Raw genomic sequence first — 66,145 nt, 5'->3', positions numbered from 1 at the left:
CAGAATGAGAATACTGAAACAACCGTACATAGTTGACTTTTTAGTATAAAGACCCAATTTGTGTACATACAATCAAACTGCAACGCTTGCTGAAAACACTCAATATCAATCCAAATGCTAACACCTGCAGTCAAATGTACTACAGTGTTCTAAGAACACCGAATGGGTTTGTGGTGGCTTTAATTTTTTTTTTAAAAAAATCTGCATGGTTGCTGTTCCTTATGCTCCCTCTCTGAAGCCCTTGGACATTCTTTTAGTTGCAGAGTCATCTGTCTATAGAGCATTTACAAGTTGGGCTGTTTATGAACAGCTATTGTATCACTACATTATGGAGCCCCCTACTGGGAGTGAGTTACATTCGTCTCACATTCCCCTCCCCATCCTTCCAAGATGCTGGGGGCCCTTGTCTGACATTGCTCAAGACTTTGTGGAGCTTCAGAGGCTGAATCCATAGAATGTGTCACTCAGATCAGTTGCTTCCTTGCTTATAAGTTGTTTCTACTTGTAGATCACTGGATTCTATTCTAGTAGTCTTTAATATTGGATGCATATTACTAGTAGCTGTCAAACCTTGTTTTCAAGTATGGTCAGTTGAGATCCCAAAGGAGTTCAGTTGAACTCCTATTCAGTGTAGTAAAATGATTACTCTTAAAGATGCATGTTAAGATGTCAGTGTTACACTTTAACAGATTTTTAAGGTGAGTATGTGTTGCTCACCCAAGGGGGCTGTTCAAGATAATGTCTAAAAGCCCCTCAACAGACTCTTGTGCCCATCTAAGGGATCTTTAGGGAGCTGTTGAAAGCTCTGTCCTGTTCCCCTCACTGCACAAAGGTCTTCCTAAAGCTTTGCGGTGCTCTCCCAGTGGTTTAGGGGGCCAGCCTGTTAGAGCAGAGCCTCTATATTCTGTCTCTATTCCCTTTTATTGGGGATCTGGTTGCCTTACATGTGGAAGGAAACTGGGATGGAATTGATGCGTTGGGCTTGTCTGAGTCCAGAAGAAAAAGCTGGAGGCTTGAGCTGAAATAAGAGCAGAGGCAAAGTGACCCCTATGATCTCATGGAAACGCTAACAAATCTCTACTCTTTCTATCCCAGCCCCCTAGCACTTTAACTCTCTCTCAGCGCTCTCATCTGGGACCTGTCAAGGCCACTGCCCCAATCCAAAGAAGGACCTTGTCCATCCCATGCCTACTGTCATTTTAAAGCCTATCTATATATGAGGGCCCTGGCCATGTTTCATGCCCAGAAGTATGGTGTTTCTCTGTGCTACATAATCCCAAATACAGCCAGGGGAAAAGTCCATCCTTGTCTCCCCATCTCCTGGCACATAAGGTCTTCTGGGGTGGAGGAAAACCCCTTTACTCTGTTGAAGGGCATTGTAGCTGAACCCCTTTCCCTACTGCCTGAGAGGGTGCAGGAAGTAATAGGGAAGGTGACTGAGTTTGAGTTTTGGCTAAACCTACTGCCTTAGAGGTGACTGGAGGCAGCGCCTCTGCAATAGCTACCTGTCCTGCAAGTTGAGTTATTTAGAGGCACGCTGCCCTAAGAGCTGAGTTAATTTGTTGTGGCCCTTGCAACCTCCAGTACTGCCTCACCTTCCCATCTACTCTGCCTGAAGCTGCATCATTCTCAAGGCAGTCACTTCCTTCTGGGGCCACCATCTCTCTTCTCCCAGCCTGTGTGTGTGTCTTCTGGCCAAGGGCCTCCTGGTCCCCAAGAGAATCATCAGGGTTACAACAGAGAAGGGGGAAGCGCTGAGTGATTTGGGGATGGGAAAGAGCAAAGAAGCCCTTGAGTGTGAGGAAAGACACTTTCCTTATGTGCCCCAGAACTCCACAATTAACCAGGTTTTATGTACAAAAATAAGCAAGGGCCAAATTCAGCTCTCCTTTACAATTGTATTGTCAATAATATTGCACAGGTTTTTGTGAGAATGGAACTTGTCCCTTAAGTATTTTTATACACCAAACCTGGTGAGTTGCTGAGTTAGAGTAAAAATATATAGTAATGTGGCATTGAGAGTGCCATTCTGTCATCTAAACACTCCTGAATATTGCAATGCAGATTTAAACATAATTATCTGGTGCGAGACCATAGCCATCTTAAAATACAGTTGTGATTTTTCCCCAAGTATTGTTTGATTTTCCTCAGATGACCATAACATTTTTACAAAGAAGGATCTCAGGAGGAGTTGTAATGAAAGCAGACTGGGTTTGGGTAAGCTTCTGCTGTGCTGCTTTGGGTTTGGACTCTGGTAAGTTACACTGTTTTTCTTTTCAAAGGGGAATTGTTTGCCGCTTTCCTCTAAAAGCGTTAATGAACATAAGGTATAGAACTGCAGCTCCTTTTCATGCATGTTTAGATGCTTCTTACAAATTAGGAGCACAACTTTCTGAATACTTTTTTTTAAAGTTACTTGTGCATGAGTCCCTACTCAGTTTTCTGTTGCACAATTATTTAAAAATATAATTTAGAAGTTGCAGTAAAACATGCCTATTTTTTTCTCTAATACTATGAAACCATAACTCGTAAACCAGTGTGTAGGTGCTTTATTATTTAAATAGCACATAGAAGACTTTGTAAATTTCCTTAGTTTTTCAAAACTTCATTTAACATTAGTTACGGTTGCTCTGATCAATAAACTATACAATAAATTAGGAAATACGAAGTCAAGGATTTAAAGGTTGCAAAGTCAAGCATGCTCAAGTTAGGAAATGCCAGAACGAATGTTGCTCATGCAACCGTAACTCTCCGCCCTCCCCCCGCCACCTTTGTATTCATTATGATACAGTCTTTAATTACATGATCCCATATCATTACAAGGGAACACTGGTTCAGTCAGTGCATTGGAACAATCTGCTCTGGGGATGAATCAAGATTTTGTGTGTATATATGACACATCTACAATAAACTAGACAAGAATCTTTGTGTAAGTTGAAACATTTGTAGTAAATGAGATGGGACTGCAGGGAGAAAGGGTGGTCTCATAGGGCACTTACATGCCACCCTAGAAACCTGGATTCTATCCTTGCTTCTGCTCAGAGTTCCTATGTGACATTGGGTAATTCACTTACATCATACCTTTCACAGATACACTTCTGCATGTAATTTAAAGGATCTATTGTAATGTATACTCATAAGAGAGCCAAATTAAGGTTGCCTGGGCAACATTAATTCTGGCATTTCCAAATTTGTGAGTGCTTGACTTTGCTATCTTTAATTCTTAACTTTTAACTTCCTATTTTTATGGTTTAGTTTATTGATGAGACACCTAATGATAAAGAAAAGTTTGTAAATTCAGAGTGCAATTCCAAAATTTTGGATCCTTCTGTCCTACTAAGAAGGCTGGCTTCTCTGTCTCCCTAATTACTAGAAAACTAATACTATAGAGCTGGAAAGCCTCAGCACCCCCAAACAGAGGACTAGTCTTGTATACTTCAATTTGGCTGCCTTGGATAGGCTGCCATGCAAAAAACTTAGACTGAACATCTGGGAAACAGATGAAATCCTAGCCCCACTGAAGTAAATAGATGTTTTTGCCAGGATTTCACCCATAGTCTTTATTCCTTGACACAGTTTATGTAAACCTCTATATCACATTTCTAATGTATATTCTCTTCATTCACTGATCACCATATGGCTACAGTGCCTTTCCTTCATTTCTACATTTCTGCCTTTTCTGTTCCCACTGCCAGTTTCTTTCTTGCGTTCTGGGAATTACATTATCTGATCTTTGGATTGTTGATATAATTGCACACCTAAAAGTCATTTTAATTGGGGGAGGAAAAAAAGTGGTGTGCCCCTCCATCCCATCAACAGTGCCTTGTTAGCTGTCTGGTTGGTTAGTTGTTGACCATTTTAACATGGAAGAAAAGAATTGTCCAGCTAACTTAGACCCATGATCCATTGAGTCCAGTACTCTGTCTTCAGAAGAGGTCCATACCAGCTGCTTCAGAGAAAGATTAAAGAAACCCTGCAGTAGGCAGATCACTGAATACATCCGATGAAGTGAGCTGTAGCTCATGAAAGCTTATGCTCAAATTTGTTAGTCTCTAAGGTGCCACAAATACTCCTTATATTTGAAGAATGTTTCTGTTCTCTGGCAAGCAGTGTACAGTTTTACCTGGAGGAAACTAATCCAGGAACTGAGGGAGAGAAGTGAAAGAAACAAAGGAAGGATTGTTTAAATTCAATATATTTTTATTCTTTGTAAATACAATGAGTACAACTTTTTAACTTCACAAATCAGTTAATCCACTTTGTACAAGAAAAGTTTTACTCATTCTATGATAGTTCAAGTGCTGATTTTTTCTCAGTGCTAGTTCCTAATAACAAATCAAAATTTGAAAAGTACAGCAGCTATCTTTAAATGTTTTTTCTACATTTTTCATAAGTAGTCTTATATCAAATAAGCAGCTTATAATGTGTCTGTGTGTGAGAGAGATCAAAGCTTTAATTAAACCAGAAGCTTTCTAAAAAGGCATTGGAGAGTCTTGGAGACTATTAGCATTGTATCAATTGACCATCTTTATTTCTTCATAATTAAGTTCTTTTCATTGTCTTTTGTAAGTTGGTTCACCTTTCTGCATCTCATTGACAAAGAGTTTGGCCACCATTGCCTTTGGTTTCAGCACTATGCCAATGGGACAGCGATCAGCTCACTGAATCAATCATCTCCATTTTATTTGGTTTTGCTGTTTTAGTCTCTTATTTGACTTGTATTCATTTGTTTGTGTGTGTGTGTGCACACAAAGCTCTTCTGTCTTTGAGATGTTAACCAAATTGCAAGTCATCAGAATTTCATCAAAGTTTACCAGTTCATTTTACAGGAAGGCCTGGTCTGCTGAATCCAAAACGTAACTGCCAGCATTTAAAATCAGTTCTGAAGGCCACTTTATGATGTATTACAACAGAAGCAATATTTTGGTAACCTGTTTTAGATGTTGTTGTTTAGAATATTATGAACATATTCACCAATATAAGCTACTTTTAAAACCGATCTGAAGGCCACCTCATGACACATTATAACAGGTGCGATGTTTAGTTACCAAATGTTCCAAATGAAGGAACTAAAGTACCTTCTTTTTCTCAGATCTGCCAGTTAAATGACAGAATTGCACAGTCTTTCTTAACTATGACTGACAAATTAATTGCCACCACCCTGGAGAAAGAGAAGCAGCAAAATTCCATCCAATTCACTTTTTCTGTAGAGCAAAACACTCTCTCCATGCTCTAAATCACTCTGTTCAAGGCAGCAAAATCATATCTAATGGGATTTTTAAAAAAAATTTCTCAATGAATTTAAAAGTTAAACATTCCCAGGCTTATGCTTCCTGTAGATTTTGTTAGTTGAGGTTTATTCTCCATAGATAAAAGTTCTTATCAAACTGTCCGTCCTGATTGTTTGTTTTATTTTTAAGGTAGTTTATATGTCACTGGATTTGTACATATCTGAAAGCAGTCTTGTAATTGGCACATTCCCAATGGTCTTTTTGAAAAACACTTCTTCTATTGTAGATGGACTAATTGAACGTAAAGCTGGCAAAAGCAATAAGAGTTTTCCAAAACGGCAGGGTTGTGTGGGGTACCTAGAATACAAAACGAAAAAGAATGTTATTGAGGTGTTGTATGTTTCTCCAAACAGCAAAATCACTTACCTTAATGAGCAACAAAACCCAAATTAAGCAAATTGTAGGGTTTAGTTCTGACTGAGTGAAATCCTACTTGCCTTCTCATAAAAGTAGACATGTTTACTTTATGGGAATGCTGATGTGAGTGAGGTAAGCAGGCTTTGGGCCTGTTTCCACATTTTGTTTGGCCATTTTGTTTGATCTCTCAGATGAATAACTTATAGAAGGCCAAACTCTGCCCTGACTTACACCTCAAACAATAACCTTGAATTGGGTGTAACTCAGAAGAATTTGGCCCAGGTTCAATAAACTGGGTTTATTAGATTGAACTTGCAATGTACCCAGTATGCTGCAGATGTTTGAGTGCAGCGTCACTTTTAATAATTGACATTTTGAATACAAAATTCTGAGTGAGAAGCAACATTTCCTTCCCCCTGAAAATATACATCTATAAAAGGCTATTTTCCATCCTTGTTAGCCACAGAATTCTTCACAACTTTTAAAGATAAAACAATATGGGCCTGATTCTGATCTTGCTGGTGCTGATTTTTTCACCAGTGTAACTCTGCTGACTTTGGAGGCATTACTCTGGATTTTGCACTGCTGTAAGTAAAACGAGAAATAGGCCCACTATCAGAAACATTTGGAGCCCGATTCTCCAATCTTCTATCACTTTCACTAATGTAAATCTGGAGTCACCTTATTGAAATCAAAGGACTTGCACTAGGGTAAAACTAGAATGAGAGCAGAATCAGACCTCTTTCTTCACATGTCACATAATACACGATGAAATCCTGACTCTGTTGAAGTCAACAGGGAGTTTTCTCTTTGACTTCAATGGGGCTAGGTTTCACCTACAACATTTCCAACACTCTTATGGAAATACATCAACGTACAATGGAAACTTCTACGACGTTCCAAGGCTATTGCATTGACAAAAGAAAATAAATCTCCTATGATGGGTCCTAGCTCCATCAAACATGGCCAACAATATTTTTTGTATGTCCATCTTTCCAGAAAAGTGGCGCAGACTTTGATATACCTAAAACTGAAGGGGAGGAAGGGAATTACGCTGTTCCTAATTGCTGGCTTTATTTAGACTGCAAGATTTATTTATGGTGTATAGTCATTCACCGCTCTTTACCCTTGTGGTACAGAGCTAACCATTCCACTCCTGCACAAATACCCATGGAAAAATACTATCTATCTAGTCTGTAGTATTGCTTTGGCATCCATGCTGACAGGCAGCCCCTCTATATTGCTCCACTGCTCTGTGCCTTTTTGTTTACCTCAGAAACATGGAGCACTCTAGAACCAGGAGACTGTAGATCCCCAGTTCATGCCTGTTCTCACAACCCATTTGTTGGTTCTCACAAGGCTGGATTCTCCTTTCAAGCCAATGTAAATCACTGATGTAAATAGTTATACTGGTGTAAGTTAGAGGGCTTCCAGAGCATTGACCAGTGGGAAAGCTGCTGAGTTTGGAAAGAGGACCATTCCGTGTAAAGCAGCTGCTTCCTGGCTTTTTTTCCCACTGGCTGGCCATGTAACCCTAACTCCCACTGAGCTTCAGTGGCACACTATTCATGTGGAGGGGCTTCAATGTGGGTGGAGAGAGCATGGCACACAGCTGCCGCTTTTTCCTTTTTAGTATGTACTGGCTGGTATTTTTATGTTTGCTCACATCAGCAGTGAAGGATTCTATTTATAGTCTAAACAAAGGACGTCAAAGATTTCTCCCAGTGAGCATCATTGTTTTTAAGAGTAGGCAATTTTTTAATTTATCCTTAGATTTGCAAAATAATTGCAGTCGGTGGTGGAACTTCAGTATAGCTTATAGCTAGGCTTGGCAGAATTCAGTTTTCCCCCTACAATGTCAATTGATGATATTAATGTATGTTTGTCAGCATTTTTTATTATTATATACTTAAATTTTCACAGTTGCGTGAAATTATGGGGGCCGGGGTCAAAATACAAAGTAAACATCCCTAAGTCAAACTTTGATAAGTTCTCAAGCAGCATTGTTCTTACTTTGCCTAGCTCTAAATTTTGGTTATTATCAATGGAAATATCTTTTCATTGGTTTGTGTGTGTGTACAGTGAAATGGATATTTACCAATATTTATAGATTAAAAACCTAACCCTTTCAAGGCTAGTTATAGCAGTACTTGATGCTGATAGGGGGGATTTTCCTAGAATACATTGTCATCTGGATTCACATGTGTAACTCTCAGATCATTGAATTATGTCCTCTACTGGAGATTTTATTCTATGTGGGTTCTTATACCATGCTCATCACCATAGTATTTGAGTGTGTTAAGCAGTGTGACTGTCTGTCATTGTATGTGTGTGTTCTCTCATCTTCTCGCCAGGGGCAGAAGTGTGTGCAATGGAGTGTTTTGTTTTGGATTTTATTTTTAAATGATATATAACATATATACACACACAGACATGTTGCTATGTGTGTGTTAGAGAAGACAAGGTCAAAGAAATGTGCCTTGCACGTGGAGCAGAAGGTGATGAGATTTGTGATGGCCCTTAGTTTTTGGGAAAGTTCATACCAGTGTCTTGGGTTAGCCTGTGAGAAAGCCCTGTCTCCCACACAGACAGGCTTCACCCTTATTTGTACAGAGTTCCATTGTGCCAGAGGAGACAAGTTGTTTAGTGGAAGTTGTAGCTTTTATAAAATGGGTTAGGTCAAGAAATAAATAGAAATTAGGCTTTGGCTTTAATTAGGCTAAGTATAGAGGAGTTTGGGAAATTGAGGTTGTTAGTGTGAGTAAAAGTTAAACAGTAAGATGGGAAAATTGAAGTCAGCAAGGACATGACCCAGGGTTATGTTGTGGCTATGTGTTGGTTAAAACTGGTTTTGGAATGACTTTTAATGAGCAGTTTTGAGAATTAGGAATGTTTTACTAAAATGCTATGAACACTGATAGCATGGAAAGAACATTGGTGCAAATGTTAATTTAAATGTGTAATGTGAAGAGCCAATGTAGAGGTGGAAGAAATGTGACTATGGTAATGGACAGGTTTAATGTTAATTAGTATTATCATGGGTTGTAAAAGGAGTAGCCTTTTAAATTGGACGGAGCTCCAATGCTGTGGCTTGCATTGTGCAGGAGGTCAGACTAGATGATCATAATGGTCCCTTCTGACCTTATTAGCTGAGTCTATGAGAACACTGAAAGGGTACTGTTAGGTTATAGGATTATAAGGCTGTACTTTGTCTGGTTGTCAGTGGACTGATCATCTGTTGATACACCATTCCACCTTCAAATGTGAGTATAATTGTAGTACTGTGTAAATGGTAATTGTATGCCTGTTTGCTTAACTAATTTTTCTCTTTTTAAAAAAGTTTGGTTCTATCATTCAAAGTGTCATACAGGATCCTCTACTAAATTAAATTGTCTGTAAGTGACCTTGAGGCTCGAAAACTAAGTTTGGTTTATTATAATCTTAGCTTTAGTGAATTAACATTTAATTGACAACGTTTAAAATTCAAGGTTATAAGTGAGGGGAAGCCCAGATTGACAGCAGTGAGTCTAAGTATTGCCCCTTTTCAGAATAATTGTTTAAGAGGAGGCAGTTTGGTGATATAGATCAGATGTACTTCCTTCAATGACACTAGACAGAATCTGGCTAAAAAGTTTAATATTTCAAGCTGACATTTTGGAAGGGACAGGTGAGGATAGGTGACAAAAAAGAATGGGTATATGGAAATGCACAGACTGGAGGTTAGACCTTCTTTTTTTCTTTTGGGTGCACCTCCATGTCCACTATGGAACCCTGATGATTCTCCCTTTTTCCCCCACCCTTGTGCCTCTACTCAAATTCCACCTGCTCCAGGCCTTGCATTACAGCCAGTTTATTTCTGGCGAAGGACTGGACAAGACGCCTTTCAGAGCTCATCACAATAGCTCCTGAAATGACTGGAGGAATCACTATTGAAGGGTATGCTTTGCATCTGATTCCTCTGTCTCCTTTCCTCCCCACCCAATTGCCTAATGAATTGCTTTGGCAGTAGTCCTCCTAGCCCTTGTGCTCCAAGGCTGGAGGATAGTTTTAAAAAGTATTCAAAGCATGGTGCTCTAAACTGTGGTCACATTAAGACAGCTGCTCACATAGTGAAAATAACAGTGGTTTTCTACATAGTACAGTTCACACATTCCCAGTTTTACCCTTGTTAGTTTCACAAGGTGGTGACTACAGCTTTTGTAGTTGGTATAAAGGTTTCTGTTTCTCATGTTTTATGCTGAACAAGATATATGGAAAACCTCATTTCAAAACTACTATTCTCACCATTCTGGTTAAGATGTACTGAGCTAGGAGTCACAAGATCTGGATTTTTCTATTTCCAGCTCTGCCATGACTCGCACTACGGTCTTGGACAAGTCACTGCCTCTGTTTCCTTATCTACAAAGTGGGAATAATACAATAAAAGATTCTGAGATGCTAAAATTTAAAGCACTGCATGTGGTGGTGTTATTTAATACAGTAAAAGACATACAAAAACTCCAGTTTTCTAAATGTATTATGTTCCTTTTCAGGGATCACATACCATGAAAAACTCCCTCTTTCATTTTCTCACTTACTTGAATACATTCCATGTCCCCCATTCTGTTTGGATAACCCAAGTTCTACTACAGGCATACAGTCACTGTGAACACAGTATGAAATCCTGGCTCCACTGAAGTCAATGGACATTTTGCCATTTACTTCACTGAGGTCAGAATTTCACCCCGAGTGTTTGAAAAAAGTATTCAAAGAAAATATTGATCACCTGGTGTGGATGTAACTGTTCAGAGTGAGCTGAGCTTCATCCTGAAGGGCTGCAATGGCAGCAGCATTTCGAAAACTTCTCAGTTCAGAACCACTGTGTGTAGGTACTGGAAAGCAGATCAGTAACTAGTCAGGGGGACTCTTAAGAAGGTCAAAATATTTAAGATTTAACGTAAAAATAAAGATTCATTTTTAAACATTTAATTTGTAATAGTTAAAGTGTAACACTGCCTATTAGCTGATGTAATCACATCACTGTTTTAAAATGTCAGTGTAGACTTTAAAGTGGCCAACCAGCAAAATGGCTAGTTATCCCAAAAAAAAAAAAAAAAAAAAAAACAGATTTCTGCTTACCAGCTTTAAAAGTGACAATGCATTTGAGACAGGCAAATTCAGTAGCATCTAGCCGAAGTTGTCTAAATCTAGCCACAACCTCCTGTAAAGCCTGTATTTCTGAAATAATTTTATTCAGCTTCTGAGAATCTGTATTGTCACCATTCATGCCTAGAATAGAAACATATGAAAAAATACTCTATATTAAGACATTTGCATTAATATATATTGATTTCTGACAAAATCCTCTGTATCAATATCTATTCAATTGTCACTTAGATATCCGATTCCATGTAAACTGACTATATTGTATGAAAGTTAATATAAAATCTTCTCTTGGATGATAACAAACACAGTAATTTGCATTTAAATGACAATGCAAGCAGTCATGAATACAACAAAACAACATTATTTGCATTTAAATATAGATTTATAAATGACAGGTATGCTCTATTGTTCAGTGGGAATTTGTTATTCTTTACATGTTGTTCTTTTTTCAGTAATGTATTTTTATGGTAATTTCTATAACAAAGTCATTAAATTGTGCAATTCTTACCAGATACAGCCAGTAGAGTGTTAGCATCAACTGGAATGGCCCATTGTGCTATTCCTAGAACAAACAGTTCTCTCCAAGCATCTTCCAAAAGCATCAGCTGCCATACAATAGATGTACAATATAACATGGTGTATAATTTATAGATTTATAAACATTTTCAATATGTAAATTTCTGTTATTTTAAAAACTGCTTTAAATGCCCGCTTTTGTATTTCCCCTCTGAATGTTTTAGCTCTTTCTTTATCTTTTTGATAAGGTATATGGGTAAGAATAGCCCTGGAAGAAATATTAGTATTAATTATTTGTATTACTGTAGAACCTAGAGTCCCCACCCACGCTCAGAGCCCATTGTGCTAGGTGCTGTGCAAACACAGAGAGGGAGAAAGACAGTCCCTACCCCAAAGAGCTTACACTCTTCTTAAAAATCTACTTATATTTTTCAAAAGCAGGCTTGCTCAATAAGCGCTCTCTTCTCCTCCTCAGTGTTAATAGACATGTGTATTGAGAGCAGAATGGATGCCTGACAGTTCTTTTAATGATTTCTGTACTATTAGACCTTTTTTTACCCTGCAAACATGTGATTTGTGAAATGAGTGGCAGATTACTAGATGGTGGCCTGAACTGACACCACTTAATAGAGTCAATTCAAAGCACTACTACACAATGACAGACATCCTCTTATTTACATTTAATCCACTGTTGGTTAAACAAATCTATAGTCTGTTAAAGGACAATATCAAGATATATTAAAATCTTTCTTGTTTTCCTACTTTTGCTGAAAAGAGCCCTTGAAAGCTGGCTACTGAAATCTGGTTACTTTAGAATGTCACTGAACTTTGGGGAAGTTTGAATCCAGGTCCAAACACACCTTAGATTGTCCCTCTTCAACAAGGGACGAACCCCAACTCCACAGCCAAACACGTGTGGAGGTTGGAGCCCCTCTGATTTGGATCCAGATATTGCAGCTCTCCATAATCTTCTATCCTGATTTTGTTTTTGTAGACTTTTTTCCTTGCGAGGGCTGAGTGGCAGACTCTGTGCCCAATTTGCTTCTCTGTTTGCACTGGGGCAATCCCATTGATTTAAGTACAAAATACACTGTTAGGCATGAGAAGAAAATTAGGATCCTTAGGATTTACAGTGGCAAAGCCAGCAAAGAATAATTTAAGTGCACATATGACATTTTGGCTTAGCACACCTCCTTTGCATGGACATGAAGGGTCCTACATTCAGCTGAATCTCTTCAGTTCCATGGCATGGTTTGAGGGGCACACCACAGAGCACACACAGTAGGGACTTGATGCCTCTTTGCAATCCACAACAAGGTGGAGGTGACTTTGTGAGCAGAGCAGGACTAGGCTCAGGAAGTATTGTCTGGTGGCTCTAGGATGATACATTGCCCAAAACTCCTACAAAGAAGGGAGGCGTCACACAAGGGCCTGTGGCTCCTACTGTCACCCTAAGACTTCAGTAGCAGTTGTAAAGACACTTCACTGTTATGCAATTGGCAGGAAAAGAGAAGGGATCCCATCCTCAAGCCTCAGGATAACACACGCTTAGACTTATCGTGTTGGTCAAAGATTTTGCTGAGAAAACATTACATGGATTTTTGGAAATGCAGGGTATACTGGGAACAAGGGAAGAACACATTTTGGAACTATTAAGTTTAGTGATGTCCCTTTATAACATTAAAAAATAGAATCCTTTCAATAGAATTTTGTTTTTCTGACACATCTGAATTTAAGAGATGCATTTCAGTTGCACTGAAGTCCTCCAACAATTGGAAATTTCTTATCTAAGTTCTAATTTTTAATACCCAGTGTTTTAAGCCATATTGGTTTCAAGTCATTACAGCGCTACTAGAGAGACAAGGTGTGGGAGCAGTGAAAGAGGCATCATTTGTACTGAAAGAGGTGCTGAGGCTCAAGCAATTTTTTTACATTCATAACTGAGGCAGCAAGCCCAGAGGTGCTGGGGCTATGACCTGCCAAGCCTAGAAGTGCCAGGGCTGAGCCCTGGCACAAATTAAGCACTGTGGATGAGGTAGTATATTTTACTGGACCTAAAAGGTATTACCTCACCCACTTTGTCTCCCTAATATCCTAGGACCAACATGGCTACAATGCCACTGCATTACAGAACTATGACCATCACAACGTCGGTTACCTTTCTGTACCATCTACTTAAACTTTGCAGAGCTTTTATTCAACTCTAATAAAGAAATTGTGACTGAAATGGAAATGTCTGCACAGAATATGGGTTTTAATTAATTGCATTGGCTTTTATAGTAACACAAACTTCCCAGAGATATGAAATTATCTGAAGTACCATACCCATCTCAGGTTTCTGGTGAGAGAAACAGAACTTACATTACTAACCAGCCATTCCCTGTGCCTTATAAAGAACTGATATTTCATTTAGATATGCAGGTTTCTATGTGGTATAAAGAAATTGATTCTTAGCCATTAATTGGCTTTTGTAAAACTTTGTCACTTGTTCATGCAGATGGCAATGAACAATGATTCCTAGATATCAACACCATGCAGTTAAAGTCGGAAGACTTTAGAAATTAAAGGAACTTTCTCTTCCAACTAGCTAAGCCTCTCCTGGTTCTGATGAATATGTCTTTAAAGCCTCCAGTTGGAATAGCTCATGCTGACCTTAGTGAGGGCTTATAAATGGCCTTCATTCCTCAGAGGAATTAGAAAATCCCAGGCTTTCTAAAAGACCTACTTCTGCTTCAGAATCAGGCACTATCTATAAGGATAACCTGCTGTTGATTACTTGTGTTTTGTCAACTGATGGGGTTCCACATTTTTCAAGACAGAAAAGTGCCACATAGTTATAGAATTGTAATGTTTTAATTTTTCTAGAGGTGCCCAAAACAAAAGCAGATCCTAGGAAAAGATTTTAAACTCTTCAGCTAGATGTCAAAAGACATGCAGAGGAAATTTAGACATTTTTATCTGTGCCACTATTAAATTAAATGAAACAGTAGTACTATTGTAAGGATCATCTATCTGATTCTCTAACTATGGAATAAGGCTATTAAAAAAGAGTTATTTCCTTTGAGATTCTCCTGAATGTGAGAGGAAGCTGAGGAATCATGCTAGAGAGAGGTTCAAACCATAGTTCCATATCTGAACCTCTCTGAATTTTGAGAAATGTGGATCCAGGTCTAAACTTTTCAACTCAGACCCATCCTTACAACTTGGAGGGCAGAATGGTGAAGTTGACATTGTTAGAACTTTAAAACAGATTCAATTGATGTTACAATTTGCTAACACTTGCCTTTCATTTAAAATGTAAGCTATGTCGCTGGCTCATTTAAGATGACAGGATAAACTGATTTCTGTGAGGAATTTAATGGGAAACGTTCAACTATATGGAATGTGCATTAGCCATTTCTACTGTATTGATGAGCCTCTCTCTTGAAAGATGTTTCCTTCCTCCCACTCCCTTCACTCCATTCTTCCTGGAGGGATGATCGCTTGGGGAATTTTTACATATTAGACCAAACTGAGCTCTGGCCTAGGTGGATGCAACTGCTGTTGATGTCAATAGTCCATGGCTGAATGTGATCGTTGTGGCATTATGACAGAGATTGTTTTCTTTGAAATGGCAGTAGTTTTCAAAGCAAAAACCATTTTCCATGATGTCTGTGTAATGAAGTACACTCTAGGTCTGATTCTGCAGGTCCTTCATAAGCCTGATCCAGCTTCCCGATCCACAAGAGCAACTGTATTTGAAGTTGACGGAAATGGCTTGCATGCAGCAGCTGATGAACTGGGCCCACTCCTATTATCTTTCTGTCAGTTGTTCCCTGTTGACTGTTAAGCCTTTGGCTTATGGCAGTTCTGCAGCCTCTTTAAGATCCTACTCATCCAATGGCCCTGAATGTATATACCTGATTTGCTGGTGACAATACATAGAGGGAGGTGAATGAGGCTCCACATAGCTAACCTCACAAAAGGGCTCTCAGAATCTGGGACTAGCTCTAGAAAAAGGACCTTTCAGTTTATCTAAGCAAATGTCTTTTTGTGCCACATGTGATATGTATTTAGGTTGAAAACTCTCTTGTCATCCTGAATCTTTTTCTGTTCACAATATGCATTTGTTTATGTACTTACACTAACATGCTACAGACCAAATATTGTATTTTATTTGGTGACTATTATAAGAGTCTAATACAAATAGTTGTAATATTTAAGATATGACTTTTATTTCCAGTTATTGTATTGCAAAATTAAATTCAATGATATCAAAATATTAGATACATTTTTGTGGTTGGAGCTTTGTATAGTTTTTTCCTTTTTATTATTGTCTGATTACTTTTCAGAACTAATGCACTATATTAAATAGATCAAGTCCTCATCAAAAATCAAGTCATTACAAAATTGCTTTAGTTAGTGTGGTTCACTCACAAATCACTTGAGGCAAAGGCAAGTTGTCACAAAGGAAAACAAGACAAATTAAGGAGGATTTTAATTAGGATTAAAAAAAGAGTAGGCTGAATTCTGCTCTGAGTCAGATCAATGAAGTTATTCCACATTTACACTGAAGTCAGTGTGACTCAGAGAACTATTTGGCCATTGTACACTAGTAGGATTAAATGGTAAAAATGTTTACTGAGAGTGCACTTTTCATCCAGAGAGCTCAAAGCACTTTACAAAGGAGAATAAATACCACTATACTCAGTTTGCAATTAGAGAAGCTGAGGCACACAGAGATTAAATGACTTGCAAAAGTTCAGATAGAAGGTCAAGGGAAGAACCAGGAATAGAACTTGGAGGCGAACTTTTAACCCCTTTTAAGTCGATATGAGCTTTGCCATTGACTTCAGTGGGGCCGGGATTTCATCCCTGGTCTCCTGACTTCCAGCCCTGTGCTCTGTCCACTGCAACATGCTGCCTCTCATAATATTTGTCTTATAGCAACATCTATTTCCTATCTGAGTTTCACCTACGCTATAAAATATCCATTTCAGACTGGTGAAAATTGCTGTTAAAACAATATATTATTTTAGAGATTGGCCAGATCAAAAACTATGGGGGCCAATTCCTTTGGAAGGGTGAAAAATCTGATCTAGATCTGAATTTTGTGGACCATCTTTAATATGGTTGCCAGACTAAGGACAATTACTTGTCGTATAAGTCTTACCTGATCTTGTAACGACAGAGTGGAAAAGGCTGGAACGCTCTTGGCCCATTTGATGCTCATAAAGAGAAGCCTGGCAGCAGATTCACAAACAGATTCAGTGGCCACTTCATAGAGGTACATCGGTGTACCATTGACTTCATGTGGATACTAATATAAAAAGTAAAATAAGGAATAATAATAAAAAGTGACTAAGATAGCCATAGAGTTTAAGATCGGAAGGAACCACCAGATCATCTTGTCTAACCTCCTGTATATCCTAGGCCACCACCCATGCACTAAACCCAGCAACTAACATGAGACCAAAATATCAGCCTCCAGAAGACTAGACTATTATGTGCCAGGCAGAGAATAGGAGGGACTGAGATCCAACAGTGTCTGAAGCCCCTGCAAGGGCAGGGAAATGATTAAGTGAGATATCGCCAGATAATTCTGGCAAGTGACCCACATGCACATGTTGCAGAGGAAGGTAACTCTTTCCCCCGACCTCCCCAGATCACTGCCAGTCTAACCTTCTCAACTTATAAAAATTCCTTCCCAAACCAGCATATGGTGACCCATTAGACCCTGAGACTGTGAGCAAGAACCAGCCCCCTGAGCATGTGAGCAAGCACTAGCCAGCCAAGAACCTAAAAGAGAGAATGCTCTTTGCCACCTCCGAGCCCTGGCTCACCCCAGCCAATTTCCCATCTCCAGCAATGAGCATCCTGATGCTTCGGAGGAAGGAGATTAAAATAAACAACAAAACTAAACCACCCACCCAGTATACATTGGGGAGAGGAAGAATCCTCCCTGCAGGTGGCTGGTTGAAACCCTGAAATGAGCTTTCAGGAACATAAACATAAAACAAAAACCAGAAGTGAAGCCACTGGCTGCTAAGCCCTGCCCTCTTTTTATTCCTCACCTCAGATATGCCTGCACTTCACTGGTCATTCCTGTATATAGATAATTGATGCAATCCCCCATCCTGCACCCACTGAAATTAATAGCAAAATTTCCATTGGCTTCTGTGGGCCCTTTATAAAGCAGGCTATTTGCTTTGCTATCCATGGGGATGAATGGGACCATATAAGCATAAGATCACAGTATGGCAGAATTAAATTCTAACAGTAGAAGAAACCTATTAAAAATATAGCTTGATTCCCGGACCCTGTCTCATTACTTTATTCAGTGTTCCCTGTTTTCAGAGCAGATGTAGATATATGTTTGAATCAGTATTTTATTTTGTCACCCCTAATCCACACCCAGATTCAGCAGTATATCCCTATTCCTCAAAGCACTTACGCAGGTGCTTAGCCTTAGTCACATACTGAAGTCGCATTGAGTTCAGTTGGATTTAAACATGCACTTAAGTGGTTTGCAGCAAGCACAGAGTAAAATACATTTTCTTTCTAAATAATTTCTGGTTTAATATTTTTGAATTTACATTTATAAAAATAGAAATATGATTTTTACAAGCAAGTTCACAGTGGGTTTCACCAAGCTATAGACCAGGGTTGATTTACAACAATTTTTCTGTAATTTGTTGTGTACTCTAAATACAAACGTGCTTATGAATATTTTGGAAAGGAGAGCATGAAAATATTTGAGTTATCAATTTAAATAACTCATAGATAAGCCTCATCCACCAAGTTATGACAGCAATTTCCTATTCTGCTTATTAAATGTCAAAGGCCAGAAATAAAAAGATAAATATACTTGTGTACCTAGATATTTGGATAGGCTGCGATAATTTGCTCAGTATATTACAGTGCATTATGGGCTCAATCATGACATTTTATTGTCCAGAACGTCAATGATTCTCCAATTTTAATAATACTGTGTCCAAGACTGAAAGGTGTAGGTTGGCGGGTAGTCTGCAGGTGGCAGTATTTCTGAACTGTTCCACTGTGTGTAGGTCTTTCCAGAGAATGCATATTTATACATATACTATAAAAGCTCACAAATGGTGTGTGCTTATGTCTAAAATGCACTGGTGTGTATTTATCTCCGTATTGCAAGAATGATTTTAACTTGCAGACAATTGTTCTCTTGCTCTCCACCAAAATAGTTTTTTTTTTAAGTGTTGAGGGGGCCAATCATAAAGTTCTTATTCAAACACAATTCTCCTTAAAATCAATAGAAGCATTTACACTTCACAGTATTGGGTCCGAATTTGTATTCTGCCATAGAACTGACTGGATCTCACACAAACACACCCTGTGGAGACACTTAACAACCCCAGCTCTAAAACAAGACTTGCCAACCCCTGATTTCAGGACCAAATATTTTTGCCATAATCTCTGAACACTCTCTTAGTGCACCTCATTAGAACACGGAAGGCAGCTCTGACCTTTGGCGTTGGTTGTGCCAGGCCCACCAACGTCTGCCGTTCAGGGGTAGTCGATACAGCAGCCAGCTCTAGATTGTGGGGTTCCAGCTGCGAGACAGCTGTAAAGAAGGTCGGAGCAGGTAAAGCTGCAGAGGGAAAGTGAGGTGTAGCTCCATTCTCGTCCTTGTGTCCCCTGAAATACAGCGCAACTTGCTTCCTTATTGTGGATGTCCTTGGACCTCTTTCGTGTTGCACAGCTGGGAACAAAGGGCTCATTTAGTGAATACATTACCCAGTTGCGGCCTGATCCCAAAGCCCATTGAAATCAATGGAAAGACTCCCATTAACGGCAAAGGGCTTTGGAACAAGCTTCACTGACTTACTCTACTTCATTGTCCTAGGTTATTTACTGGTGCATGCGGAATTAAGTGCCTGATAGTGCATACCATAGCATTACTTTCAGTGCCTAATATTAGGTGGCTGACCTTAAATGCAACATAAACCTCCAGATTTCCCACCCCCAAAAGAAATGAAAAGAGTTATCTGAAAGTTTGTCTGGATTTCATGTATAGGCATTAGTAGCCATCTCTTCAGCATGACAATGTTATTCATTTAGTGGCACTAGGCGTTTTATAGCCCTGATTTTCTTTTCCTGTGATGTCTAGTTTAGGATTTCTGTGGGGTTCTTTGAGGGGTAGTGTGGTAAATAGTTACTGGGTCATATTATGTTGAGGATCAAATCAGTAGGATGCTAACGGTCCTGTTTTATTAGGTCAAGATATTCCACAACTTTGATTGTGCTATTCCGCAGGAAATGTCTAAAATACAGGTTCAGTTTTGTAATCTGGAGTCAGCAATGCATTAGCCTTGCCTAGATTTTGTTGCCTAAGGTATTATGGGGCAGCTCTAGTGAATCTGCAAGGAAATATTTGCCGGTCCCGTCAGCAATAGGGTTGCCAATTTTGGTTGGATGTATTCCTGGAGGTTTCATCACATGACATAATCTTTAATTAAAGATTAATCTTTAATACCTGGAGACTTCAGGGCCATCCTGGAGGGTTGGCAACCCTAGTCAGCAATGACAGCACAATACTTTCCAGACTAACTCTGGCAGGCATTAGAACCCGGCCATTAGAAAACAAACAAACAAAAAGTTTACTTCAGAATTATAAGGGGAAATAGCCAAGACTCGATAAGATTGCAACCCAGTGAGTCACTTGGAGTGTTTGCGCGATTAAATTCTGTTGCTGGTCTCCATAGGATCGGAATCGGATTCAAGTCGAGAAGATTTATGCCAATAACTGTGGCAAGCGCATCAGGAAATCTCTCTGTTTAGGCATCTTCAATGTACAGCCATTGTCTTACATGTGCTAATAAAACAATCTGAGTGTGAAATCCTGACCCCATCGAGGTCAAGCGGAGCTTTGCCCAGGACTTCCCAGGAGCCAGGATTTCACTGTCCTTGTTTCGGACCGAAATGTGTTGAAAGGTTTATTGGGCACTAGAAGACAGTAGACGGTTGCACACGAGGTATACTGAATGAATGCCAAGCCAGGCTGACTGCTCGTGGATTATCAATCGAAAAATTCGTCATTGTTTCTGGCTACCGTTTCCTCCACAGAGACGATCTGTGGCTCATCATATCGTTTATTGTATAGGGAAATCTTACAGCTCACAGTTTGCTGACCTATGCCAGGCCTCGCGGCTTCCAAGTGACGGACTTTAATTGATAGTCTAATTGAGTCTTAATTCTAGTATTAATAGCATCTCAAAAAAGTTAAGGTGAAAGGCTAATTTTAACAGCAAGGTTCTCAATTCTCTGAATAGAGCACGGGGTTCCTGTCTCCACTGAGGGCAGTGGCAAAAGTCCCGTTGCCTTCAATAAGCTGAGGGTTTCACCCACTGCCTACACTTCATTAAATTGTTTCTAGAGCGACTTTTTTCTTTCTTTTTTTTGGGTCTGATTGAGACGTTACAACAAGGGACTGGATTGTGTCTAACCTGATCAGCGCCTAGGGCTGTGGAATAACTGGGTCCTTCTTACTCGGAGCTCTGTGACATTTCTGTTCCCTGCACAAAAATCCTGCAGCTCCTTACCACACGTTGGATCTGGACATTATGGGTCAAATCCATCCCTGGCATAGCTCCGCTAACTCGCATGGATCCACGCCAAGGGCTGGATTTGGCTGAAATACATTAATTGGTGGTTTCATTGCGCTTGTTTCACTGTTTTAGTTGCTTTTGCCATCAACCCAAACAATTTGCCCGGCCCTGGCTTTGGGTCCATTGTACACAGCTGAATAACAGACGTTCCGATGGGAACGGATCGGCTCCGAATTGGGGGCAGGGGCAGGAGGGCTAAAGGCAGTGGCGTTCATTGCTGGGGCAGGAAGGGGTGCTGGGGCAGGGCGTTAATTGCTCGTTGGCAGGAAGGGGTCATTGAGCTGAGCCAGGCACCGTGGACGGGAAGGGAGAATTTTGCCGACAGGTGGAGGGCAGCTGGGAGGGAATACTCCGGGCCGTGGGTTCCGGGCGCTTACATTACAATGCGTTTTTCCCATACATGCGATTCATGGTTCATATTACTCAGCTACAAGGAGAAGGGTAAAAGGATGTGCAAATACCATCTTTGTTCATGTTGACTTCCAAGCATTTCTTCAGTCGACACGCCCTGCATTGGTTCCTGTGTGTCTTATCCACGGGGCAACCTCCCTAAAACAGAGAAACTCCTTTCGTTAAGAGATGGGCTTGCACAGGGCATGGGGTGGGGAACTGACAAGCGAACGGCGGGGCAGCTAAGAACCTGCTCAGCGATCGCAGCATTAGGGAGTACTCCCCCCGCCACCCAAGCACGTGGCTGGTGCCCTTTCTGCTTGTGGTCCGCCTAGGAAGGATTTGTGAACGGAGGGATTTATGGTGCCAAAGATTTTCCAACCGGAACATCAGCCCGAAACCAGTGGGGAGTTCTGCTTTTAAACAGATGCCACCATATGGCCCTGTGTATTTACACTGCCTAACCTTCCCTGGGTCACCTGTGTGCACGGCCCTTACTCAGACAAAACTCCCTGCGACGCCAAAGAGTAGATTGGCCTGAGCAAGCAGCTCAGGCTTGGGCCCTTGGTCAGCGCAGTCTGTAGCTGGAGAGGACAGGGGTAGAGCCATTTGGGTTTGCAGGATCCCTTCTTCAGCGGTTGGGTTGTAGGCTGTGCAGAAACGAGTTACTTCTACAGAAACAGACAAATGAAGGGGAGACTGTAGCGTGTGCCGAAGTGTCCCGGTGAGAAACGGAAGAAAGGGCTCGTTTGGTGGGTGTGAGTCCATGCTCCTGGAATCCGATCTAGTCACAAAGGGGTTCCTTCCTGGGGAGACTATAACGAGGGTTATACGAGTGTGTACGTAGGGTTTAAGGAGGTGAAAGGGACCAAATCATGTTGTCCTCATTCCTGGGAGCAGCCCCGGTGAAATCAATAAAGCAGAATCTGATCTCAGTCACATAGAGGGGAAAACCGGAGTCACTCCACAGTGACTCCAAATGGAGCTACCAAGGATTTCCACCGGTGTAAATAAGATTAGAATCTGGCCCAATAGGGCTACTGGAGTGAGTAAGGCGAACAGGATTTGGCCCCTAACAAATGAGTGGGCAGGTGGTTATGGACAAATCTGTTTCAGCACCTTAGACAGCTCCCCACCCCCAGAGGCTCCAGCTGCGCCCCGGAATAACAGAGCTCCCGAGGCCTGCAGGTGCAGCAGGAGCCCCTATCCGAAGAGGAATAGTATAGACTTAGAGCCACCCAGAGTCCCAGAAAGTCACGCTCGGCTCAATAAACCAGAACTATCTAGCCACAAAGCCAAACTTCAGCCAATACGAGGTAGTGGACATGGAGACCTTAAGAAGATGGGACAAGATGGGGGTGGGTGGATTTTGTAAATAAGTGTAAATGCTGGTGACAGCTATCAGAATTATAAAAAAAGTCACTGAACCAGACACACTATGTGTGTGTGTCTGTCTGTGTTTATACTCTGGCACCGGCTATATTCATTTAGCCCCGGAGCCTCAGATAACTTGACTTATGCATGCAAAAGTTAATGGTCCTTCAGTCTGCCCCTTATCCTTTGGTACTAACTCCGGGCACCATGTGTGGTTATACCGCCATCCCCCCACGCCTCCTGTGCCCTGTGAGACATGATAATGAAGGAAAACCCCTTCTCAGAAAGGTGGGAGCCTGGTATAAGTTGTTAGTGTTAATTGTTCAGAAACAATTTGGCTGTAACTGTGCCGTTCTGGCTTGCGGTGTGAGCTGGAAACCAGTTCACACCTGCCGAGACCCCGTAGACGTTACACTCCTGCATGCATCCGATGAAGTGAGCTGTAGCTCACGAAAGCTTATGCTCTAATAAATGTGTTAGTCTCTAAGGTGCCACAAGTCCTCCTGTTCGTTTTACTCCTCGTCGATCAGTGGAAACTCGCCTTTCCCAGAAGTCAGGTTGCAAAGCGAAACTTATCCCGGACTCTTACGGGGGTCTCCAGCTCCCACTGAAGTAAGGTGCGAAACACCCACAGACTTAGCTTCGGGCCCGGATAGATGCGCTCTCTTCTCTAGCTCTTCCAAGTGCCCTCAAACAAAAAAGCTTCCCGCCTAAAACACCTTCCGAGACAATCCAGTGAACAGAAGCAGAGGGCGCCTAAGGCAATATTGTTATGAGTAAGGGGGATTTATAGCTGCTTCGGAAAAATCTATTTACTCTCCCTGCACGGTTCCCTTGTGTAGAAGTACAAAGCTGACGCTGTCTGGTCAATTTACTTCAATATTCTCTTTGCCATCCGCCTTTTGACTTGACAGCCTTTTCCTTTTTTACTGTTACACATTAGACGATCTTTAGATGTGTGAGGGTGAGTGGAGGTGACACACGGCCTTGTGGGTGCACTATATAATGGTTGATTCGCTGCTGTCCTTGCCCGGACATAGTTCACAGTGAAGTCAGTGGGAATTCGCCGGAGACAGGATCGTGTTTGTAAACACACAGAGGAGACAAGGAGGAAAGTGAAAATTCTTTTCCGCAGCGAGTGAACAGTTCAAATACTCCGGAAACCTCGATTCATTACCCTAGCGCTAATCCTTCAGGTATGATAGTAAATGCCGTCATATTATTTCCCACCACTCCTTATTCTATTTACAACACAGGCAATGAACCCTCTACTTGAATCTACTAGTTGCCTTTATTATAATATGTTTGCAGCGTTGCTGTAGCCTTTTGGTCCCAGGATATTAGAGATCACAAGGTGGGTGAGGTCATCTCTTTTATTGGGCCAACTTCTGTTGGTGAAAAAGACACGCCTTTGAGCTCCACTGTTCTGAAGGAGAGCTATGCGGAGCTTGAAAGCTTGTCCCTTTCACCAACAGAAGTCGGTCCAGTAAAAGATATTACTCCACCCGCCTTGTCTCTTTTATTATAATAGGTATTTATTAGATAGTTGGTGGGAGTTGGAATTTTTACTGTCCTAAATTTCATAGTGACCTGGAAAAGAAACTCTAGCGAGAGAAGCTTGGTCAAAAAGTTTGTACAAAAGTCTTTTCCAGTGAGATGGGCGGGGGGAGGGGGTTGTTTTCAAGAAACCTTCCCTGTAACTATGGTATTGGCTTGGCTTGAACTCATCAGCTCCTCCGTTCACCCCCTCCCTCTCTCCATAACTGCGCTTTTATTTTAATTAAGGGGGGGCTAGAGGTAGGGGACACAGAAATCAAAAGCTGGGGGGTTGCTTTTTCTCCGACTTGGTTATATTTTAATAGCAAAGTTTATATCAGAACATTGTCTTAAAATATTTGTGAGTCTTTGCCCGCTTTTATGCTTAAATAAGCTTGGTAGAAGCACGCAGAGTTGGTCTGACCTGCACCATTATGTAGCGAGGACAAACAGAACCTGTAGCAAGAGAAGGCCACACCAAGTTATGTCACTGTAGTTAAGGTAAATTGGTTTAGTGTTTGAATCTATTTTGTCTCTTTGCTGCTGAACAGAGTATTTATATACCGATACACTTCCACATATGCGCACAACCAGAGAGTAATCGGAACACATGGAGACCGGGGCACTGGCCCCGGAAAACTGCCCAACCTCATGCTAATACACATTGTGTTAATTGACACATAACAATTTACTCGAATTTTGAACTCCTCTTGCTTTAAGAGGAAAGATCTGACGTGTGGAATCAGACTCTTGGTCCATGAAATCCCTTATCCTACCTCAGTCCAATATCTAATGCTTCAGAGGCCGTTCGGTGGCCAGTATATCTGGCGAAACTCCGCCACAATGCAGAGGATGGGGTAGGCATTTCCTCCTGACCACCGCAGGCGATCATTTGGTCCTGAAGCATGAGATTTGATTTTTGATTTGCTGTTTAAATCCCCCCCCCCCCCAGGAAGCTGACTCCTATTCTATTATAATATGCGCCCGGAAGAAGCTTGCGTTAAACATACTGTTAAAATGTGAATATCCTTAAAATGTTTAGCAAACATCCTTGATCTGCTTAAATCTATCGCAGACAAATTCTAGTCCCCCAGCACCCCATTTCCAGACTGTATTAAGCTGGGATGGCATCCAGATGGCAGATTTTGATCCATATTTCGGCATGCCGGAGGGAACTCCGGAGCGACAGTACAATAAATAACTCTTTGGAAGTGGAAGGGAAATGAGCCGGTGCTGTCGCTAGTACCTGATTTCCAGATTTGCAGACGTACGTCCTGTTCCTCCTGATGCTCCGTTTGAAAAATCCTGAGCATCCATCGCAAGCGTAAACCCCATAGTGCTTGCCGGAGCTGCGGTCCCCACACACTTTACAAGGGATGTCTAATATACGACCTGAAAAAGCAGAGGCAAGGGAGGGAGGGGAGGGAGAGAGAGAGAGAACTAAGCAATCTGACCTCTGAAGGGATTAGCACCAGAGCTGCGATAAAAGCAAATAATGAAGTGGTTTTATAGGCAACCTTCTTTCCCTTGAGCAAGTGTCAGTTTTCTACAATGAGAATTATTCATGCACCGCTACATTTATTTGGATCTTCTATAATCGCCAAGACCCGTTTTGGAACGAAAGATTACAGCAGCAGCAGTAGCAAAAACCTCCCTGCTAGGAGAGAAAAGTTTTTGCTGGGTCTGTAGTGCTCTTCAAGCAGGGGGGAAACTACGCTCTGTGTGTAGGGAGTGGCGAGAACCGAGTCACAAAACCAGCTCCCGGTGGGGTTTGTTCCCGCCATTACCTTGGATGGGTTTCCATTACCCTAAAATTTAAGCAAAACTTTCCGCATTAACTGTGGGAAAGTGCAGTTTATGTACTGCCGAACGTACTTGAAATGCCTGGTTTGTTTCTTTCTTCTATCTAATCTATCAATCAGCCACACAGTCTGAATCGTGTTTCCTTTTCAGAGACTTTTGCTGTCAGTGCAAATGCACTGAAAGTCATATAAAATGTATAGAGATTATTAAACCCCATTTCAATGAACGCACCACAAAATCCCTACTAGCTCCTTTCTTTTCTTTTTGTTAGCATCAGTTCAAACAGCCTCCTTCCCCCCCAAAAGGAACTCAAGCTAAAAGTGCAGCTCTCTCACAAAACCTGGGTTTGAGAAACCTGGCCGATTTGGTTTATAGCAATTTGCTTTGCTTTGAATTAGCTCAGTGAGAGTGTCTTAAGTGTGGTGGTGGGGGGGGGGGGGGGGGGGAGCGGTAGGGGTGGAAGAGGGATGGGGGAAGGGGTTGGAAGCTGGATTCAGAGAAGTCTCTTCTGCTCCCTAGAGAATTTAGGAGCCCGGGATGCTTTCAGACATGTTTATCTGGAGGCTCTAAAACAATGCCTCCTGGCAGACAATAGGGACATTAGATAAAGTGTTAACTTAATGATTTTCCCCATTGAAACTCGTTTGACTGCCTCCAATCAGCACAAGCTGCCAGCTTCTCCCCTAAATGAAACTCGACAGCTGCTATATACAACACGGCTAGAGGAATGGGGATTAGGTTAGGGACTGGGGAAGGGAGGGGGCTGAGGAGGGAGGGTAGAGGGGTTAAAGAATAGAAAACTTTTACGCAATTAATAACAAGTCCAGCTAGGAAAGCCACCCCGCACCCCTCCCCCTACAGCCTGTAACGCAAATTGTGGCTCTGGGTCTGCAGGTAGGAGATCGCGAGGAGGGTTTGGGGACAAGGAGTGATTCCTGGGATTGTGTAATTACAAGCCCTCCTTGCCACCTGCCTATTGGGTCACCAGTGACCCGTCAAAAAGAGTAGCATGGGAATTCGGATATCACACAATGCCAACAGGGGCGAGCACTCGACTCCCCCCACCCCCTTCAGCTTCAGCATCCACTGATAGACTTTTACACACACACACACACACACACACACACACGAAGAGGAGGAGGGTGAAGAAAAGACAGTGAAATTATACATGCATCTGTGCCATCCCCTTGCATGCAGTGTCACCACCAGACTAAATGCAGAGTTCACAGGCACTTTGGAGTCTGATTTTAGCTATGCAAATCCCAGACTTTCTTCCCCTGGCTGGAGCTTGCAGATAAATCGGAGCTTCCCGCTCCAAATAAACCCGAACTTTGTTTTCAATCACAGCAAGGAATTTTTGAAACCAGCCTCAGACTAGGCAGTGAACCAGCGAAATGAAGGAGTGCGTTTATTCTCTTTTTTGAAAATAAATAATCCGGATCGGTAGCAGTCTATGTATAACATCAGAGCGGGACTTTTATTTAGTGTGAAAGGCCGTTTTAATACTGCGCGGTTTCTATTTTGTATTTTATTTCACCATATCCAGAGATGATAAAATAATATTTTAAATCCTCTCGACCTAGAGCTAGTAAAATAATGCTAGATTCAGCATTCGTCGCTGTAATTGTAAAAGGAGGAGGGTGGTGACGCAAATTGCAGCCAGATGTATAGTAATTCATGTAAAATATAATTCTATCAGTCGATTTCCCCACCTTCCATTCAATACCTAACTAAACTTACTTCTTCTCCCAGTCCCAAGTGTGTCCGTCTCATCTGATCACTTTTGCAATTATTCTGACTCTCCCCCGACTAATCAACATCTTTAGTGAGTGTCAGCCCCTCAGACTATTGTAGACGTGGCTGTTGTTATGAGAAAATTCTTGGGCAGAACAAATATGAAAGAAAGAAAAAAAAAGCGAGCGAGAGAGAAATGTTAACATGACACGGGGTCATGAGATAACTGATTCCCCCTGTTTAAAAAAGCTCCCCTTTGACGAAGCAGAGCTTGGTCTCCGAAGTCCAACATTAAGAAAATTGAATTTTGTTGATCTGGGAAACCGTTTTTTAACATCCCTCGACAGGGGGTCCTTTGCAGCTTTTTGTGTGTCATAATTGCTTAAAGATATATGGCAGCTTCGATTACTGTAATTACCATCAGAGGCTGTTGAAAGAAGTTAGTCTGGGTTTGAGGGACTGCGGGACGGGGTCTTGTTGCCACCCAGGCAGAGATCACGTTTGACATAACTATACACTCACTGGAGGGGAAGTGGAGCAAGATCCACACTGCAAACTCAGGCCAAGGAGAAAAGCCACAGTAAAAAAACACCCCCCCCCCCCAAAAACAAAACAAAACAAAAAAAACACAACCCCACCTCGTGCCTGCATCTCCCCGGGCTATTCTATCACCACTGGCTGAGCCTGCCTTAGGTCTTCAGCCGCAGACCGTAGTCCTTGAATGGCTCCAGCAGGCGCTAGCACTCATCCTTTCGGGAACAGTTTGCAGATGTCCCTTTAGATCTCTCTCTCTCTCTCCTGATCTCTCTAAATTATAACTTCTCACAAGAGTCCCTTGGATAAAATCTTATAATTTAGACCAACTTGAAGAAAGTGCCAAGAAACCGCGCGGGCTCCTGTCAAACCTTTAACCACACCAGTTACAAGATTATGGATGGTTTCCTGAAACCATGGGATGCCCCTTTTTGAGCTTTCCTTCTTTACTAACCACTAGCCTCGTGCGCGCACATAGAACAAGCCATCCGTTTCCCATGCAATGGTCCCGCGTCCACGCAGCAAATCAAGGGGCACAGAAATTGCCCTAGCTTTAAATTAAAATGTAGTTTGCTTCCCTGCTCCCCAGAACTGGAAGAGGAAACGGAAAATCTGTCCCGATTTTGGGAAACGAGCTGTTGGGGAGGGGTGCAGCTGGTAACAAATCTATTTCAAACGGCAATCGGTGCCGCCAGCTCTCGCGGGAGGCAAACTCAGTAAGTAACAAGGTTCATTTGAAAGGGCTCCAGGGAGGATCGGAGCCAGAAGTCAAAGTGCTATTGATTTCACGGTGTCAGAAATGAGGAAGGTGATGTGAAAAGCACCCAACGATGGGGAAGCCGGCCCAGAACTAAGGTTCTAGATGCGTTGGGTTTTCTCTCCCCCAAAATGTTTTCTATCCCTTCAAACATTTTTAGGGGCACTGGGCTTTTTCCCTGCACCCCTCCCCCGTTTTATTTTATCCTTCTCTTTAGAAAAATATGCCAGGAAACTATTTAATTTGCTGTTTTCGCTCCCTCATCCTTTGCTACCCAATTCCCTTGGGGTGTGGGCTTCAGCGGGAGTTTTGGGTGCGCCAGAAATGCAAGATCAAGTCCTTACATCTTCATTTTTTTTGCTCGGCTTTTGTTAGTGACACAAATCAAGTTCCTTAGGGAGAAAAAAAGCCTTAACGCATCTGTAGGAAAATACTTAACGCAACTCTCTGTGCATAGACAGAAATCAACTTCACCCGCTCGCTTTTCCAAAAGAAACCCCTACATTCAAGCCAGTATTAATTGAAGTAACAACGGCAAAACTCCGAACAAGAAGGGCCAGGCAACCAGCAAAAACAGCGGCTTCTCCCTGGATGGATTCAAACCTCCAAGGGACAAAGGAGGATTGGGGGGCGGGGGGGAATAATAGAGGCTAGAGGCAAAGATAACCATCATGGGTGAGTTAGATGTACATGCATGAGCGTGAATGTAGCAGTTATGTACATATTGTCACAAACTCACGTGTACACCCACTTTTCAGGCGCCTGTTTAAATTGCACTCCACCACCATGATCCTGCTCTGCACAGTGCTATTAAATAGCAAGGAATATAAAGGTCCAGTCAGTCACTTGTCATACATGAAATTGGATTGCGTATTTTTTTCTTTTGTTACTGACTTCGTCCATATTATAAACTCCAAAAGTGCCAGCTGGGATTAGAACCGATTGAGCCGCTCTTCGCAAGAGCGGTTAGTCATACTTTAAATTCCCCAGTTATGAGGTACACGGATTTAGGATTAAGGAAAATGTGACTTTTAAGTTGTTTCTGCTTTCCTCTTTGCAGGATTATTTGGTATGACTGGAAATGGTGTGCAAAGTATTGCATTTAAATCCTCTTTCAACAGAGTTGCTTAATTTAATGATCTGAGTTTTAAACTCTTTTTTTCAAAATAAAAATATTGTCCTGTAGAAAAAGGTTGAATGAGGCCCATGAGAGAAGCAGCACGTTTCAGCTCTTTAATGCTGTTTTAAAACCAAACACCCCCCACCCACAAAATCACGCAGACCTCCACACAAATGCTCACCTCCAGGTGGAATATAACTAACACTGGCTGCACGGATAACTGCATTTCAGACATGCTCGACATCAAAAGTGGAGCAAGATTTCATTAGAGAGCTGTACGATCAAAACAAGCTGTTGGAAATGACAAACCCAGCGTTTTGCAAGCACTTGTCCCAATCTCCCCAAATTCCATCTGGGGCCTGACTGTGTATTAACTGCCGCTACAGATGGAAATATAACATGCTTTTGCAAAACACCCAGGCTGGGCCAGCTCTTCTAAAGGCGGTTAGAAACCTGCATCACATATTACCCACTTGTTGATCCTGCCGGCTTGCTCATGCTCGAATCCCTTTGGAAATCGCTAACTCTGGCTAAAGTCTTGCGGCTTTGGGGAGATCTCTATTCTCCCCTTCCTTGTTTTTCTCTCTCAGTGACAGGTGTTTCCCAAGCAGTCAGAAGTCCTTGCCCGTTGGGAATCGACACATCCTCGCGTCTCTCCTCAGCTCTGGCAGCTTCTTGGGAAGGTTTCTGGAGACACAGACAAGTTTGCTGCGGTTTGTTGTTCCTGCAAGAAAATCCTTCCCGGAGCAGAGGAGAACCCAAACGGCTTAGACGGGGGCTCGCTAGTATTGTCCTAGAAGAAAAATAATACCAGCAGCAATGAAAGGAGAAGGTAGGATTTGTGAGCTGGATTCTGTGCTGAGTGCCTCAGTGCAGCTAGGAGAGATCAGAGCCTGGAAAATAATAGAAGGGTGCCGGGGCGGGGGGGGGGGGGAGCGTCAGAGGAGGCAGTCTCTGGCTCTCACAAGCTGAATGGCACAAAAAGGGAAAGGTTTCCAGAAGTTCATTACACTGGATGACTTTGTGCTTTGAGCTCCAGGCTGAAGCCCCTGTAATATCCCCCGAGAAGCTCTGACAGGCAGCAGTAGGGAGGGGAATAGGACGCCCCTTGCCCACTTAGCTTCTCCTTGCTCCCCCCCCCGGCCCCAACTCCTGGAGAGCTGTGACGTCAGCCCCGCGCTGGGCAGGGAGTGGGTTAAATGCTAATGATATTAATGAACCCCCAAGCGGCTTCCATAGAAAACGCAGGCGTTTGCCAAGCTGATTTTCCCCTTGGTGTGTGTGTGCATTGCGCCTTTCCTGTAATAAAAGCGGGTTTTTACAAGTGAGATTGGGTTTTTCTCAAACTCCGATTTCCCCTTATTCCCTCCGCCCGGTTGCTGGAGTGTGAAGTGTGTGTTGGGGGGGAAGTGGGGGGCCTTGCATTGATGGAAGAGGTGGGATCACTTTCTGAATATAAAGGTGTCAACTGAAGGCCCGTCCCTGGGGATAAAACTTGGCTGGAACACAAGGTAAGCGGACGATCCTTTGCAAGCTCTGCACTGGGCCGAGTTTATGGGCGAGAGACGGGCCCGAGAAGGACGAGCGAGTGGGTGGGTGGGGTGGGTGGAGGCCCAGTTGTCTTTAAAACCAGCACATCCTGCAGCATGTCCATCCCGCACCTGCCGGGGGCTGGCCTGGCCTGGCCTGGCCTGGCTAGGCTAGGCTAGGCTAAAGGGATCCTTCTGGGGCCTCTCCTGGTCTGTTACGCGATTAATACGGGTTTACATCGAAATCGGAGGCTCTCGCAGCTCCTTGACCTTGTTGCACAAGATCCTGTGAACCTCTGCCAGGTGTGTGGTTTTGTTTGGCGGTTTCGGTAATTCCTTCTCCCGGGCTATCATCCTTCGCCCCACGGGAGCTGGGAGATTTAAAGGGCTCCTAACATTGCTTTACTTGCTTGTAGGGGGATGTTCTTAGCCCTGGGCGCCACAGATCTTGCTGTGTATCAGCAGTCAGCAAATTCAATTAAATCTGCGACAGTTCCCTAACGAGAGGGGTCGCTGGCTGTACCAAATTGGTCATGGCGTATTTATTCCTCAAGCTTCGGAGCAAATCCCTGGCTTGAAAGGGGAAAGTTTTGTTTGTGATCAACTCCTTAGGTGATTCAGGTTACTTAATTTCTGCCGGTTCTAGCGGCAGGAATGCAAACCCCAGGTCATTTTGCCCATCGGTGGGTATCTATAGTACACCAAACACGTGACAACGCCTTTCTGTGCATAGCCGTCTGGGGAAACCCACGAGAAACGGGTAGAAAGGAACCAGCATCAGACAACTGCTGACATTGTCACACATGTGCAGAAGAGTCACTGAACCTGCTGTTCTGGGGATCACAGCCCGATTTTACATGTGGGGTTGAGTGGGCAGCCTGAAAAGCACAAGCTAAAATCCCAGATTTCAGCATGATCAAACCTACTTTTGTTAAAGTGTCAATAGTTTGCATTTGACTTGGGACCACAGCTTTATTATTGTGAAACCGAGTCAGATTAGCAAGGAGACTAAAGAAGTGGGGGTGGGGCACACAAACCCCCACCAGCCCTGGATAAGGAACCTAAAAAGGCACCTAGATTTAGAGTAGAAGAAAGGAGGAAGCTGAGAAATGCAAACCAAGGCAGCATGGTTTTAACCTAGCAACTATATTGATTCAAAGTGTGACTTAAAAGCCCTTCCTTCTGTGTGGAAAACTCTTGGTCAAGGTCAAAGCAGATACGCCACAGCGGCAAATGGGCAGAAGGATCTGCTGGAAAAGTTGGGAGGACGGTGTGTATTTAGGCAGGGGAATCAGATCAGAAATCATTTTGATTTTAGGTTTGATGTTCGGTAGGAGCCGAGGCCAGATTCTGAAATCGCCAAGCGGTTCTGAAATCTATGTAATGTTACTGAGCAGCACCCTGTTTTCTCCTTCATGTAACTTTCCGTGGTTTTCTTACCGTTATTGATATTTCATTTATTAACAGCAGACTATCTTGAGAATGTGATAGCTGAATAAATCGTCCCAAAGCCTAATTGAGGTATTCTGTTTCCAGGCCTTACATGGCGCACACACACACACCTCATTGTATTTTCTCCCTTTACGTCTAGCAATAATTATTCCCCAGTTTTGCATAAATCCCGATGACAATACTGAAATCATAATCATCACTTTCTGCTCTCTATTTTTGTGCCTGATATGTCAATAACAGGGAGACGCATCCAACAGCGAGAAACCAAAAATGACACTTTGTACTATTTAGAGACACCCAAATGGGAATGTTAAGTGAATTGAATCATATGGGGAAGGTATTAGGAGAGACCCAAAACAACAAATAAATTGATCAAGTCATTTAAAGCAAGACTTTCATTCCAACCTCACACAGTTATTAATTCCGTGCAGTAGGAGTTTCAGCCACTTGTGTTCTGTCTGAATAGCATATAAGAATAAGCATGCAGGTCCCCAGTTCTATCCACATGTGACCCCAGTGGGGTTACCCGAGTGCAAGCCAGGGTAAAATGTAGTTCAAGGTAGACAGAGAATCTAGAATCTCTGTTACAGATTGGAACACAAAAGGTGGGAGTAGCTGCAGATGTCAGATACAAATGAAGTCGAATAGCTCGGAACTCTTCCTCCCTCAGACATCAATAGCAGACGGCACCTACACTATATGGGTCTATTATGAGCAGGCCATAAGCACTCCTACCTCCTGCCTGCCTAGTTAAGCACATTAAAGCAGGATTTTCACTTTACTGATTGTGCATATTCCTTAGAATGCAACCCAAGGCATTTCAGAGAGATTGACGTTGTTAGTTTAAATTGGAAACATTGAAACTACGGGCAAAGGCCTTTGCCTAGTTCTGCCTATCCGAAACCATGCATAGTCGCAGGCATTTACATTTTTGGAATGGGGTTTCTTACAGTTTATATAACCCTGCTTGGCAGATACAATAAAATCAACTTTTTCATCTTCGCCAGATTCACAGCACCCAGCCTTATGGGGCTGAAGGTGTCTTGATCATTGTGTTGTGATCATGAGATGGTAGAACACAATTTGCAGGCAACAAGAACAGAAAAAGTGTTAACCCCTTTAAAAAAATATGCAGAAGCCAATGTACCATAGGTGCGAGTGGGTGAGAGAGCCCCCTCGATGACCTGTAAAGTTCGATCACTTCTCAATGCTACTTACTAATCTTTCAGTCATGGTCACTGGAAATTCCAATAGCTGATATCAATTAAATAATTTAACTTTTCTATTGTTTCTCTGGGGATTCTTTATTGTTTCTCTTAAACATTTCAGGGTAGTGCTCAGAAAGATTTAGGGTGTGATTCTGCTGGCTTTGAAGGTAAAGGCCAAACTCCAATTATTTCAGCCAGAGCAGGATTGGATAGTTATCCTCATAGAAGTCCCTGGGTGAGATCTCTCTGTTTACCTTTTCTTTTTACCTCCAAAGTTACTTTGTCTTGACTGCACCAACAGGAGGTAAAGAGAGTTGTCAAAGATCGCAGACAATAGTGTGAATTTTTGACTGAGATGGGAATGGATTAAAGCACTTAAATCTTTAACCCTTAAAATACTAATATATTTCATCCTTATTCTTTAACTGGATATTTTATTTAGGAGGAAGATAAGCAAAACTGACCACAGCGAGATCACTTCACAACCCTCTAGGGACGAATATTCAACAAATAGCCTACATTCCTTCCATTGCCTTCCTATATACGATAGTGCCAAAGTTACCTATGGAAGATGTGTCACTACTATAGAAAACAGCTGCACTCACTAGAGCAAGTTTATGGCTGTAACTGCGTATGTGAAAATGTATAAATTCAATTTCATTACAGTGCTCTATTAGCAGAGAACTTGTATACTTTAGTTAAGATTTTAAAAATTGTGTGTGTAATCTCTTGATCTAAAATAATGTAACTGAATGAGTAACAGCTCTTTTAAACCATAAGAAGAATGTGCCGACATTCTAGTTATTCATACAGGCAGAATTGTGCATCCTTGAACACTTCCACTAAAATTGTGAGCAATCACAGAAGAAAGACTTGCTAATTAAAGAATCTGGAAATCGTATTGAATCAAGCAATTTTCTGTAACACATGTATCCCTTTTCCTCATCTTTGGTCAGAGTTTATTAATACATTGAATGATATTTTAATAGCAAACCACTCCTTTGATAAGTAAGTTCTGTACATTTCCAGATCACTTCCTATCATTCTTGGAGGGGGTGAGGAAATCAAGAAGAAATTAGAAGAAAAGTTGAGTATCAGATAAAATGGTCATTCTTGGGGATGCTCATGTCACTGCTTGGGGCTATTCCTCTTGTGCAATTATTATTTAGTACATTATTTGGCACAAAAAGCTGCTGTTGTTGGAGGGGCCAGTTTTGCAAACTTTTGGGTCAAGTCCCATTGAAATGAACAGGACTGGGAATGGGTGACAGGGGGTGGACCACTTGATTATTTCCTGTTCTGTTCATTCCCTTTGGGGCACCTGGCATTGGCCACTGTTGGAAGACAGGATACTGGGCTAGATGGACCTTTGGTCTGACCCAGTATGGCCGTTCTTATGGTGTAAGAAAAGATTTGCAGTAATGGGCATTTTTAATAGGTAATATTGAACTATTTGTATATGTATCATATTGCAGTTCCTGCTTGGGGAGTACAAACAAATAGCTATTATAGCATGAAATTGGGGTTAATAAACTTTTCATCAAATGTCTTATTGGCCTTCAGCAAAACATAGTTCTTATAAAAGTGATTTCTGACTCTGCTGATCTATAACACCAGATACAAGGCTCTCTGTTATTTGTCAGCAATATTCTTTCCTCTGATGGTGTCGAAGAGCAACTCATGTTAAAATCAAATGCCCTCCTCCAGCCCCCTGACCTTATCCATATTCGCTATTAACTTGAAATGAGTCTTAAACATCTGGAGGGAAAGAAGTTCCATTGCTAGGGATAGGAGTATGGAGGAAAGGTTCAGGTTACAACAGGTAGTTTTTCTACTTTTCTTTTCCATTGAGGAAGGGCATGATTAGGCAGTGAGAATCTGCCTTCATGGGTGGCTGTGTTTGTGTGTGGTAGACTTGACTGGAAAGTCAGGCTCTTGTTTCTCTTTCTGGGGCAGATAGGAAGGATCAGGTAAGCATAACCTACCCCTTCTCCTTTTTATGGAGGTGATGAGGACTTTAACAGTGGATTAGCCCATGGGAAGCCACACCCAATTCACTTCTTCCTTGGGGGTATCAAATGGTAAGGGCTACCCCACATCTCCTGTAGGACTGAGATCTGTGCATGCAGGAAAAGTGGCCTATAAAAGGGAGCTGGTACCTAGAGGGATGATATTAAGGTCTTCTGGATTCCTATGTCCACTCTGAAGGTTGCGGCTGCTTCCACCCACCAGCGTCCCTTCCATTTACACCTCAACCTTAAGTTACTCCACCAACAATCCCCATTCATTTTACTATGTGGGAAAGGAATTTGATCATTCATTTCTTTCATGTTCTTTCCAAACATTTTGTAAGAATTTCCCAAAGGTGAGTGGATTATGACAAGAAAATCCCTATATAAGTCCGGACCAAAAGAAAAATATGCAGCAACCCTCAAACAACATTCCACACAGTCACTTACCGATTGTAGTAAACAGCTCATGCAAGGGCTGGTAAAGATTTGAATGGTGACCATTGCAAATGTGTCACCCTGGACTGAGTAAGGAGTTTTGTGAGCAGACTGTTCATTTATATCTTCAGCAATTATGGCAGGCCAAAGTACAGATTCTCCAGGACACAGCAGAGTGTTGTTTGTTGTATTGGTAGAGGTTATAACTTCAGCCTCTGGAACTGGAGGCACATGCTTTCTTTGACATTTTTCCTCACTGTACTCCAGAACTTCTGTAGATCAGTTCACTTCCTATGTTCCGTACTTGGCTGAATTTGATGTCCTTCTTAGCCTTCAATTTTTGTCCTTTAGTCATATTTTGCTTTAGTTGTGGAGTGGCAACAATGCTTTTCATCGTGAGTGTTATAGTTTTAAAGCTTCTTTCTGCTCCCTTCTTTTTGAAAGCCCCTGCCCCATGATGACAGAGAGATTCATTTTGGAGGATTATACTTTGTATGTTCAGCGTAATACACTAGCTCTGTAACTCACACTGAACAATAACTATTTTAATCTTCCCAACACTCAGTATAAATTATCTCATCCAATATGGCTGCCACCTAGGGAGGTCAAGGTGTTGCCTAGCAACACACCCATGTGACCATTTTCAACCTTCTTGACGTTTTCCTGTGGGTGGGTTATTGAGGAAACTTTGGCTTCTCTTAGGCAATGGCCAGCTTGGAGCCCTGAAGAGCCCCAGGAAGTTGCCAGACGGTTTAAAAAAAAACAAACAACCCAAAACCACGTAGTGCCTCGTGTTGCAGAATTTCTTTTATTATTTTAAAATGCGTGTGCTATTGTGCAGGGCAAGCGTCTTCCTCTTACTTTCCTGCTTTCTATTTTTGCTGGTTTTCTTATCAGTTTTTAGGGTACCTCAAATTTTGTGGCTGAAATCTGAGCCTGGGCCTTACTCTGGCACAGGACGAGGTGTATTATGGAACATTGGTGGCAAAATGAAGTCCAAGTGTCTCATGGAGGGAGAGGAGTGCAAGAGAGGGCTGGATATCTCACAGAGCAGAGGCTGGAGTGGGTTGGACTGATTAGCTATTGGGATGTGAAAGTGTTATTTTATTCCTTTCTATATAGATTCTTATACCGTTCTTATTGCCATAGTATCTGAATGTCGTCCACTAGTGCATTAAGCAACGGGACTAATATCTGTCACGTGTTTGTTCTCTCATCCTCTCTCTAGGGGGAGAAAGGTGTGCAATGGACTGATCTGTTTTGGAATTTATACGCACATTGCGGTATGTTTATGTTAGAGGAGGCAAATTCAAAGAGCTGCACATTGCACTTGGAGCAGAAGGATTGGCCTCAATTCCTCTGGGAGTTCCTTCTACAGTCTTGGGCCAGCCACCTTCAAGCCCAAATAACTAGACAGTACAGCAGGCTGTGTTTCTCACAAGGGGGACATATGCCTTGCAGTGGAAGGAGCCATGTGTCTCAAAGGGAGTGCACATGCTGGAGTATGTTAGAGAAACAGGCATGTGAGGGATGAATACTTATGGGGTGGGATGTTTACTGTGGGAAGAATGGGTGTCTCTGCTGTATGACAGTGCACAGGGGAGTAGCACGAAGTGTAGGTGTGTGAATCTAAATGGGACAAAAGGCCATCAGCAGCCTCCTCATCATGGTCATGCTTTCTCCATTCTTGGTGGGCAGGGAAGCTGGCTGTCAGCTGCCTCCCACTAAATATTCTCTCAAGCAGAGCCTGGTAGTGACCATCACTTCCTGTATTCCTTGCTGACCAGTAATTATGCTTCTAGGCAAAATCAAAACAAGTTAAAGTGAACTGTTATTAATGTGAACAGGAATCATTAGGTCAAATTCTATGACCTGTGCTATGTGGGAAATCAGATTAGATGATCGTGAATTAAATAAAACTTGATTTTTCACATTTAGTTAATCACTCCTGCGACATGTCCAGAATATCTGACAAAAAGTCTTTTGATGCAAGCCAAGTTTTTTCTTCAGCTGAGAAAAAAAAAATTTCTGAGTGGAAAAATAAGTGGATGGGCTGCTTAAGGTTGCCCTGTAAATAGTATGCCTGCCCACAGAATATACAAAATTTAATCTTATTTATTATTACATTTGTAAAATTGGCACAATGTTCTTGTTGATACCTCTCTGTTTCGATCTGTGGTTGATGACTTTTTTAATTTTCAGGGTTGCAGTGACTATATCACAATATCTTTGGTCGTTCTTTTACTTCACTTGTATTCAGTGAACACATTCCCTCTGGTTATCCATCAATCAATAAGCTAAAAAACACAAGGTTATACGTATCTGAGACAATTTCCAGCGGGTGCCAATGATAAGGTATTAAAATTCATAATTCTTTACTGTGCATGCTCAGTTGAATCAACTGATGACTATATTAGATGATCATATATCCTATAAGTATGATCATTGTATATATTATATGTATATCCTATAAGTGTATGTTTCTAGTGAGTGAGGATATATAATATACTGTGCATAAAGGGGGTGGGGGAGTGATACCTAGGAAAAAGACTGGCCACTAACAAAGTTTTCTAGTCATTGAACAGTCTCTCATTCTCTTTATTCATAGATGAAGCAGTGCAGGCAATTCAGACCAAGTTCACTTGCATCAGTGAAAATCTCCATTAATCCCAAATGCCTTTATAAAAGGAAATGCCAGGGTTGGCTTTTATGCCCACATAGGTACCTGACCCCATCAGGACAACGTGAAGCAAAAATCACTAGCAAAGGTGTTCTAATTACAATCTTGATTTACTTGTTAATGAGTTAGAAGTAAACACAAGTATTTTAGTAATCTAATAGTTCCGTTCACTTTGGAGAGAATGGGCCTAATTTTGACCTGGCACTGGTACCTAAATCAGGAATAACTCAACTGAAGTCAAAACGAGTGTGAGATCAGGATCGGGCCCAATGCACTCTGATATGGGAAAAGTTAAAATACTATCCTTTTAAACTGTGAAGGAAAGATAACTGACTACAAGTGGTCCGTGTGGCTTGCAACCACACTTCAGCTTTTCAAAAATCATTGTATAAATGTGTTAAAGCAACAACCATGGCTAAGCCCTGAGTTCTTTTTTTGATGTGGGTAGAGGAGGGGGTTGTGTCAAATATGGCCCTGTTTAATATCGGTTAGCCTAAGATTTTTCCATCTTGTGGACTGGTTTTATAGCGTTGGCTGCAGAACCATATTAATAATTGGATCTCCTAGGCAATCACATAATACACGGCATAATGTCAACAGAGAAGGTCCTTCCAAAGGGCCAGATCCTTAGCTGTTGCAAATAGGTGCAGCTCCATTGATTTCAACAGAGCTGTGTCTATTTACAGTAGCTGAGGATGTGGCCCAAAGTGTCTAGTTAGGGCAGTGAATTTAGAACCAACACACACAAATATTCCCTTAGGAAGCACAGAGCCAGCGTATGGCATTCTCTGCTGCTCAAACAGATTAAGTCAATTTCTGTGTCTGGAGTTTAGAAAGGGTAGTACACTTGTGTGATCATTAGCAATGTTTACAGCTATGCAGGCTAAAATACAGGTGATCACTCGCTTCACAGAACACAAATCACATACTTCAGGGTATAAAGTGATCGCCTGCAAGGCCAGGAAGAAAATAGCACCAGGTACTGCATTGCAGTATTGGTTGGGTGCTTTATGAGGTCACGCAGGGTTTGCCTTCTTCTGAAATCTTGGACACTGCTTCTTTGTATTTGTGATCTGTTTCAGGGGCTCTCAAACTGTTGTTCCTGGAGGACTTGCTGGTGGACTGCAGAGAGTTTGCTGATCTCATGGTGCTAACGTTCTAGGATTTCACCTGCTAAATTGCTTTAAAAGAAGCTACAGATATATATTAAAGACTTTCCCACTGTTACTTTTCCATGTGCACAGTTTGTTGTAGCTATCACTGGGATATTTTGTGATTACAAACACAAGGAAAGGAGCTCTAGGGGATTGGGAATGGGAGGGAAGATGGTGCATGAGACAGTCTCTTTAGCAAGATGTGGCCCACATGATAAAGGCTGAGAACATTTGACCAGGTAAATTCAAATATTTGACATCTTTGTTGGGAGAGATCCTTCTAGTGAAACACAGATCAGTGTAAGCGGTGCTGGGAATCATGGGATAGTTCTTTCTCTTGTGTCATGATTCTGTGAATGGCAATATACAGTATATTTAAACATCCTCTCAGGGTTGGTGTGGATGGTGTAATGGCAATAACTGTGGTGTAATGTAATATGGTGACGTACATGTAGAGAGTATTTTTATAAATATTAATACTAATATTTTTAGTGTTAACCATTTTTGATTATTTATTCTGCTTTGGGGTAGTGATAGCAGGGTGAAAGCACAGTTGCCTGGCACTATAATATACAGCTATTACTTTTCAGTTAGTTACAAGGAGTCAAAATTGGAGATGACATTTTTTGTTCTAATAAATACTTTTTGTTCCAACTAGTAAAGATGGTTCAGAGGGGACTGTCCTAAACATTAAATAATGGTTTATAAAAAACATTTTAATAATGGACAAAATACTGCACATTTACGGGGAGAATTAACTACAAAGTCACTGCCTGGTAATTAACCAATTTTCTGTTGTCAAGTACATTTGTTTAAATACTATTGACTTTTTGTATATATTGTCATCTGCAGCAAGTAGCGGCTCAAACTGCTGAAGTCTTGTTAGAGACCACCTAGAGTTTTTCCCTATATTAGGTTAAGTACCTAATCACCTGATGGATGAGCAAAGAAAAAGTTCTTTCCTTTCACCTTTCACATCGTACACATGAGTGTCAAGCTACCCTGCAGTGGCGTAAGATCCTGCATACCAATCTCAGGGCAGACTGTTAGGAAACAGGGCACAAACTCCAAACTGGAGATTTTACCAACTGTAAACTCTTCAGGCACTATAACAATTTTAACATGGAGTCACAGACAATCCTCTTGGGTACTCTTATCTATCTCACCACCCAGGCAAACTGCCTTTGTGATAAATTCAGATTACTCCCAGTCCCAAAAGCCCAATCACTTAACCCAGCTCAGTTGCATGCTAGATCTTACACCAAAGATAATCATAGTTTATTATAGGATTGGCTACAATCTAAAGCTTTATTAACTAGGAAAAGGAAACGAGCATTATTTACAAAGTTAAAGCAGGTAAACATATTCACACAAATGAGTTAGTCTTAATTTTCAAAAGGTGATAGAAGCTTCTCTAATAAGCAAACTCTATATGTCCCTTAGGGCTAACCCAGGCTAAGCACTGAGGATCTTTTGCTTATGTTTAGTAATCCTTGCCTCTCACAGTCCAAGTGGTATAAAGATATAGTTCCTCCCTGTTAGGGCTTTTTATTCCTTCCCCCTTTCTGCTCCAAGTTGCAAATACTGGCACATTGCCTCTTCATGGGGGCTGGGAGTGGGGAGAGCACTCAACAAAGTCTTTTGTCCTGTCATGTTCCACAATAGTTTGTCTGGTGTGGAAGGGCTTTTTTCGTCAGGCAGGACCTAACACCTTCTGTTGGAGACTAGTGCTTCACACTAGTTCCTGCTTCTTTCCTATCTGGTGACTTACACAGTTTCAGAGGCTTATAATGCAAACCCTCACCTTACAATATGAGATACAGATTTATCTGTGAGATTAATGCATGTGGCAACATACAAACATTCAATACAGACTAAAGACTAAGCACATTTCTATAACTCTAATACCTGTTCTGACAATACTAACACACAGGTGAGCCAGGCTAATTCTAGCTCTGTATTTGTCAATGTTTAGTTGAGACATGGGGCCCTTGGCATGACCTGGCACCTGGTTTTCCAGTGTCACAATGAGTGGAATTGCACACTGTAAAACCACCTGTTTGTATTTCTGGTCTGTAAGAGCTCATAAGCAAAGCCATCACCTGATGAGCAAAGTACAGCTCTGCTCATGTTAACTTCATGAGCTTGATTTCCCCTCACGGAGGCAGAGGCTGCTTTCCAGTGCTCTGCCAGGGGAAGGCAGCTTTAATTTACCATTGGACTTCCATAGGAATCCCACTGGTGGAGGTTCCCCACGGGAGATGTTGAATAAGCATGTCTCCTGGGTGTCCTGACTGCATTTGGAGTTGTGTTAGCCAGTGCCAGGCCAACTAGCAGAGCTTGCGGATGCCTTGGACCACTGCAACCTCCCTGGACGCCATCCTTAGGTGGATTTTCCATGTCTAGAGGCCCAAAGTCCAGGTCTCTCCAGGAGACACAGCCCCATATTGTCATGATTTTAACCAAAACAATATCTGAAAACACAGGACTTGCTATTAAATGCTAAAGGACCAGTATTTGCTTTTAACAGTGAAGTCACAGGGTCTCTTTTTGGAGGGTGAGGGAAGTGTTTTAAGGCCTGATCCTCTGAGATATTTGGTGTCCTGGGAGTTGAGGGCACTTCTCACCTGTCAGGAAATGCTCAGCATCTCACCAGATTGAGCCCGAGTGAGGTCAGTGTGGGCAGACTGGTTTAAAAAATCAACCCTCCCATCCACACCAACCAAACAACAACAATAAAACTGAAGAGAACCACCCCAAGGTGGATATGCTTAAATTGAGCGACCACATGATTGCACTGCTGGGTAATGCTTGCCCTTCCTCAGCTTGTCCCCTTCCTACCTTTTGTCACCCTCCCATTTTGTCATCTCTAGTATTTAGACTGTTCGCTTTTGGGGACAGGTGCTGTGGACCAAATTCACAAGCATAAGGAGGTCTAAGTTAGACACACACCCATGCTTACTCTGAGAGCCATATTTTCACTTAAACCTGCTCTACTGATATGCACAAGGCTTTAAAGCAGTGGCTTTCCACCTTTCCAGACTACTGTGCCCCTTTCTGATTTCTCTTGCGTACTCCTAAGTTTCACCTCACTTAAAAACTACGTGCTTACAAAGTCAGACATGAAAATACACAAGTGTCACAGCCCACTGTTACTGAAAAATTGCTTCTCATTTTTACCATATCATATAAAATCAATTGGACTATAAATATTGCATTTACATTTCAGTGTATCGAGCAGTATAAACAACTCATTGTCTAGATGAAATTTTAGTTTGCACTGACTTCACTAGTGCTTTTTAATGTAGCCTGATGTAAAACTAGGCAAATATCTAGATGAGTTGATGTACCCCTTGGAAGACCTCTGTGTAATCCCACGGGTACGTGTACTCCTGGTTGAGAACGACTGCTTTGAAGGAGTGGAACTTTCCCATTGTGGAGCCAGAAGAAGGAGTTAGTTAAAGCCGTCCCAAACATCATCTAACACCTCACTTTATAAGTCACACCCACTGACATTCTATTACCCAGCAAAAGAGCAGGCAAAAGCAGGGCTACGTAATCTTAAGTGAGTGTCCAACCCTTTACACTCATCTTACACATCACTCTGAACTTGGTCCCATATTTTTCTGTCTTCTGTGAAGTTCCTAGTAAACTTTTGAGTGCTATAAAATAGCTAATAAGTCAAGCAATGCTCAAGTGATGATGGTCTTGAATGAAGTAGACTGTCTTGCCTTATCTCTAGTAGATTTGAAGTGGTCCCACAGAAGATCCAGACCTGTTATCTCCCAATGATGTAATTTCATTTGCTCCCTGCAAAAGTGTAGGGCCAAGATAGCTGGGTTAGATACATTTCTACTGTCCCCTCTTTGGTAGGCAGCCTGCCGTGGGCCTGTCTCAGAGATCTCTGGTTTTCTTGGCTTGGTTTGTGACACAGAACCCCCCTCCCTCGCCTGCCCCCGTGACCCAGTCCACTTTAAGGGCTGTGGATATGGGCCCCTATTACAAAAGAACTACTTATTAGTCAATGAATTGGGCATCTTTGCTGAGGATGGGCTCCTGGAATTGGGCAAATTCCGTGTACATTTGCCTAATCCTGGGTTTGATACAGTTCCTTGGCATGTACAAGGCTGATTCTATGAGTCAGGCCACTGAACCCCTCCCAGCAGTTTCTGGATAAATAGAGGGCTTTAATTTCCAGCATCACAGAGCTCACATAAACGTCACATCTACCCACATCCTATCTGCGCAGGAAAGGGTATTATAGGAAGGAAGGTGGAGTCATTGGTGAGATCAGTCATGTGATTCACGCTCTCTCAAACTGTTGCTCTAAACTGAATTTATTGAAACTTTATCCTTGCAATAGCTCTACTTCCTGTAGCGTGTGCATTTCTGTGTGCTCGATAGGGCGGCACCGCTCCTAAACGCTACCCTCCAGCGGGCCTGTACTCCTGGGCTAGGCTGTATGCGTGAGTATACTCCTCTGCTTGCGTGGCCAGGTGCAAATAGCTGTGTTCTGCAGCCCTAGGGGGCAGATCCTCAGCTGGTATAAATTGACTACAAGGGGGCGATGACAATTTATACTAGCTGCTGAAGACCTGCCCTAGCACAGTGAAGCAGAAAGAGACTGCGAAGCTGCTTTGCCCTGGCCCTGGCCCTTGGGCAGTCATTCGCCCCAGTGCACTGCATGCATGAAGTCTTCCCGTTCTGGTGCGGTAGCACTTTAAGTCCAATTGGCGCTGGTGTAAATGACAAGCCCAGGGGGGCTGGGCAGTGGAGAACCGGGCCAGGCCTTTTGCTCCAGCCCTGCCAGCGGCTTTTCTGGAGTGAGTAAGGCCTGCTTGGCCTAACGCAATGCTGTGGAGCAAGCATGCCATTGGCATGTCAAAGAACAGCCTCCCCTGAAGGCTTTCAGAACTCAGCAGCCATACAGCGGCCTGGGAGCGTGTTTTATCTTCCCTGTTGTATCTGTCAGGAGATGAATAAGAGCCCCATCCATGCCATTTACCCTTCCCTCGACCTGTCTTGAGGCAAACAAGCGCCCCATCCAGGCCACTCAGCTCTCCCCGAGCTCAGAGCCAGACTGCGTCCCTAGCTCACCTCAGCAGGCCCGAGCCACAGTCAGAGGGATGCACCTTTTTTTTTTTCTTTTCCTGGTGTGGCTTTTTGCTTTTACAGGTTGCTGCTGACAAATCTATCTATTTGGGGCAAATTGTCAGGGAGAAACTTCCGCTCGAACTCTTTGGGACAAAACTGGCTCTTTGAAAGGGTAAATCCCATTGCACGAAGGGCTGAACAATGGGCAAATGTGTTGCTGCTGCAGCCGTCGCTGCCGCGGCCGCTGCTGAGGCCGGGGCTGCGACAAAGAGCGGATTAATTGGTGCCGCGGCTGACTGGTTCGCGATGGCTCCGCTCAGCCTGCGCCGCAGGGAGCCCCATTGACTGGGCCCCGAGTCCCACTTCTCACAAACTCCAAACAAAAGTCAATTTCTTTTTTATAAGGCCGGGGGAAGAAAAAAAAAAATCTGTTCGTGTTTGAGCTCGGGAAGTTGACTTGTTGGATTATAGGGCCTCGTGCTCTCTCTGCCTGTCTCTCCCATGCTTTAACGTTACTTCTCCCCTAAGACAAGAGTGAGCAAAAAACAAATGAAGAGACAAACCAACCATCCACACTGGTGTACGTGTGCATGCCAGCAAGCCAACTGGGTCCTAGGGACCTGAGTGTGTGTTCTTGTGCACGGGGGATTTAACGTGAGCTCTTGTTGAATGGTGGTAAACTTCTCCATAGATTATAAGGCCATTCCTGCGGTTTTCTGTAATGCTTTATGCTCCTTGGATGCAAGGCACTGTATGATGATCACGAATAATAACCTGTTCAGAGGACATCGTGGCCTACTAATACTTCTACCATTCTTCCTTTCAATTAGGGAGGTTTTCCCATGTGGAAATGGGCAACAAGCATTGATTACTTTGTGTCGGACTTCGGTGGTCTCTCTGGCTCACCCCAAAGTCCCACTGACTTCAAGGTGAGATTTGGATGTACAAGGTTAAGTCCCATACTTGGTTGATTTAATGCATGCATGAAAACTTTGCAACTTATAAAGGAGCAGTCAGAAAGGAAAAGAGAGACAGAGGTGATGTATCCTTTTCAAATATCAAGCTACATACAGATCTTTCTAGACATTTCAGATTCCTGCAGTCATTCCAGGGTTGAGGTTCTCTGGGAATATTTTGGGGGTAATTAATCACTTTAATGGTTGTGATGATCTCATGACACTTGATACACCATTTCATCATATTTGTTCCTCCTTTCAGAAAAGGTGATCCTTATACTACCACGCATGAAGAAGAGAGACTCTTATCAGATGGTGTCCTCCTCATTAGGGTGGTATAATAGTATGTTATATGCACACAAATATCAACAAAGTTACCTGCAGTTCATTTTCATGTATTTTTTTCTTGTAAGGGAAAATCAGAAATTTGGGTTCCCCCCACCCCCTTTGACCTAGTTATCTGCTTTTCAACCAATTTGTGTGCATTGCCTTGACATGTAGGGGAAGGCATACTACAGCTCAAAATTAGAATTGTTCCATTTAAGAGTCTTTAAAATAATATTTTAGACATAATTATTAGTAATCTAAATATTAACTTTTACGATAAAATATGTATTAGCTATGCTAATAAATTAGTATTATTAGCTTTGTAACTGATTACATAGTAGGAAAACAGAACATGAAATAAGGCTTAAGAGTATGAATTGCAGTGATTTTGATTTTCCAGGTTGATCTGAAGCTTAAGATGATTCCCACATATTATGTGTTTATATGCTCTGGGCATGAAGTTGTAATGTAAGGTCCACATAACTTACTATAGATTTTATTACATACACTCTTCCAGCAGAAGTAAGGTGTTCTAAAAATGGTTACAATTAGAGTTGAATGTTGCATATAGCTAAGAGCTCTGTAAGTATTTTCCAACTTGGAAAGAGCCTTCTAATGAGAGAAGGTAACTAGCTTCATCGCTGAATCAGAGGGCGGAATGAAAACCTCTTGAACCTTCTATTCTAACCCATCTGTGTAGCAGGATCTGCTTCTACTAGATAGTAAAGCCTTTACTGAGAGTGGCTCCACTGCATCCACTGCCTGATCCTCTTACCTGTATATTCCCCTCCACCCCATAGGTGTCCTGAATTGCTTCATGTTTAGTTGTAGTTATTGACAACTGAACTCCCAGGCTCAGATAATAATGAGTCTGGGACAGTAGACAATTAGATTATAATCACAGAAGATTATTCACTGTTTTCTTCTTCCTTAATAGAACCCACTTAGGAGACCATGAAGATTTTAAAGGCAATTTTTTTCACAAGTCTAAAAGAGGTAGGCCTGGCCTTCCCCAACCTGGATCTTCCTGACAGCTGGATTTTGCTCTTAAAATCTTCATGTGGAGCCCATTTAGAGGGCAGAAGACAATATAATAATGAGTCTTATTCATTCTGCCCCTTTATTATCATGATTCTGTCTATTCCACTACCAATAACTAAACCTAAACATTTTCAGGAGAGCACCCAAACTGAGGAAGGCCAGGCCAGCTCCAAGAGCAGGAATTATCATTTTTTTTCAAAGGTTTTGGAAAAATCAAAGAGACAAAGGCTAGAGATGGGGCATTTAGATCTGACTAAAAGTCACTGGTGGCTTTAGCGAGAGCAGCTGCAGTGGAGTGAAGTGGCTAAAAACCAGATTGGAGAGTATCAGAGAGAAATAGAAGAGTATGGAAGTAAATGAGTCACTTGAAGAGATGAGAGGAGAAAAATGTACTGGAACAACTAGATCATCAAGTCTGACCTCCTGTATATCACAGACCCTAAGCCAAACAATGGAAATGAGACCAAAGTAAATGAGATCCACGCGTAGAGAATAGGAGAGACCAATCAGTGCTCAAGGCCCTGAGATGGCAGAGAAAGAATTAAATGAGATATACTGAGATAATCCTGGCCAGGGACCTGCAGCCCTGTGCTGCAGAAGAAGGTGGAAAAACTCCCAAGGTCACTGCCAATCACAAGAATTGTGAAGTGGATAAGAAAGTGGCTAACGAGGAGAAGGCAATGGATTGTGCTGAAAGGTGAGTTATTGGACTGGACGGAGGTCACTAGTGGAGTTTCTCAAGGATCTGTATTGGAGAAAATCATATTTTTATTAATGATTTTGGCACAAAAAGTAGGCGTGTGCTAGTAAAATTTGCTGATACAAAGTTGAGGCATCATCAGTACAGAAGAGGATTGGAATATTATACAGGAAGATCTGTATGGCCTTAATGACTGGAGTTACAGAAATGGGATGAAATTCAGTCGTGCAAAACCATGAAATTAGGGTCTAATAATAAGAATTGAAGGGCTGTCGATTAATTGCAGTTAACTCACGCAATTAACTCAAAAATTAATTGCAATTAAAAAAATTAATCACAGTTTTAATTGCACTGTTAAACAAGAGACTACCAATTGAAATGTATTAAATATTTTGGATGTTTTTGTACATTTTCATATATATCTTGTATTCTGTGTTGTAATTGAAATCAAAGTGTATATTTTGATTACAAATATTTGCACTGTAAAAATGATAAACAGAAGAAATAGTATTTTTCAATTCATCTCATACAAGTACTGTAGTGCAATCTCTTTGTCCTGAAAGTGCAACTTACAAATGTAGATTTTTTTTGTTACATAACTGCACTCAAAAACAAAACAATGTAAAACTTCAGAGGTTACAAGTCCACTCAGTCCTACTTCTTGTTCAGCCAATTGCTAAGACAAACAAGTTTGTTCACATTTCCAGGAGATAATGCTGCCCTCTTCTTATTTACAAGGTCACCAGAAAGTGAGAACAGGCATTTGCATGGCACTTTTGTAGCCAGCATTGCAAGGTATTTACTTGCCAGGTATGCTAAACATTTGTATGCCCCTTCATGCTTCGGCCACCTTTCCAGAGGACATGCTTCCATGCTGATGATGCTCGTTGAAAAAAATAATACATTAATTAAATTTGTGACTGAACTCTTGAGGGAGAATTGTACGTCCCAGGCTCTGTTTTACCTGCATTCTGTCATATATTTCATGTTACAGCAGTCTTGATGATGACCCAGCACATGTTGTTCATTTTAAGAACACTTTCATTGCAGATTTGACAAAATGCAAAGAAAGTACCAATGTGAGATTTCTAAAGATAGCTACAGCACTTGCCCCAAGATTTAAGAATCTGAAGTGCCTTCCAAAATGTGAGGGAGATGAGGTGTGGAACATGCTTTCTTAAAAGAGCAACACTCCGATGCAGAAACTACGGAACCCGAACGACAGAAAAAGAAAATCAACCTTCTGCTGGTGGCATCTGACTCAGATAATGAAAACGAACATGCGTTGGTCCAAACTGCTTTCGACAGTTATCCAACAGAACCCGTCATCAACATGGACGCGTGTCCCCTGGAATGGTGGTTGCATCTGGCATGCGCATCTGGCACATGAATATCTTGTGATGCCGGCTACAACAGTGCCATGCGAATGCCTGTTCTCACTTCCAGGTGACGTTGTAAACAAGAAGTGGGCAGCATTATCTCCTGCAAATGTAAACACACTTGTTTGTCTGAGTGATTGGCTGAACAAGAAGTAGGACTAAATGGACTTGCAAGCTCTAAAATATTACATTGTTTTATTTTTGAATGCAGTATTTTTGTACATAATTCTACATTTGTAAGTTCAACTTTCATGATTGCACTACAGTACTTGTATTAGGTGAATTGAAAAATACTATTTCTTTTGTCTTTTTACAGTGCAAACTGTAATAAAAAATAAAGTGAACACTGTACACTTTGTATTCCGTGTTGTAATTGAAATCAATATATTTGAAAATGTAGAAAACATCCAAAAATATTGAAATACATGGTATTCTATTATTGTTTAGCAGTGCGATTAATCGCGATTAATTTTTTTAATCACTTGACAGCCCTAATAAGAATTTCTGCTACAAACTGGGGGCTCATCAGCTGGAAGCAACAGAGGAGGAGAAGAGACCTGGGTGTGTGGGACAAGCGCAGGATGACTATGAGCCACTAATGTGATGCCTCAACTTTGTATCAGCACATTTTATTAGTACACTCCTATTTTTTGTGCCAAAGGCATTAATAACAATATTAAATAAGCTTGGTCCCAATACAGATCCTTGAGGGACTCCACTAATAACTTCTCTCCAATCCAATAATTCATCTTTCAGCAGAATCCATTGCCTTCTCCTCTTTAGCCACTTTCTTATCCACTTCAAAATTCTTGCACTGATCCCCATCTTTCCTAATTTAATTCCTATTTGGTACCATATCAAATGCTTTACTGAAGTCCAGGTATATTAAATCTGCTGCACTTTCCTTATCTAAAAAGGACCCGTTATTTTCTCAAAGGAGGAAATCAGGTTAGATTCTCACGATGAACCTTCAGTAAACTCAAGTTGCATTACATTCACTTTACCATTTATCTCAGTGAATTTAATTATTCTTTCCTTCACAATTTGTTCTAAAGCCTTGCATGCTTCTGAGGTCAGACTAACAAGTCTCTAACTGCCCAGATCACTTTTTTCCTTTTCCTGAATATAGGTACAACAATAACTAATCTCCAGTCATCTGGTACCACCCCATACAGATTATTAAAAATTCTTGCTAGCAGACTAGCACTCTCATGTGCCAGTTCTTTAAGTATTCTGGGATGGAAATTATCTGGTTCCCACCCATTTGAGTGCATTACACTCTTTAAGATTTTCCTCCCCCTCAAAGGTGGTCATTTCCACTTCTAGACACTCAATTCCATTAGCCATACTGCCTTCATGGCTATGTTCCATATTATCATCCTTGTTGAAAATTGAGGCCAAGTATTCATTTAGTTTTGGGGCCATACCTAGATATCTTTAATCTCTTTCCCATCAACATTGCATAGAAACCCAACCTCATCCGTCCTTATTTTCTTATTATTTTATAACTAAAAAAAACCCCTCTTATTATTTATTTTAATTTCTTTGGCAGGAGCTAATTCAGCTTGACTTTTAGCAATTCTCACTTTATTCCTACATTTTCTAACCTCGGCAATGAAGCTTTCTTTGCTGATCAACCCCTTTTCCCATTCCTATAGGCTCTCTGCTTACTTCTAATAACCTTTTTGAGGTGGATATTCATCCAGCTGGGTCTGGAGTCTTTCCCTACATGTCTTTTCCCCTTGCTTGGGATGCAAATTTCAGATAGTTTTTTTTGTATAGTTGGTTTGAAGAAATTCCAAGCTTCCTCCACATTTAAGTCCTTAAGCTCTTCTGTCCATATCACTTCTTTGATTAATTCTCCAAAATCTTCCCTCTTTGAAATAAAAATATCATAGCTGATGATCCGGTTTGGCTTATCCTTCCATTATCCTATAGAGATATAAGTGGAGATGGAGAGAGGGATGCATTTTTATGGAGGATGCAGGGAGATGTTTGAAAACAAAAGGAAAAGGAGCCCAAGGCAAGAGTGAAAGTAGAGAGGAGAAGATAGTCCAAAGCTTAGTGGTTAGTGGGTACGAATAGCCAACAGGTATCAAGCGTTGAGGAGAGCATGAAGTTATAGATAAATACAATGGAATCCAATGGATTGGAGGGAGGGTGGAGAGAGTCCAAGTCTGCAGCAAAATTGGAGAGGTGAATGAATGGGAAGTCACAAACGGGGTGAGGGGAAGTTCAACAGGGAGCGGAACAGGCAAGACTGAAGGAGTGGAGATAGTGGTGAGAGAAGAAATGTGGAGACAGAGATGTTAGAACCTGAGGATAAATTGGCAAGTCAGCCAATGGGAGAGCTGGTCCATTGCTGGAGCCCAAAACAGAGGAGGTGAGGGGTGCTGGGCTTGACTAGGTAGTCGAGGTGCTGGCTCAAATCCCAGGAACCTCCAGGTGGAGACTAACATTAGAGGAAGAGAGAGAGGAAGCCAAGCAACAAAAATGCAGCAGAGTGGGAGGAGGAGGTGCCAGGGAGATTGTAGATGGCAGGGAGAGAAAAGAGTTGGGCATCAGGTGTAAGTCCCAGTTAGGATTATACTGAGATGAAGGGGAATGAAGGAGAGACTGGATGCCTTTCAGAGCAGGAGATTTGAGACAAGAATAAATCTAGTCCCAGATATGGGATTATATTTACCGAACACTGTGTGCATCATAAATCCAGCTCTGTTCTGTTGTATTGTTCCATTTCTTACCTGCATGTGCCAAGACCGTTAAATCCCTGGGATAAGGACCTAGGTCACAGCAGTTGACCCATAAGGTTCCAGAAACGTGTGCCCAAAGTGTACATATAACATAAAAGGCAAACATCATGCAGTTCCTCTGCTGGATCCTCAGTCAAATCCATGATTTCTGTTATTCAGAGTTTAGTTTGCAAAAGAGTCTGTAGTATTTTGTAGGAAGTTGCAAAAACTGGCCCACAGGGGTTCACAAAGCCCAGGGTTGGCGGGGTCTCCCTTTGTTTGGGGGACAATGAAATGTAAAGGAGAATCTCAGCTTTCATTCTAAAACATAAACCTAAATCCTCACCCTCCTTGCAGAGGCAGCCTTGAAACTATAACCAAAGCAAACTGACCTCTCCGGTTGAAAGGTCGTCACCGATCCCAGATTATTCGCTATCCCATCATAGCCACTCAGAGCTGGACTTTTGGTCCAGAAAAACTTGCATCATGAGTCTCTTGAAAGCTTTAGATCCAATATTTTGTGATTATCCAGGGTGAGAAATGAGAGTTTTATACCACTGGGAAAGGGACAATCCCAACTTCCCAATGGGATACATGTAACTCACCTTTAGCCATGAAAGGCCCTGTGGCACTGGATTTTTAATTATGACATTTGTAAGGCTAAAAATATTCTTTAGGTTAATTTTCGAGGTGTTTTGAATGGCTTAGTTTAATTTTTTTCTGCCTCTGAACCTCAAACACCAGGTTTGCTGGGGGATAGGTACAAGAAATCCTCCCCCCCGAGTACTCTGTACTCACATGTGTAGTCCCATTGACTTCAGTGGAGCGACTCATGTGAACAAGGACAGCCTGCTTGAGTGAGGCAGCTGTTCTCCATCACTGGGAAATCTGAGGAGACTGAGGACATCCGAGGAGACTTCCCCCAAGGCCTCACCCCCACCCCCTCTTCCCATCCCCACTCCACCCCTGCCCCTCCTCTTCCCCTCCTCCTTCCACCTCCTCCCCTGAGCGCTCCCCTTCCCCATACCTCCCCCTCCCTGGGAAGGAGGGGGAAGAGTTAATCAGCAGGGTGGGCAGCCCCGGTTATGACTCCAGGGGGTCCATGGACCCCAGTTTGAGAAACCCTAAATTAGAATGTTCACTCAGGTGATCTGCTCCCTGTGTGTATTTAAAGTCATATCTGCTGACGTGTTACAAAAATGAGTTTTATCCCTTCTGTTAGCCCTGCAGAGCCAAAAGAGCTAAGAAAGCGTAAGCTGGATTCTATTCCATTTTGTACGTCATCAACGGAACTGTTTACCAAGTTCCCATTAGTTACCCCATGTGCAGCCTCACCAAAGGCAAAGGGGTGGCACAGGTGTCTCTCCAAACAGAAACTGGGCAGCAGAACCTTAATTAAGGTGAGGTAGAAAAGAGCCCTGATTGATTCTGAGATCCCTGGGTGAGTCTGAAGGGCCGTGGGGTAACAAAAAACATCTTTTTATGAGTAAACTGAGCACATGTGATATGGAAATCACTGAGAGATAATAAAGGCATGTTTACCCTTATGACAGAGCTACGTTTCAGAGTAGAACCTTGCATTAAGCCCATGAGCACAACAGCTGACACATGTATTTTTGATGAGTTGACAAGCTGCCTTCTCCAAGTGAGAGTTTTTTCCCTCCTTTGACAAGGTCGGCTTCTTGTTAGCACACAGATCCCATATTATCCCTCGGAATCCATAAAGCCAGTGCAACATGGCCTTCTTGTGAAGGCATGTCAAGATGGAATTTTTAGTCAAAGAAGTAACTCTGCTAAAGTTTCAGAATAGCAGCTGTGTTAGTCGGTATCCACAAAAAGAAAAGGAGGACTTGTGGCACCTTAGAGACTAACAAATTTATTTGAGCATAAGCTTTCGTGAGCTCACAAAAGCTTATGCTCAAATAAATTGGTTAGTCTCTAAGGTGCCACAAGTCCTCCTTTTCTTTCTGCTAAAGTTGTAATGTTTACAAGGCCTGAGCCCAAATTTGCAGCACTTCAGAAGTCGTGATAAAATGAGCACGCTGTCGGTCACAGTTTCATTGCTGGCTTCATCTTAAACCATTCAGATATAGACGTTGGCACATGGTGAGTCAGGAGCAGAGCTAAGAATAGAACACAGGAGTCCTAATTTCCAGTCCCCCACTATAATCACTTGCAGTGGTTACTTGTGCTAAATTGTCATTGATTCTGTACAGCCACTGAGTACAACTGAATTTAATCGTATACTACAAGGTTCTGCAACTGTAAAATAATTGTGTTCAGCCAAAACGTGATAGAGTGATATGAAAAGGTGTGACCAAATTTTAGCTGGTGCATTGATCCTTGCTTGTGAAGTCTGATTTAACTAAATAGGTGCAGCTAACTAAATCAGACCCTCGTGTGTATAAAACCATGTCTAGATTATGAGAAATGCCAAGAAAAGAGACAATAAATGTCTCAAACGCTGTGAAATATTGTCACAAATAATCTGTTCAGTCTGACAAATGTCTAAGTTTAAAGCATTTTGTTGCGTGTTATTAAAGAATAGACCTTATGTTTTACTGTAATGTTTATCTTAACTAAATATACAGAATTAATTAGCCATGTCATTATTAAAACACTTTAAAGGTGCACAGGCAATTCAAAGGAAGTTTACAGTGCATCTAAGTTATTTATTTATTATTCATTATTTTGATTACAAGTACCTACATTATAGCCATCCAGACTGGGGGCCCCATTGTGCTGGGTTCTGTACAGACACACAGTAAGAGACAGTCCCTGTCCCAAAGGCTTACAGTCTAAGATGAGAAAAGCCAAGGTTGGGAGAAGGGAAATAATATTATCTCCATTTAACAGAAGGGGAACTGAGGCACAGTTAGATCAAAGGACTTACCCAAGGGCACCCAGGAAGTCTGTGTCAGAGCCAAGAACGGAACCTAGGTTTCCTGTGTGCCTTAACCACAAGGTCCTCCCTAAGGATCTCCTGCTGTAGGAAGAAGGCCTCTCCAGAGGTGGAACCTGGCACTGGGGACACTGAACACTTTCAGCCAAGTAAGCCACCAAGATGAAAGGGCCAGTAATAACGGATCATCTGTCTCCCCCAGAAAAGTCCATCTTCTTATCTTTTATCAGTCTGAAATATACAAACCCTACCTAATTGCCTGTGATTTTTTAGTCATAGGGTGGCAGAGTTCTTGTCTTCCTTCTTCCTCTAGTTGCACAATGTCACTGACATTAATAGTGTCTCTGCCTTCCAATGCCAGGAGGAGAAGATATGCTTCAATTCACATTTTTTCTTGCAAGGTTAGCTGCAATCAGCTTTCTTTTTCTTACAGAGACCCCCTGTTGAAACTCCGTTGTACGTGATCCCATAAATGGGACAGTAGCGCTCTTGCTTGGAGAACAAAGTTCGAACACAGCCATGCTATAATTAAAGCACCCATTGCAGCTGACAGTGTTTCCAAGATGGCCAAATCTCTGAAGCTCAATAATATGAGGAAAAAATAGAGCATGCATCTGCTTACCTTCTTAAACCATGGAACTTCTGGAAAAGTGTGCCATGAATTAGTGTTGCAGATGCTGCACCAGGCACAAGTCATTTGGAGCCATGCAAGAACAGAGCTGAACCATATCTGTGAAGACCCATATCCTTAAAACAATTTGCTACAAATGTTGATTCTCACTGTCCAGCTCCACTCTAGATGCAACTTCCTGTTTCTGAGAAAGCCAGAGAAGAAAATCTTCAACAGACTGGGAAGGGCTTTGAATCTAAAATAACTCAGACCTGTTTGAGTTGTTATTTATTATTGGGCATATGTGAAAGAAATATTCACCTTGATGCACAGTATTATACATTCCCCCCATCGAAGGCATTCAAATCATTACCAAAAATGTGTTCTCACTCAGTTATAAGATTAAAGCAGGCCAAGTTCTGTCCTTTTGAAGATCTGTGACCAACACTTGTAAATGTGAGGGCCATATACTGTTCTAGATCTGTACATACAGTTTCTACTGAGATTAGTGGAAGCTCAATATAGGTCTTAGAAGCAGTATATGGCCTGGCTAGGCCCACAGACAGAGGACAGTTTAAAGGGCTCTGTCCTGTTCCTGTTGAAATCAGTGGCAAAATCGCACTGACTTAAACAATTGCAGGATCTGGCAAGTGACGGGGCAACAGGAGTGATGCCTTCTGTTTCCATTTGATATATATCAGTCAGTGTTGGTGTATCTGGCTGTGGATATGATTGTTCAGAGCAATATTTCTCTAAAACATGGTCAGTGTTTAATCCTTGCATTGATCCAGAGAAATGTGTCAATCTGAACAAGTTTATGTCTATTATATGCATCATTTTGACTGTCCAGTTCAGAACAGGCTCTCTAGTCGTATCGTAATTTTGACTTCTATGGTTACAAAATACTTATAGTTCAGCACCACAGCATGTCTTCCACTAATTTTTGTGAAAACAGCTTCAATTTTTTCATGTTCTCTCACACATGGTGTTCTTAAGTAAAGGAAGACAATTTTAAACCATATCACTGACTTGATTATACCTGGAGTACAGCAGAACCTCAGAGTTACGAACTGACCAGTCGACCACACACTTCATTTGGAACACGAAGTGTGCAATCAAGCAGCAGCAGAGATTAAAAAAAAAAAAAAGCAAATACAGTGCAGTACGGTGTTAAATGTAAACTACTAAAAAATAAAGGGAAAGCAGCATTTTTCTTCTGCATAGTAAAGTTTCAAAGCTCTATTAAGTCAATGTTGTAAACTTTTGAAAGAACAGCCATAACCCTTTTGTTCAGAGTTACAAACATTTCAGAGTTACAAACAACCTCCATTCCATTTTTTTTTCCCACTGAATGCATCCGATGAAGTGAGCTGTAGCTCACGAAAGCTTATGCTCAAATATATTTGTTAGTCTCTAAGGTGCCACAAGTACTCCTTTTCTTTTTACGAATACAGACTAACACGGATGCTACTCTGAAAGCTCCATTCCTGAGCTGTTCATAACTCTGAGGTTCTACTGTAATAATTAAATGAACAATATTATAAACCTCTATCTGTTGCAGAAGTAAAAGTCACATAATAGAATCATAGAATCGTAGGACTGGAAGGGACCTTGAGAGGTCACCTAGTCCAGTCCCCTGCACTCAAAGCAGGACTAAATAATAACTAGACCACCCCTGACAGGTGTTTGTCTAACCTGCTCTTTAAAACCTCCAATGATGGAGATTCCACAACCTCCCTAGGCAATTTGTTCCAGCATTTTAACTACCCTGACAATTAGGAAGTTTTTGCTAATGTCCAACCTAAACAGCCCTGGCTGCAATTTAAGCCCATTGCTTCTTGTCCTATCCTCAGAGATTAACGAGAACAATTTTTCTCCCTCCTTGTGACAACCATTTATGTACTTGAAAACTCTTATCATGTCCCCTCTCAGTCTTCTGTTCTCCAGACTAAACAAACCCATTATTTTCAATTTTCCCTCATAGGTCATGTTTTCTAGACCTTTAATCATTTTTGTTGCTCTGGTCTAGACTTTCTCCAATCTGTCCACATCTTTCCTGAAATGTGGTGCCCAGAACTGGACACAGGCTGCAGTTGAGGCCTAATCAGCGTGGAATAGAGCTGAAGAATTACTTGACGTGTCTTGCTTGCAATACTCCTGCTAATACATCCCAGAATGATGTTTGCTTTTTTTGCAAGTGTTACACTGTTGACTCACATTAAGTTTGTGGTCCACTGTGACCCCCAGATCCTTTTCCTCAGTACTCCTAGGTAGTCATTTCCCATTTTGTATGTGTACAACTGATTGTTCCTTCCTAAGTGGAGTACTTTGCATTTGTCCTTATTGAATTTCATCCCATTAACTTCAGACCATTTCTCCAGTTTGCCCAGATCATTTTGAATTTTAAGCCTATCCAAAAATCCTATCCTATCCTACCAGCTTGGTATCATTTGCAAACTTTCTATGCCATTCTACTCTCTATGCCATTATCTAAATCATTGATGAAGATATTGAACAGAACTGGACCCCGAACCGATCCCTGTGGGACCCCACTTGATATGCCCTTTCAGCATGACTATGAACCACTGATAACTACTCTCTGGGAACAGTTTTCCAACCAGTTATGCACCTACTTTACAGTAGCACCATCTAGGTTGTATTTCTCTAGTTTGTTTATGAGCCGGTCATGTGAGACAGTATCAAAAGCCTTACTGCTCCCCTGGAATTCACCAGGAGCCGGAGCTGGCCTGTGTTGCCCTTGGTTCCCAGATATTTCATCTGAATCTTTGGTTTAGGTCAGAGAGATGGAAAAACTCACAAAGCCGAATAGCTGCTTATTGCCTACACAGTTGGAGAGGATCAAGCTATATGTTATTCTCAGTTAAACTCAGCGGCAATTTGTGCTCAATGAATTCACACCACAGTCACCAGTTTCATACAGTAGTTGAAAAAAAGTATGGGGCAAATTAGCCCCAGTTACACTGGGGAGTTACGTCAGGGATGCCTTTGACCTGACCCTATATACCTGATTCCCTCTTACTCCTTTTCTGTGATGAACACAGGAAAGTGTATGTGTGTGGAGGTGGAAAGAGGGGAATAAGATGGGCAAAAGTTGTTTAAGTCACCTCTGTGTCTCCTGAATTCTGGCCTGGATTAGGGCCTCCTTGTCCCTTCCCACTGCAACCTAGAGCAACCCAACTGCTCTAAATTGCACTGGCTTCTATGATTCATTCAGATGAGGACAAAATATCTGTGCTGTGCTATAGGGACTCCTACCCTGTCCCTAACCCTTCCCACCTCTGGCCCGTCCCCTACACTGCAGGGTGTGAGAGTGGCTGGTATAAAGCTGTTACTTGGGTTCTGTGCAAGCCCAGGAACCCTCCTGAGACAAAGGGATTCTGAGGGTACCATTCTGTTTCCATTGCAGCCCCTTTATGTTACCTCAGCGCAATTCACAATCTAGCTCTATGTGTATAGGGGATAGCCAACCCATCCCCTTCTGAGTAAACTATAGCTCCTGTTGGGCTTTGCCAGCACAGACGCAGAAGACCTATCAAACCAAAGTAAACTTTAGAAAGAAGATGGAATTCTAGTGTATCAAAAGTTAAGCAACCAGGGCCATGTACTTCCCTGGGTTTGCACAGAGAATGCCTGTTGGTGACCCTGGGAGTTCTCTATATGAACTGAGGGCAGGATATAACAAAGAGGCTGCAGGCCAGACCTTACACTCGACCTATTACAAAATTCAGAGCTATGCAACGTGCACACAGCAGCAGAATCGAACCACTGTAATAAAAGACTTACCTATTTGAAAACCTAGAGCGTTTGGTTTGTTGCTTAATATTTGGCACTGCTATTGTGCTTCCCATCTGAGGATCTCAACCTACTTTGTAAACATTACGTTACTGGCACCCCTACCACAGAGATGGAGAAACCGAATCAAAGAGAAGCCAGGGCTATCTCTTCACTAGAAATGCGGCAGCAGTGCATCAATGTAGACACTCACTACAGTGACCGAGAGGTGGTAGCTAGGTTGACGGAAGGGGTTAGGTCGGCTTAGCTAAGTCGCTCAGGGGGGTGGATTTTTCACACCACTGAACGACGTAGCTGGCTTGACCGAACTTTTTAGTGTAGACCTGGCTTAAGTGGCTTGCCTAACATCCCACTACAAGTCAGTAGCTGATCCAGGAATAGAACGCAGGTAGCCTGATTGCCAGCCCTGTGTTTTAATCACCAGATCAGACTTCCTCTTACTCAATGCAAAAAGTGCTCTAAATTATCCCTCCCAAGGCAACGTTTTTGAACAAGTAAATTGTTGGGGCTCTGTATTCCTGTTTATGTAAGAGAAAGGAGCTGTTTGTGAGTTTGTGTGTGAGTGTGCATATGTGTGTTATATTGGGAGAACTATTATTATCCTATTCTGTACTGTCTTATTACTATTCTACATTAGTTAGAGAACTCTTAATTCCATGTGTTTTCCCAAAACCACAGAAACACTCATATTCATTACTTTTCAAGACACCATTCATTTCAGGTTTATTAACTTCAGGTTGCCACCATGAAGTTTTATTTTTCGTCCTACACCGTGGACTTTAATAGCAATTTCTGAAAAGAATCCACTTGACTTCAGTAGGGCTGCATGGGTGTGAAGGAGGGCAGAATTTCACTGAAAACATTGTAGACACAGGAAAAGGCCACCCTTTTCTGGTTGCATCAGTCTGTTTGAAAGGGAACTGTGTTGATCATCTTTGATGTCTGCAGTTCAATGGTCGGTCCATATTAGATTCCACAAAAGGCAGTGGGCCAAATTTAGTCTGACACTATTCCATTGCTTTCAGTGGTTTTCCCCGGGATAAATCTGGCCCAATATTATAATATTAGATTTTGTGTGTGTGTGCCTGTGTGCATACTATTAGCCCATACTCTTTGCCTGAGATCATTCAGTAAAAAGACTGATTGCTGTTGCAGTTGCAATTTGCACAGTAAATCTGAATCCTTTTGTTGACCTGCCCAAGTCCACATTCTAAAAAAGTGTGCATCTGAATTTAGATGCATTTTGCTAATTTGTTTTATTATGCTTGGAAATATTGGTATAAATGGTGTTTCAATTATTTTCTAAGGCAGGGACCTATGCATTCTCTGTAGTCACAAAGACTTTAAATGGAGTTATTTTTCTCTGCCTATAATCATTCCCCCTTTTAAGTATCCAGGCAGAAAAAGTAAGTTTACTGCTCCTAGCACAATGGCCCTCTTCACTTTTAGGTTTGGGAGACCTGGGTGACCTATGAAAGTTAATTAGAAGGTTAACAAAGACTAAGGCAGAGTAGAATACATCGCCTCTCCTCCAGCCAAAGATGTCATCCATTAATTAGGGAAATCGTTAAGGTGGCCTTTATTGAATCCATAGAAAATCGGCAGTTGGCGGTCGACAGTTTTGATCAGATTTTCCTCTCCCCAATAATGCTCCCCTTAATAGTACGAAAAGCAGAGGGCTTGGGGTGGGATGGGGGGGGGCTGGCCAGGGGGAAAGTGGGGGGTGGAAAGTATGTGTTTCAGCGACATTACAGTTAAACAGCCGCCAATTGTGATGGCTTTGAGTCTCAGGCTACATTGCATGCTTTCTCCATGATGTAATCTTTATTGAACCTGGAAGATGGGGCTGGGGGGGAGGGCGGGGAGAGGAGCAAGAGAAACTCATTGCTGCTGCTGCTGCCTCTCAGCCCGAGGAGCTAATATCCCAGTCTCCCTGGGAAGAGCTCATTGCTTTTGCCTGGTAAAATGCTATCCATCCCCCTTTCCTCCCTAACGTCAAACCAGTCTGTTAAGCAATTGTCGGGGAACGTGCATCTGTGCTGCAAACGTTTCATCGCACACCTCACACATTCCCTTTAACGTTGAGGGGCCTTGGTGGAGGCCACCGCTTTTTTGCCCTCTTTGATCCGCTGCGGTTCCACAGTGTCGTGGCTCTGCAAAACGCCAGGGGAAACCTTACAGAATCCCCGCATTTTAAAATGAGACTATTTAATTTTACCTACCATGAGCAAGGGGCGGGGACGTGATTTTTGGGACTAGTTTATTTCTAACGGTGCACTTCACATTTTGAACAGACGGGGTGCTTTTCTGTACATAGAAAAGGAGGACTTGTGGCACCTTAGAGACTAACCAATTTATTTGAGCATAAGCTTTCCTGAGCTACAGCTCACTTCATCGGATTCTGTACATGTGTCTCGACAGATCTACCGAAGCACTTATGGAAAATCCGACGTGCAGTCACTGCCCCATCGGTCCCATTGCACGTCTCTCTCTCTCTCTCTCTCTCCAGTCGCCCTCTCAATGTATTGCTCAGCACCAGGATTTCTGAGCAACACTTCGCACGGACACGGGGGGCTGTCGTTTTGCAGAGACTGAAGGCAGGGACAGCAGTTACCCCCAAATGACATATTTATGTTTAAAGCCCCAGCCCGGCGTCCATGACATCTGTTGACCACAGTGAGAGTTCTGAGGACTTCAGAAACACAGGAGCGAACCGTGTATGAATGCTATGCATCCGATGAAGTGAGCTGTAGCTCACGAAAGCTCATGCTCAAATAAACTGGTTAGTCTCTAAGGTGCCACAAGTACTCCTTTTCTTTTTACGAATACAGACTAACACGGCTGTTACTCTGAAACCTGTCAGATGCCTTCAGTGATGCCAAGTGATAGAAAATGTTTCCCTAACATTTAAAAAATAAAGTAGTTGGATGAATAGCACTTGATTTCATTGGCTTTCTCCGTGATAAACAACAAATGTATGCAATTTTTCAGGCCATGAAATATTACCACGACATGGAAAGGATGCCGTGCCTATGCTGGCACTTGTAACTCAGACAAAACTTCTCCCGCCATCAACAGGAATTTTGCTACTATTCCATTATACCGGGAAATAGTCTAACATTAAAAATCTATCACTACATTTTCGAAGTAAACATTAAATAAGACACATGCAGGACAACACTACTTTACTGTCTATCTTTGTTATACTCTATAGCAAAAGTCAATGCTATATTTTATATCACATCTTTCATGCAAACGGTACCTTAAAACGTTTTGGAGTTAAATACCATTACAGTAGAAAGCAATTTGCCCAGTTGAAAAGGAACTGACAGCATCTCTTCCATATAAACGGTGTAGAAATCTCAATATACTCACTAGAAGCTCTTCACTGCAACCTCCACTCATGTGAGTAGTTACCTTGCTTTCAAAGGAACCGCTTGGTGAGTAAGGATTACTTGGTGAGTAAGGGCTGTAAGTCTCGGGGCCTCTGAGTGGACATTTTAAAATGTGATCCCAGACCTAAGCACACCTCGCTCTATAGCAGTATTTCTCTCCTGTGGAGTGTGATCTGAAAGGGGGTTACACACCTCTTCTGTTTGGGTCCTGGCTAGAGCTGATCATAAATTATTATAGAGCTCATGGACCACACGTTGTGAGGCAAGAGGGGAATATGGGAGTAATGTAGGCCAGTGGATAGAGCACAGGTGGTGGGGAATATCTTGGTTCTATTCCTGTTTCTGTCAATAACTCACCATAGGCCAAACTTTTCAAAAGCCTCATCTGATTTTGAGCATCTCAACTGGGATATGTAGACCCTGACTTCCGGAGGGGCTGAGGATCCACAACTCCAGTTTTGGTCCTCATTGTTTTGTGTCTTTGTTTCTCACCCTGTAAAATGGCACAGATACCTCTCCACCATCGTAAAGCACGTTGAGAGAGGAAAAGTGCTATATAAATGCTCAGTATTATTACTGTATTATGTAGCAGCAGTAGGTTCCACAGCAGTAAATGAAGATTAATAGATTTATAGATTTTAAACCCACAAGGGACCATTATGATCACCTAATCCGACCTCCTGCATAACACAGGCCATGGAATGTTTCCCAGAGATTCCTGCATCATGGCCATAACGTCGGGTGGACCTCGAGCTTCTTCTTTAGAAAGACATCCAATCTTGATTTAACGACTTCAAGTGATGAGAAATCGACCGCAGCTCTGGGTAGGTTGTTCCAATGGTTAATTATTCCCACTTAAAAATTAGCACTTTATTTGTAGTCTGAACTTGTCTAGTCACTGGATTTTGTTTATGCCTTTGTCTGCTAACCGGATTTTCAACCCCTACCCTTAACTTCTCCCGAAAGAACCAAATTCCTCTGCCACTGCCCAGCTGCAAGGAGAATTTTTTCTGGGAAGTCTGGAAAAAAATTGGAAAGCAGTTTTAAAATTAGGGGGTGGGGAAGGATTCCTCTTCCGGCTACATGGGCTGTGAAAGCCCTTAGCTAGCTGGGGAGAGTTTCCCTGGGGGTGTAATCCATGTGAAGGCTGCTGTAACCAGGCCCCAGCGCAGGGAATGTGCAAAGGGCAGAAAGGGGTGTGTCCAGGGGCGATGGACAGTCCTTGTAGCTCGTGCAGCTATATGGCTCCTCCACTGTGTGGACTGTAGAGCAGTCCCTAATTAGCCTAGGCGGTTGGGCAGAGTACTGTGACTTAGATTGACTCCTGGCTGCTCTGACTTACACTGGGAGGCTGCGGTAGCTCCAGGAGGAATCCAAAATAGGGAGGATAAAAAGGTGGCCCAAGGCAGTGCCTTTCTGTGCTGCTCCTCCTGGGGCTGCGTCCCAGAGTCCCACCCTTCACGTTTAAACCATCTCCTTGGTTTTTCACTTTTTGAAAAACGTCCTCATTTTTGTTGGTTTTGGCCCATCCTAGCTCCAGAAGGGTTGGTCTACAGCCAGCACCTGCTTTCTGTTTTGCTAACCTTGCTGAGGAAAAGCAGTGTTTTGAGTGGCTGTGGTGGAGTGTATGCATCCCACGCTACGGTAGGCTAGAAAGGAGTTTATTAGGGGCACATTAGAGCAGGGATTAAAAAGGAGACACAGCTAAAGCACCTTCTTTCTCTCACTCTGCCGCCCCACCTCCACTAAGCCCAGGTAACAAACAAAGTCAGGGAGTTCCCAGGTCCAGGCAACAAGGAAAATTGGCCATCTTGCTATGCATAGGTAAGGACTGCAGGGCAAATCATCAGCCAGGCTAAATCAGTATGGCTCCATCTACTTCTATGGAACTATGCTCATCTACCTCAGCTGAAGATCTGGCCCTCTCTGCTCTTTTCATTTGGCTGAAGCAAGCCACCCTTTCCTGGCAGTTTTTCTTTTTTGTCTGGTTTTGGTCAGGATCCCAGCCCTGATTCCCCATAAGTGGGGAGAAATGCTCTGAGCAGACAAGTGTGTTCTGTAAAGACAATCTAGGGGTGGGTTACCAATATAATTCTTCGGATACACTTTTTGTGCAGTAAATCGTGTGTATGTGTGTGTGTGTGCGTGTGCGTGCGTGAACGAACAGCTTGCTGATCCAGAAAGGGAGCCCAGATGTTTGCATCTTTCAGCCACTGCAATTGGTTTACATCAGTTTATCTTTTGAAGGCTACTTTCAAAAGGAAAGGGCTAGAAATTACACTGATGTGCTTTTTAAAACCGAAAGCTGAGATTCTCTTTCCTGGGGCCCAAAGGTTGCCTCTGCTATCAAGGAGCCCCCTCTTGCTCTTTAGTGACACAGAGCAATGGATACAATTATTTGATAATGTTAAAAACTGTAAATTGACCTGCTGCGGACTGACTCAGTGCTATGCTTCTGCAGTTGCGGGGATGGGAAATGGATGAAGGGTAGGAGAGCAGGGGAAGATTTGGAGGGGTTGGAGTCAGGATGGGGATATGAATGAGGG

General features: G+C 42.2%; 1 protein-coding gene and 1 long non-coding RNA gene across 5 annotated transcripts; one reads left to right on the top strand and one right to left on the bottom strand.

The window, feature by feature from the left end:
* Positions 1 to 5,412: 5,412 nt before the first annotated feature.
* NR2E1 (nuclear receptor subfamily 2 group E member 1) lies at positions 5,413 to 31,137 on the bottom strand. The gene is made up of 9 exons (XM_037894588.2): positions 30,654 to 31,137; positions 25,479 to 25,624; positions 21,394 to 21,481; positions 18,791 to 19,026; positions 16,462 to 16,608; positions 11,302 to 11,398; positions 10,767 to 10,916; positions 10,414 to 10,519; positions 5,413 to 5,588 (listed from the first exon to the last, which is right to left on the bottom strand). Exons 1-9 carry the CDS (start codon positions 30,676 to 30,678, stop codon positions 5,426 to 5,428), a joined length of 1,158 nt encoding a protein of 385 aa, XP_037750516.1. The 5' UTR covers positions 30,679 to 31,137; the 3' UTR covers positions 5,413 to 5,425.
* Positions 31,138 to 31,464: 327 nt separating this feature from the next.
* LOC122465022 lies at positions 31,465 to 40,829 on the top strand. Of its 4 annotated transcripts, none has more exons than XR_006289535.1 (5): positions 31,465 to 31,691; positions 35,399 to 35,455; positions 38,045 to 38,099; positions 39,019 to 39,171; positions 40,579 to 40,829. It is a non-coding gene; the product is annotated as an uncharacterized LOC122465022 (long non-coding RNA). The 4 variants fall into 4 exon arrangements; XR_006289537.1 differs by lacking the exon at positions 31,465 to 31,691 and adding an exon at positions 31,847 to 32,012; XR_006289538.1 differs by lacking the exon at positions 35,399 to 35,455 and having other exon boundaries at positions 40,579 to 40,827.
* The last annotated feature ends 25,316 nt before the right edge of the window (positions 40,830 to 66,145 follow it).

The sequence above is a fragment of the Chelonia mydas genome, chromosome 3, assembly GCF_015237465.2.
Source record: "Chelonia mydas isolate rCheMyd1 chromosome 3, rCheMyd1.pri.v2, whole genome shotgun sequence".
Taxonomy (NCBI): Eukaryota; Metazoa; Chordata; order Testudines; family Cheloniidae; genus Chelonia; species Chelonia mydas.
This window is presented reverse-complemented; position numbering and strand designations above follow the sequence as displayed.

Coding starts and splice junctions, on each gene's coding strand:
- NR2E1 (XM_037894588.2), bottom strand. CDS start 30,678: ATGAGCAAGCCGGCAGGATCAACAA. Junction 19,027..21,393: donor AGTCAACATGAACAAAGATG/GTATTTGCACAT, acceptor CTTTGTTCCCAG/CTGTGCAACACGAAAGAGGT. Junction 10,520..10,766: donor CATTGTCACTTTTAAAGCTG/GTAAGCAGAAAT, acceptor TCTGCTTTCCAG/TACCTACACACAGTGGTTCT.